The sequence below is a fragment of the Oncorhynchus clarkii genome, chromosome 11 (genome assembly GCF_045791955.1).
Source record: "Oncorhynchus clarkii lewisi isolate Uvic-CL-2024 chromosome 11, UVic_Ocla_1.0, whole genome shotgun sequence".
Lineage (NCBI taxonomy): Eukaryota > Metazoa > Chordata > Actinopteri > Salmoniformes > Salmonidae > Oncorhynchus > Oncorhynchus clarkii.
In genome coordinates, this window is record NC_092157.1 from 25,042,248 (window position 1) to 25,114,336 (window position 72,089).

Genomic DNA, 72,089 nt, shown 5'->3' on the forward strand with positions numbered 1-72,089 from the left:
CATTTCCCCTTTGTGTTTCGTGGGATCTTGTCTATGTTTAGTTGCCTGTCAGCACTATTTGTATAGCTTCACGTTTTGTTCGTTGATTTTGTTGTTTTTGTTCGGGTTTCATTTATTAAAAGAGAATGTATGCATACCACGTTGCGCCTTGGTCTCACGCATACGACGATCGTGACAGAAGATCCCAACAAAAATGGACCAAGCAGTGTGGCCAGGAGGAATGGACATGGGAGGAAATCCTGGAGGGAGCAGGACCCTGGACAAGGGCTGGGGAGTATCGCCTTCCGAAGGAGGAGATAGAGGCAGCAAAAGCGGAAAAGCGACGGCACGAGGAGATAGCCCAATGACGGAAGCACGAGAGGCAGCCCAAAACATTTTGGGCACACGGGGAGATTGGCGGAGGTAGGGTTTAGACCTGAGCCAACTCCACGAGCTTACCGTGGGGAGCGTGTGACTGGCATTCATAGCCCGGTGCGCTCTGTTCCAGCTCCCCACAGTTGCCGTGCTAGATTGGGCATTCAGCCAGGACGGATTGTGCTGGCTCAGCGCTCCTGGTCTCCGGTGCGTCTCTTTGGCCCAGGATATCCTGCGCCAGCTCTACGCATGGTATCCCCAGTGCGCCTTCACAGCCCAGTGCGTCCTGTGCTAGATTGGGCATTCAGCCAGGACGGATTGTGCCGGCTCAGCGCTCCTGGCCTCTGGTGCGTCTCTTTGGCCCAGGATATCCTGCGGCAGCTCTACGCACGGTATCCCCAGTGCGCCTTCACAGCCCAGTGCGTCCTGTGCTAGCTTCCCGCACTTGCGGAATGAGCATCCAGTCTGGAAGGGTTGTGCCAGCTCTGCACTCTAGACCTCCAGTGCGCCTCCACAGTCCAGTGCGTCCTGTGCCTCCTCCCCGCACGCATCAGGCCTCCCACGCATAAGGCCTCCAGTGCACCTCCACAGTCCAAAGCTTCTGGCGACAGTTCCCAGTCCAGAGCTTCCGGCGACAGTTTACAGTCCAGAGCTTCCGGCGACAGTTTCCAGTCCAGAGCTTTCGGCGACAGTTTCCAGTCCAGAGCTTCCGGTGACGTTTCACAGTCCGGAACCTCCTGAGACGGTCTACAGTCCGGAACCTCCTGAGACGGTCTACAGTCCGGAGCCTCCAGCGACGGTCTACAGTCCGGAACCTCCTGAGATGGTATACAGTCCGGAGCCTCCAGCGGCGGTCTACAGTCCGCAGCCTCCAGCGACAGTCTACAGTCCGCAGCCTCCAGCGACGGTCGGCGGTCCGGAGCCTTCAGTAGGGGTTCTCAGTACAGAGCCTCCTGCGACGATCTACGGTCCGGTTCCTCCGGCGACGATCCACGTTCCAGAGCCTCCGGTGACAACCCACGGTTCGGAGCTTCTGGCGATGCGCCCCTCACCGGAGCCGCCCCCCGACGCCCTGCGTCATCCATCATAGATGCCCACCCGGACCCTCCCCTATTGAGTCAGGTTTTGCGGTCGGGGTCCGCACCTTTGGGGGGTGGGGGATACTGTCACGCCCTGACCATAGTAAGCTGTTTATTATCTGTGTTGGTTGGGGTGGGATAGTGACTTGGGTGGGTCATCTAGGTTTTTTGTATTTCTATGTGTGCCTGATATGGTTCCCAATCAGAGACAGCTGTTTATCGTTGTCTCTGATTGGGGATCATATTTAGGCAGCAATTTCCCCTTTGTGTTTTGTGGGACCTTGTCTATGTTTAGTTTCCTGTCAGCACTATTTGTATAGCTCACGTTTCGTTCGTTGATTTTGTTGTTTTTGTTCGGGTTTCATTTATTAAAAGATAATTAAAAGATATTGTACACGCCTTGGTCTCACTCATATGACGATCGTGACAAAAATATATATTCCATAACCAAAAGTATTGTATTTTCTTTAAAGCTGGTGCACAAAACCATTTTTTTTGCATTCAAAAATGTGGAACTGCATTTTCATTTTTGCTGTTTTTTAATTTGAAAACAAAATTTCACATGTTGTTTCATAGAGTCACATGTTGAAATTTACCGTCCCCATACATATGCATTCACGTGTAGTTTCATGTTATCACATGTTGCTTTTTCACATTAACTTCACATAAGATCATATTCAAAACACGTGATCACGTGAAATTCATGTTTTTTTTCCATATGGGTGTCCCTACTCACAAATGAAATCTCCGCCTTCACAAAGCCTCTTCTTTATGCATGGCGATGTTTCCCTGGCACCACAGCCAAATGTCATTTCTCAGCACAAATGAACCCAACAGATAAATGTAGCCCTGTAACATGCTGGAGAAAAATGGTGACACTCAAAGTGTAGTGTCTGAATAAATTATATGTGGGGGGGACAAAGGCTGCCAGGCAGTTTGATCAGGCCCCTCATTGAAATCTATTTTTAATACGCTAAGACCTTGCAAAATGTATCAACCTGCCCTGTATTAAATTCAGCTTAACATTTTCAACTGTGGAGCACCTTGTCTACCGAAGCTGTTAATTTCTCATTTACACCAGTGGAAAGGATACGTTCAAAGCAAAGCAACACAGTGCTCATCTTGAAGGTCTTTATTAATGGATGTAGGTAGAGAGGTTTTTTCCCACTCAGACAATGAATGATTCCAAAATGGCACCCTATTCCCTAAATAGTGCACTGCTTTTTACCAGGGCCTGGTCAAACGTAGTGCACCATATAGGGAATATGCTACCATTTAGGACACAGTTCACAATAGTAGACTCGGGACAGAGTCTTGGTGGAAAGTTGCGTCACTAGAATCTTGTGAAACTTTGATATTTAGATACATGTACTATGTCAGTGGTTTTCAAACCTTTCCTCAGGGACCCCCAGGCATTTCATAGTGTTATTATAGCACTGAACTAGCTCACTGATTTAAATAACTAAAGGCTTGATAATTAGTTGACAAATTGAATCAGTTGTACTAGCAATGGAATAGTTCAAATACATGTAACGGCTGAGGATCCCCGAGGAGAGGTTAGTCATCCCCATAGTGACTGTACGTACATATCCCAACCAGAAGCCATGCATTACGGGCAACATCGTACCCTGTGAAAATAGCAAAGTTATCATTACTCTTTGTGTATTTATTGCTCGTACTATTATTTTTCTATTTTTCTCTCTGCATTGTTGAGAATGGCCGGTAAGTAGCATTTCACTGTTAGTCTACACCTGTTGTTTACAAAACATGTGTCAAATAACATTTGATTTGAAAACCCCTGTATTATGTCATTAAGAACAATGGGTGTACGATGTCATAGATGTTAAACACAGGTTATTCTTGCAGAGCTCAGTCTAAACAATCATAGTATAGCTCCTGTTCAACAATGGTTAGAGTAAACATTGTCTGGTCACAGTGAACCCATTTCCTTTGAGGTTTTTAGAGTCATTTGAAAGTAATGCAAAGTGTAACAGTTTGACAGAGGACAGATTTTCTAAGTTTAAGATGATTTCTCGGTAACTCCCTATGCATTTTCAGATCTGACCACTGATAAGACAAGTGTGTAAGTCTTTAAGTAGTCCAGACATTTCATCTTAGGAGGACCACCAACAGCACAAAGACGTCATAGAGACGTCATAGGCCTGCACTCGGTTCTATTTGAATTCGTACTGTAGGTTTGTATCTGCATTTGTGTAGAAAGTTTTAAGAATAATGACAGTTGTTGTAGGAACTGGCCTTCTCTCACAGTAAACTGCACTGTCTGCCTATCGCTTCACCTTCTGTTTAATCAGCTCTGAGCTGACAAAGGTCATGCGGATGCAATCCTGGGCTGCAAATGTTACCGTGTTTGTGATTGGAAAGGCCTCATCCAAAACATCTGCCTTGGATTTCGCAAGCATAGCCATTAACCTTTTCAAAATTACGTTTGGTTTTACTTGATAAACGGGGCCCAGCTAATGCGCTCGGCTCCGATCCCTCAAAGTGAATTTAGAAATATGGTCCTTTATCAAGTAGAATGAGAAACAGAGCGAGAAAGTGTAGAAACTAAGGGAAGGAGACAGTTGGAGGTAAACAGTATCTGGGTCAGGTCCAGACTGTTAGTGCTTATTATTGAACATGGCTTCCTCCTCTTTGCCACAGTGCACAGGCAGTATCCTCTCTTGTACTCTCATATTGACCGCATGCATTATCGGGCATGGGGAACATGGCTACAGAACTCCCCTCATTATAAGTTTGGGTTTCTCTGAACATTATAGCAAGAGGAGGAAAAGGTATTGATCCATGGGAGATAGCTAACTTGAAAACACTTCCCATCAGAAGAACCGGTGCTCATTTGGGAGAGTCGTGATTTCTTTCAGGACTACCACATCTGGGTTATTGGAGTGCATGGCGATACGATGAGAGTATTTATTCTGTAATCAGGATACGTTACAAAATCTATATGAAGTAATTGTTATGAGCTCATTTTCACTGTGCAGTTCAAAACTTCATACTGCCATTAAACAACGAGATTGGGCGGAAGTTTTAAAAGGAAGTCACTTCCACTGATATCACGTATGCATTGTCCTGGACATTCTCAATGCACCCCTTCTGTCAGTTCAACAGTCGCATGACAGAGTTTTAGTTCTTGTATTTTTTTGATATTCAGATCACTCTGAAAACAGACCATATCACTTACATTAAAAATCTGATCATGATCCTGAGAAAGAATGCTATTCACTTAACACACATCAACCATGCTATGCTTTCCAAGCTCATTTCAAAAACATTCATTCGCTACAGACTTCTCTGCCACAATAGTCAATCTGCATGTGAAAGTGTAGTATGTTAGATGACTCTGAATGACTCACACCCATTTCCCCCTCAGTCTATAACATGATAACCTAACACATTCTATCTCTCAACCAGTACCCCTATAAATATTAAAACACATTCAACGAATTCATCTGTCCTTTACAGTGACAACTGTGAAAGGGAAATGTACATTTAATGCAAAAAATATTCCTTTCACTGTATTTGATATTTTCATGAATGGCCCACTATTCCACTGCTCCTGACAATAAGACAATGCATGTCGTGAAGACGATGGTTCCCTGAAAATGTGCTCATCATATTGGAGGGAAGCGAATTCATTATTTCCAGAGGAGGCATATCAGTAATGGGCCACAGAGAATGCCAGATGAAAGGACAATGTCTGTCTGTTCCATCAACGGTTAGTGCTCAAAGACCATTTTTGCTAAATTTTATCCGACCCATTTCATCGTCATTGACAGCCTTTAATCAATGAATAAAGATTTTTCCAACTCCACCGTCTCAGCCCAATGAAAACCTTGTTTGAGAGAAAACATTGTTTGTTTTCAGAGATCGTTATAGAAACTGTTATGTATCGTTTTCTCTTCCCTGTGTCTAGTATTACCTACATTTTCAGATATAAAATATATATTTTCATCGTTTGTTTTTTGTTTCGCATCTCTTTCTCTTACTATGTTCTTTGACAAATTCCAGTTTAAAATGTATGATTAATTACTGAGCCATTCTAACAGCCTCAATAGAAAATAACTAAGCATCACATACTATTCAGCACTTATGATGTTGACATACTGTACTGTAAGATGTCTGAGTATCAGTTTTGGTATACATGAAGAGTACATACAATTCACACTGCTCAACAGACACTCTGAGGGCCATGGGGTTCATCCCAAATGGCATTCTATTCTCTAGTGCCCTGGACACTATGCACTACATGGTGAATAGAGTGCCATTTGGGACACATCCATTCATCCTGTTCCTACAGAGATTGGTCCTTGGTGTCCTCTAACTAGTTTAGCCAGAAAACACGACCCAGTCATCTGGAAATGAAATAGGAGGGCTGGAGTTGAACTGTATTTGTTCTGGCCATGCTCAATGAAGCTGCTAATTGTCCTTGGCCATGTAAAGCAAACGTACACGTCCTTCTTCTTCTTCATCATCATCGTAGTTTTGTTTCTCTAAATACTATCCAACTCACATCCCTGCATCCAGCTACTCTACACGGAACCTTGTGATGTACAGATGACCATTCTACCTCGTTGGTGTCAATAGTTTTAGTGTCTAAAAGGAGTACAAAACATGTTCCACTGCAGGATAGCAGATTTTATGGATACCACGACTCTCTGCAAAACAGGGACTATTATTACTGAGTTAACTGTCCTGGCTAAATGATTTGAAGTGAAAGATGAAATTCACCTAGTTTACACAGCACTTTACACTTTAGTTCAAAGTGATAGCCGGGCCCCAAAATTAAATTCAATTCCCATAAAAAGGTGTTGTCAAGAGGATAAATTGTTTCAAAGACGATTAATGTATATATATGGATTGCCACTTTACCACATGACACACACTAATGTATGGTGTAAAAAAATATAAATCTGGTAAGATCACTGTCAGCTTTCATTTTTCAGTCTAATGGGTGGAGCATTAGCAGCTGTTAGTCCCTGTCTTATAGCCATTCATTACCACCTATGTTATCCCAGTCTGCCGGTCTACTACCATAGCTCTATATATCAGTAGGAGTGAGACGAGGGGGAGCTCTTTCATTTATGTCTGCTTTAGGAGAAAAGATATATTGTCATGTCTATGCAGTCAGAGTGCAGAACATGGAGGATTGGTGCCATGAATGAAACATTTCGAAACACTGTTGGTTTCAAACCTGAGTGTTTCTCCTTCCCTTTGAATTGTAAAGCTTGGATTTTTTCCTTTCTTCCATTGACTCAAAAACATATTATTGGTGGAAAGGGAAGAAAAATAGAAGCCTGGATGAATATACAACAGCATAATTTCATTGGCTGCATGTCATTCTGTGTTTGGAGTGGCTGACTAGAAGGTCATGTCATACAGGGGCTAAGAAACGTAACCTTACACTCGGCACAAAGGCTCTTCTTTGAGCTTTTGTGAGGACTGAGGGGACCTGAGGAGAGTGAATGGAGGGTGAATGGTTTGGCACCACTGTGACTGTGCAGCCCCAATGACGTCCATGAGTCTCTCCTCTCTCCTTCCTCTGTCTCCTCTCTCCTTCCTCTGTCTCCTCTCTTAGCCCTCTCACTATGGTGTAGCAGAACAGTGCATTTCATTTACTATTGGCTGCTTCTAAATGTACTGGGGAGGCGCTCCATAATTCATGAAGGAGGAGCATAAGAAAAGAAAAAAAGACATGATAATCTATGGTCTCTATTCATGTATGCCCTGTGCTTTCCATTGAATGTTACTGGGCAGAGACAAATTAATAAAAGGAGACAATGAAAGCATTGATGGGACCTCACCATTAAATAACAATAGCTCAAAATATGTATGTGAGTAACCTTGATCGAGAAATTACACTCCTAGGGAAGGAAACCATATATTATCTTCAAAGTCTTCTTGCAGTAATCATTGGCCATTCTGTTCATGACCATGTTCTCTATAATTAAGCAATTAACAGCTCTGGGAGGCAGTTAGTATGGCGCTGGACAGGATAGAGTGAAGCCCACAAAAATAATACCCATGAATCACTGAAGCGTTAGAGGATTTTAAGGAATTGCCGTGCAGAGTAATCAAAGATTTAAAATGTAAAGACTGAGAAGGCTGATTTTGGCTTGGAGAAGGAGAAAAACAGTGCATGCAAGTTTGCACGTACACATGTATCCACACACACACACACACACACACACACACACACACACACACACACACACACACACACACACACACACACACACACACACACACACACACACACACACACACACACACACACACACACACACACACACACACACACACACACACACACACACACACACAGTGGGAGTAAACGTGGGAGTTAGCACAAAATGCCCAGAGGCGCTATCACACACAGAGATAACTCACCTGTAAATCAAACCTTGACAAGATGGAATTTACTACAGATCTGTTTACCTTCTCCTCTGTGCCATGTGGGAATGTACCTATAGCATGACATCATTTTAGAACGTTGATAGATTGTAGTGATTTTCCTTCATGATTCCTATAGAGTTCGAAACAAATGTACTGAAAGTGAGGGATGAGACAAGAGAGAAAGAAAGAAAGAAACACCATGTTGATTAATAGCGTGTCGATATATAAACCTCCTAAACTGTAGTATTCTGTGAAGAGAGATCCATTGCTCTGTCAGACAACTGGTGTTCAATGGACCACATTCTATGTGAATACATTTGAGTCCATCGCCATTCAGCCTTTACTTCCCTTTAGTTATCGTGCCTTTCAAACAGCGTTGATCTTCTCTTGTCCTGTAAGTCAGAGGAGCTATTTTAGGCTACGGCCAGACAGAGAGATTTTCTGTCTGAAAATAATGGTTTGTGTGACGGCAAAAAATGGCAACGACTGCAAACGCGTTTTCATACATCTCTACGTGGCCGTAGCCTTTAACAAGAGCATACGGTATGAAAAGAATAGGTCTGTGTCACTATGGATGGACTTCTTATACCTCGTCCTTTTTTGTATTGTTTAACAGATCTGATCTCACTGATGTCTATAAAAGTTAAAAGGCCTACCCTCACTAAGTCAGGGCATTTAGCACTGGGAGGTAAGGTTGTATCGCACCACAATACGGCACATTGTAAATATGGTACTGAACTAAACTTGACTGACTCTGTACATAGTACGCTTACTTTCTCGTGTTCTTCTTATTTCTTATTTTTTTTATTTCTAGTCTGTTTTAGTTCTAACTGGTGTTATTTCTTGTAGTATATTGTTATTGATTACTTCATTGTTGGGTTGCAAGAAAGGCATTTCAGTGTACTTGTGCACATATCTCAAAGCCACTATATATCTATGGACGCTTGGCTCAAACTGAGGTGCTTTTGTATCTGTGCCCCAGCATCTCTACTTTGCTTTTGGCTGTTGCTGGCCTTTGTCATAACCCCCACTCTCTTTTTTGAGGGGTGAAAAATAGTGGCCTCCTCCATCCACGACCCTGTCTAAGATATTTAAGCCCAGTCCATAATTGTTGGTGCTAAAACTAGATAATGTACCAAACCGCGTCCTTTTGATTTCCGACTAGCGTTGTTCCAATCCAGCTCCAATCAGAGTTCTCATATATATGGGGGTGCGAGTGATTTTCTCTCTTCAGATGACTGATCACTGGGAGACAGCTGGACACGAGCTGCCAAACACAGAAATACAGACCCCATGTGCAGGAATAACACGCGCGTGTGTATGTGTGTGTGTGTGTGTGTGTGTGTGTGTGTTATGTGTACACCACAGTGTAACCAGAATGTATGCATCCAGTTTGCGGGTACTTTAATCCTCCATCTGCAGGACAGCAAACAAGTCATATAACACACACACACACACACACACACACACACACACACACACACACACACACACACACACACACACACACACACACACACACACACACACACACACACACACACACACACACACACACACACACACACACACACCGTAATACCCTGGTTTTTGATGGGGATGAATAAAAGAATAGTCACACAGAGAAGCACAAGTTGGAAACCTATGGTGGGAACAACCTGCTGTTTCTATTGAAGTGCAGTTTTCAATAAAGACCTGTGGGATCAAAACAACCACTCAATGACCCCTGTGGCTGACATACCTTTTCTTTTAATTCAAAAGCACATTGTTAGATATTCAACGAGTCACTTTGTAAATGTTTCCAGATGAAAAAGAAAAGAAAGGGGGGGGGGGGGGTGAAAAAAGAAAATGAAAAAGTATCTTCTCTCCTTCTGGCCACAGTGGGCGATGGTGAACGTAACCTTGTTGTCTGGCAATATCCTACTGACCCGGCTCACCCTTCCTGATGTATGAGCTAACATCAGGCTGCTCACACGACATTTATTAGATTGCCTAATGATAAAAAGATAGGGGGGAAATAGATGACACTTAAATCCGAGCCCAGACACGGCAGAGTCACAGAGACGGGCGTCTCGGGTGGCTGAGGCCTCACACTGCCTCCCTGGCAGTCTCCCTGTTCTAATATCATAAAATGGAGAAGAGAGGCAGCTCCCCCGGAATACAAATGTTGCCTTTGAGTCGGATATGCGTGGCTTAAAATGTGGCACCATATTGAAGGGGGAATATTTCGCTTAGCAGATTCATCACTGTCATCATCTGGCCATTGTGGAGAAGCAATTTAGATGGTAAATACAGCATTGGCCCGTATATCATCTGTTTAGACTATGACATGCCAAAGTTGGGGCAACTACATTTCAGGCTGGGCAAGACTTATTTTAAATAAATGGTCTTATTTGTCGTCAAGACAGTTTTATCGCACCACAACAAGGAGCATTTAAAATATCCTTTCTGAATAACATTACCTGCTTTAAAGATTTTACCTTCTGGACTTAAAGCCATCCTACATTTTGACTGCTAGACCTTTGTAAAAGGAACTTGTCAGTCAAGTATGTACTATTGATAGTTTCTACATCATAAAATATACTTTTCTACCCCAGGAAGAAAGATTTACTGTAATGTTTTCTATTCATTGTTAAATAGAATTATAAGAAAAACATCTTTCAAATTTTTGGGGGAGTGAGATGCTACAGCATTCAAGGGCCTTTTAATTACAATGACATTGAGCAAATGTTGGAAACACTTTATGTGAAGTACATACATACGTATAAGGCTCCACAAACATCGCCTTCAGAAAGTTTCAGCCTGAATTTAAAATGGATTCAATTGAGATGTTGTGTCACTGATCTACACACAACACCTCACAATGTCAAAGTGGAATCTTGTTTTAATTATTTAAAAATTAATAAACTAATTTAAGCGGAAATGTCTTGGGTCAATAATTATTCAACCCCTTTGTTATGTTAGGCCTAAATAAATTCACGAGTAAAAAATGTGCTTAACAAAATACATAATAAATTGAATGGACTAAATTCTGTGTAGAATAATAGTGGTTTACATGATTTTTAAATGACTACTCCATCTCTACCCCACACATACAATTATCTGTAAGGTTCCTCAATCGAGTGAAGAATTTCACGCACAAATTCAATCACAAAGACAAGTGAAGTTTTCCAATTACTTGCAAACAAGGGCACCTATTGGTAGATGTGTAAAATAAATAAAAAGCAGACACTGAGTATCCCTTTGAGCTTGGTGAAGTTATTAATGACACTTTGGATGGTGTATCAATACACCCAGTCACTACAAATATACAGGCGTCCTTCCTAACTCAGTTGCCGGAGAAATAGGAAACCACTCAGGTGATTTTAAAACAGATACAGAATTGAAAGGTTGAGATATGTGACTTGTTTCAGGAAACAAGTCATATTCGTTTATTGCTCTCCCTTTTCTGGAGGACCGAGTTTTGAAATCAGTTGAAGTCCTGGTGGAATTAGAATAAGATAGGTAAGGAAATAGAGAGAATTCTGGTGTTTGATTGCAAATATGCAGAGGGAGTCGAAAAGAGAACACACAGAAGACTGTACAAAACACCTGTCTCCGAGTAATAACTTAAAACTAAGGGCAACCATGGCATCCATGACAGAGAGGGAGAAGCATCCATCCATGTACATTAGTAGTAAGATAGTGTAGCTAGCTACATTTCAAGATATTACAAGTTTCAAATTTAGTCAGAAAGTTGTTTTCATTTCAAGTTCAAGTGTACTGTTAGGTAGCTAGCTAACGTTAGCTCGCTGGCTTGCTAGCTGATGTTACGTGTATGACCTGTGTAGTAATATTATTTGTATCTCAGAACTATTTGCATTGATAGTTATAGCCTAATGTTAGCTAACTTGGTTGGTTAGCTACCTGCAGATTCATGCAGCGCAGTAACGTTATGAGTTTGGATTATGGTTCATTGTTTCGCTGGCTAGCTACATGTCTGAACAAAAGACTCCACTTGTCACACCGTGTTCTGTTTAACCTGTCTTGTGCTTGTCTCCACCCCCTCCAGATGTCACCCATTTTCCCCATTATCGCTGTGCGTTTATACCTGTGTTTTCTGGTTGTCTGTTGCCAGTTCGTCTTGTCTCGTCAAGCCTACCAGCGTGTTTTTTTTCCATACTCCTGTTCTCTCTAGTCCTTGTTTTAAAATTCTTCCGGTTTTGACCATTCTACCCTGACCCTGAGCCTGCCGTTCTGTACTTTTCTGACACTGCCCTGGATAACTGACCTCTGCCTGCCCTGACCCTGAGCCTGCCTGTCTGTGCCTTTCTGACACTGCCCTGGATAACTAACCTCTGCCTGCCCTGATCCTGAGCCCGAGTGCCGTTCTGTACTTTACTGACTCTGCCATGGATAACTGACCACTGCCTGCCCTTGACCTGTCGTTTCCCTGCCCCCTGTTTTGTAAATAAACATCTGTGATTCAAACTGTCTGCATCTGGGTCTTATCCCGAGTCCCGATACCACTATGCAAGTAACCATTTCAATAGAATGTTCATCATGTCACTGTGACAACTGTCGATAGAAGTAGCTGGTAAATTCACTTTGGCTATCTACTCCGATTTCAGAGCAGTCTCGTCTGAGGGTGCCAGAGCGCAGAATAACTGGACGTGTCAGCAAACGCTGACAAAAAAAAGCATAATTGAATAGTTTCTCATATTATGAGAAAACTGAGGATGGATCAGTACAGAAATACAATATTCTAAAACATGCATCCTGTTTGCAACATGGCACTTAAGTAATACTACAACGTTTTGTCCTGAATAAAATGCATTATGTTTGGGGAAAATCCAACACAACACATCAGTGAGTAACACTCGTCATATTTTCAGGCATGGTGGTGGCTGCATCATGCTATGGGTATGCTTGTCATCAGCAAGGACTAGGGAGTTCATTAGAATAAAAGGAAATGGAATACAGCTAAGCAAAGGCAAAATCCTATAGGAAAACCTTGTTCAGTCAGCTTTCCAACTGATACTGGGGGACAAATGAACCTTTCAGCAGGACAATAACCTAAAACACAAGTCCAAATCTACACTGGTGTTGCTTACCAAGACAACATTGAATATCCCTGAGTGGCCTATTACAGTTTCGACTTAAATCGTCTTGAAAATATATAGCAAGATTTGAAAATTGCTCTCTAGCAATGATCAAGCTCGAAGAATATATAAAAAAGGGCAAATAATGTACAATCCAGGTGTGCAAAGCTCTTAGAGACTTACCCCAAAAGACTCACAGCTGCAATCACTGCCAAAGGTGTTTCTAACATGTATATTGACTCACAGGGTTGAATACTTATCTTATCAAGATATCTTATATTTTCATTTTTTGAATATTTTTTATAAATGTTCTAAATTTTCTTCCGCTTTGACATTACAGAGTTTTTTGTATAGATCGATGAGAAAAAATACAATTAAAACCATTTGAATCCCGCTTTGTAACACAACACCTTTGCCCGCTTTGAGTATAACATAGTGCCCTCGACGTGGCCCACTACCAACGACTGTGGGCTCTCCTTCTCTGTCGCCGACATGAGTAAGACATTTAAGCGTGTTAACACCCGCAAGGCTGCCAGCCCAGATGGCATCCCTAGCCATGTCCTCAGAGCATGCGCAGACCAGCTAGCTGGTGTGTTAACGGACATATTCAATCTCTCCCTATCCCAGTCTGCTGTCCCCACATGCTTCAAGATGGCCACCGTTGTTCCTGTACCCAAGAAAGCAAAGGTCTCACTTCAGTAATCATGCTTTGAGAGACTAGTCAAGGATCATATCACCTCAACCTTAACTGTCACCCTAGACCCACTTCCATTTGCTTACTGCCCCAATAGATCCACAGAAAATGCGATTGCCATCACACTGCACATTGCGCTATCCCATCTGGATAAGAGGAATACCTATGTAAGAATGCTGTTCATTGACTATAGCTCAGCATTCAACACCATTGTACCCTCCAAGCTCATCATTAAGCTTGAGGACCTGGGTCTGAACCCTGTGCAATTGGGTCCTGGACTTCCTGACTAGGTGGTGAAGGTCGGAAACAACACCTCCACTTCACTGATCCTCAACACTGGGGCCCCTCAAGGGTGCATGCTCAGGCCCCTCAAGGGTGCATGCTTAGCCCTCTCTTGTACTCCCTGTTCACATGACTGTGTAAACAAGGACGCCTCCACATCAATCATCAAGTTTGCAGACAACACAACAGTAGTAGGCTTGATAACCAACAATGACGAGACAGCCTACAGGGAGGAGGTGAGGGCTCTGGGATTGTGGTGCCAGGAAAATAACCTCTCACGCAATGTAAAAAAAAACTAAGGAGATGATCGTGGACTTCAGGAAACAGCAGAGGGACCACCCAATATCCACATCGACGGGACCGCAGTGGAGAAGGTAGAAAGTTCCTTGGCGTACACTTGACTGACAAACTGAAATGGTCCACACAGTGTGGCAAAGAAAGCACAACAGCGCCTTATCAACTTCAGGAGGCTGAAGAAATTTGGCTAGGCACCTAAAACCCCCACAAACTTTTACAGATGCACAATTGAGAGCATCCTATCAGCTGTATCACTGCTTGATATGGCAACTGCACCGCCCACAACCGCAGGGCTCTCCAGAAGGTGGTGCGGTCTGCGCATAACAAGGGGCAAAATACCTTGCCTCCTGGACACCTACAGCACCCGATGTCACAGAAAGGCCAAAAAGATCATCAAGGACAACAACCATCCATGCCACTGCCTGTTCACCCCGCTATCATCCAGAAGGCGAGGTCAGTACAGGTGCATCAAAGCTGCAATCAAGAGACTGAAAAACAGCTTCTATCTCAAGGCCATCAGACTTCTCATCTCAAGGTTCCATGATGGCGTAGCAGTCAGACGTCTGTTTTTGTCTTGTCTTGTCTCGCCATGTGTATATATAATTTTCTTCGCATATATTTCTCATATTATTTTAATATTTTTAATCTCAATTTCCATCTACGGACTGAACATACTGTGGTACGGATCTGCTATATTTTATACTTTAGAACTGGAACCCCCATCAGAAGCTAGCCAGCTAACTAGTTACTAGCTACTGGTCAGTTCGCCACTGCTAGCGGTCATCACTGTTAATTCAAACGTCTTCCAGCCTCAGCCCAGTCAATTCCTGCCAGTCTGCATGGCGCAATATCAACCCAGAGCTAATCAGACTGCTTTTCTCTACCACATCTCTGGATTCCTACTGCAAGCTCTGAACCTTTACACTGGATCATCGCAGCTAGCTAGCTGCTATCCGAGTGGCTACTCCTGGCTAAACTCTCTGTGCCGAAGCCAGCAGCAGTTAGCCTGAGCTAGCCTTGAGCTAGGCCCATCTCCCGGCTAGCCGAAGAGATTCCATCAGCCGATTCCTGGGCTACAATACCTCTTTTACCAATTGGCCTGGACCCCTTTCTGCCATGACTGGTCTGCCGATGTAACCGTATCAGGGGGCTTCTACAGGCTCTTCCATTGCGATGTCCCCCGCAGGCCCATCTGCTAGCCTGCTAGTCCCGGCCTGCTAGCTGTCTGAATCGCCCTGTCTCCAGCTCACCTAGCTACTCACTGGACACTATGATCACTCAGCTACACATGCCTCTCCCTAATGTCAATATGCCTTGATTACAGCGGTTTTGGTTAGTGATTATTGTCTTATTTCACTGTAGAGCCTCCAGCAGTGGAGATGCAATCTACAGTAGAGTTCTGTCATACTATCCAGGTCTGTGCCCAAACAATTCAAGCTTCTACTTTAAAATCCACCTTTCCAGAAACAAGTCTCTCACCGTTGCCGCTTGTTATAGACCCCCTTCAGCCCACAGCTGTGCCCTGGACACCATGTGTGAATTGATCGCCCCCCCATCTATCTTCAGAGTTAGGTGTTAGGTGACCTAAACTGGGACATGCTTAACACCCCGGCCTTCCTACAAACTAGGCTAGATACCCTCAATCTCACACAAATTATCAAGTAATTTACCAGGTACAACCCTAAATCCGTAACCATGGGCACCCTCTTAGATATCATCCTGACCAACTTGCCCTCTAAATACACCTCTGCTGTCTTCAATCAGGATCTCAGCAATCACTGCCTCATTGCCTGTGTGCGTAATGGGTCCACGGTCAAACGACCACCCCTCATCTGTCAAATGCTCCCTAAAACACTTCAGCAAGCAAGCCTTTCTAATCGACTTGGCTCAGATATCCTGGAAGGATATTGACCTCATCACGTCAGTAGAAGATGCCGGGTTGCTCTTCAAAAAGTGCTTTCCTCGCCATCTTAAATAAGCACGCCCCATTAAAAAAATGTAGAACAAAGAACAGATATAGTCCTTGGTTCACCCCAGACTTGACTGCCCTTGACCAGCACAAAAACATCCTGTGGCGTTCTGCATTAGCATCAAATAGCACCCGCGATATGGAACTTTTCAGGGAACCAATATACTCAGTCAGTTAGAAAAGCTAAGGCTAGCTTTTTCAAACAGAAATTTGCATGCTGTAGCACTAATTCCCAAATGTTTTGGGACACTCTAAAGCCCATGGAGAATAAAAGCACCTCCTTCCAGCTGCCCACTGCAATAAGGATATGAAACACTGTCACCACCGATAAATCTACGATAATCGATAGTTTCAATAAGCATTTTGCTACGGCTGTCCATGCTTTCCACCTGGTTCCCCTACCCCAGCCAACATCTCAGCTCCCCCTGCAGCAACTTGCCCAAGCCCCCCCGCTTCTCCTTCACCCAAATCCAGACAGCTGATGTTCTGAAAGAGCTGCAAAATCTGGATCCCTACAAATCAGCTAGGCTAGACAATCCCTCTCTTTCTAAAATTATCAGCCGAAGTTGTTGCAACCCCTATTACTAGCCTATTCAACCTCTCTTTCATATCGTCTGAGATCCCCAAAGATTGGAAAGTTGCCGCGGTCATCCCCCTCTTCAAAGGGGGAGGCACTCTAGACCCAAACTGTTATAGACCTATATCCATCCTGCCCTGCCTTTCTAAAATCTTTGAAAGCCAAGCTAACAAACAGATCACCAACCATTTCGAATCCCACTGTACCTTCTCCACTATGCAATCTGGTTTCCGAGCTGGTCACAGGTGCACCTCAGCCATGCTCAAGGTCCTAAATGATATAATAACCGCCGTCGAGAAAATACAGTACTGTGCAGCTGTCTTCACTGACCTGGCCAAGGCTTTTGACTCTGTCAGTCATCACATTCTTATCGGCAGACTCAATAGCCTTGGCTTCTCAAATGACTGCCTCGCCTGGTTCACCAACTACTTCTCAGATAGAGTTCAGTGTGTCAAATCGGAGGGCCTGTTGTCCGGACCTCTGGCAGTCTCTATGGGGGTGCCACAGGGTTCAATTCTCGAGCCGACTCTGTATATATCAATGATGTTGCTCTTGCTGTGGCTGTGTTCTCTAATCCACCTCCACTCAGACAACACCATTCTGTATACATCTGGCCCTTCTTTGGACACTGTGCTAACAAACCTCCAAACGAGCTTCAACGCCATACAACACTCCTTCCGTGGCCTCCAACTGCTTTTAAATGCTAGTAAAACTAAGTGCATGCCCTTCAACCGATTGCTGCCCGCACCCTCCCGCCGAACCAGCATCACTACTCTGGACGGTTCTGACTTACTGTAGAATATGTGGACAACTACAAATACTTAGGTGTCTGGTTAGACTGTAAACTCTCCTTCCAGACTCACATTAAGCATCTCCAATCCAAAATTAAATCTAGAATCGGTTTCCTATTTCGCAAAAAAAGTCTCCTTCACTCATTCCCTCAACATACCCTCGTAAAACTGACTATCCTACCAAACCTTGACGTCGGTGATGTAATTTACAAAATAGCCTCCAACACTCTACTCAGCAAACTGGATGTAGTCTATCACAGTGCCATCTGTTTTGTCACCAAAGCCCCATATACTACCCACCACTGCGACCTGTATGCTCTCGTTGGCTGGCCCTCACTACATATTCGTTGCCAAACCGACTGGCTCCAGGCCATTTATAAGTATTTGCTAGGTAAAGCCCTGCCTTATCTCAGCTCGCTGGTCACCATAGCAACACCCACCAGTAGCACGCGCTCCAGCAGGTATATTTCACTGGTCATCCCCAAATTTCACTGGTCATCCGCCTTTCCTTACAGTTTTTTTGCTGCCAATGACTGGAACATATTGTAAAAAATCTCTGAAGCTGGAGTCTTATATCTCCCTCTCTAACTTTAAGCATCAGCTGTCAGAGCTGGCAGACAATCTGTAAACAGCGCGCCCAACTACCTCATCCCCATATTATTACTTACCCTCTTGCTCTTTTGCATCCCAGTATGTCTACTTGCACATCATCATTTGCACATCTATCACTCCAGTGTTAATGCTAAATTGTAATATTTTGCCTCTATGGCCTATTTATTGCCTTACCTCCCTACTCTTCTACATTTGCACACACTGTACATACCTTTTTCTATTGTGTTATTGACAGTACATTTGTTTATGTGTAACTCTGTGTTGTTGTTTTTGTCGCACTGCTTTACTTTACCTTGGCCAGGTCGCAGTTGTAAATGAGAACTTGTTCTCAACTGGCCTACCTGGTTAAATAAAGGTGAAATAAAAAATAAAATAAAAGACTGTTAAATAGCCATCACTTGCACGTAAATGTTGGTGCATATATACGTAGACTTAGAATCATTGGACACTTTAAAAAACGGAACACCAGTCACTTTAATAATGTTAACATATCTTAGCATTTCGCTGCACCAAAAATAACATCTGCTAAACACGTGTATGTGACCAATGCAATTTGATTTGATTTGAACAAATGTGGAAAACATCTAAGGGGTGTGAATACTTTCTGAAGGCACGGTAGGAATGAATATGCACAGCCATCTGTGACTGCCTATGGATTGAAGTGAATGGTGTGTATAGTGACTTATATCACAGTCGATGCGTTATGAATACAGTATGTCACCTCCGTATTTATAACGGATGGAAAACTATTTCACATATGACATTCATATGATGCCTGGAGCTAATGGAATATATACAGTGTAAAGAAACCAACTGAATGATTGATTCAAAATTATTCCATTTATTATACTGAGATGGCTCCCAGGGTGGTCTTCATAAGTCAGGCCTGCAGGCCAGCTCACTGGTAATGTCTGTGGTGTGCTTTCTTATCTGGGAGATGAGACAAGAGGTTTAACCCAGCTCTTAAAGGAGAAACGTGGAGGAGTTGCAGATTGCAGCAATGTCTGACTGATCATCTGTTGCATGTGTGCACAGAGTCAAACCAGGAAACCCTCCAAAGAAGATTCTGATTCCGAAGTTCTAGAATGTTCATTATTCTTCTCCCTCCTCCCATTCCATTGGCTGAGGATCTCTCAAGGATCTCTCCCATGGAGAGTGATGACGTCATCTTGACAGCCCACATGTTGACCTAACATTGCCTGGTAAAATGAAAGCCATGTGCTGCCCAGACCGAGACTGCGGAGCTGGCTGTCTGTAAATTGACAGCGTAGGCTTTGAAATAGCTGATTATGCACAACACCGGGTCTGGCCTGCCTGCCTTACTACCCTCAGATGGCCAACTCTACAAGACGGTTTGATCAGAGGAAGTTGCATCCTAAATGGCACCCTATTGCCTATGTAGTGCACAACTTTTGACCAGGGTCCACAGGGCCACTATGTAGGAAAAACCCATACAGCATTAATAATGTCACACCCAGTAACACCATGTGTCCCTTATATTATCATTGTTAGTAGTAGAGCAGTGAGATTATGTCCCTTAATAAGCAGATAGAAGCAGCAGTGATGGAGAATGAGATTGTGATCAGAATCTGAATGAAAATTCCAAAGTTAACAACAGGTGTTCTGTCAAATGAGGCTTTCATGATTCAGTTTATTGATGATGCCGTTATCCCCAAAAACGTATTAGCAGCAACAAGACTTAGATTTCACGTCTCAAAGACTTACATAGTATACAGTACTGTATATCTATATTCATATGCTGCTATCCGCAAAACGTCTCAGCAACAGCCAAAGTCCTCAGATTCATTGTAACGGCCTCAGACTCTCACCGCTGACCCTGACTCTAGGTCAAAGACATAGAGGTCGTCTGATGAAAACTATTGAATAAGCTGGAACCAGGGAAAGTGGTGAAGTGGAACTTTTTCACTTTGACATATAATAGTGAGCCTGGATTAAAAGACTTGATGTAGTGCAGATCCATCAGTCAGGTTGAAGGACAGGGGATGGTGGATGGAGGAGGGGGGTGTATTGGGGACATGGTCATGACTCGAAGACAATCTATAGTAACCTATACCAAGTCTGTGTGTCCTGGTATAGGCTAGTCAATGGCATCAGACTGAAAATAAAGGGAGAGAGGGATGGATGGTTGCCGGACAAAAGAGACGGCTGGCCTGGAGCTCTCTTTTTCCATCCATGGGGTTAGTGAAATCTGTCTCAGGGGAATGGGAGACCTTAAGACATAGCTCACCCTTCTGACCCCCTGACCTGCATGCCCCTGCCCGGCCACACAGCCTTTAAACGGACAAGATTGATGGCTTCTCATGCATGATTCTAGTCAAATGATTTATTGATCGTTAAGTGATGGTGATATTTTAATTTTTTTGAATTTTACCCCCTTTTCGTGGTATCCAATTGTTTTAGTAGCTACTATCTTGTCTCATTGCTACAACTCCCGTACGGGCTCGGGAGAGACGAAGGTTGAAAGTCATGCATCCTCCGATACACAACCCAACCAAGCCGCACTGCTTCTTAACACAGTGGTCATCCAACCCGGAAGCCAGCCGCACCAATGTGTCGGAGGAAACACCGTGCACCTGGCAACCTTGGTTAGCGCTCACTGCGCCCGGCCCGCCACAGTGCTGGTGCGCGATGAGACAAGGATATCCCTACCGGCCAAACCCTCCCTAACCCGGACGATGCTAGGCCAATTGTGCGTCACCCCACAGACCTCCCGGTCGCGGCCGGTTACGACAGAGCCTCTGGTGGCACAGCTGGCGCTGCAATAAAGCGCCCTTAACTACTAGGCCTCAATGATGGTGATATTTGAGCATTGTTTTCTCCCCTGCCTTCTTTCAACTACAAAAACTTAATTTTGCAACATTTCACCACCATGGCGTCAATTTATTTCCTTATTCTTCAGATTTTTATCTTTTCATTAATTATTATCCAGCCAGACAGTAAATCCATCATAAAAGCCTCTCTGGCAGAGAAGTACAGATAGAAAGATAATCTTGACAGAGGCTCTTGCTCTACTATTAGTGGGAGATGGTAATAACTCACTTTTTTAATATCCATGTGTCACTTTGTGAGTTGAATGCTACTCTGAACCTAGCATTGACTGACTTTCCTTCGGGCTATAGAGTATACGTTCACCTTTAGCCGTCAACAGCATACCATAGATACTGTACAATGCATTGGGATTCACACATAAGCACTGTGGTGGAAAATTACAGGCGAGAGACTGGGCAATCTGGGCCAAAGTGTTCCATAACAGCCTGACAGGTTAGAACAGCGCGAGTTCCCTGCAGATACGTGGCCTATAAAAATCTGCCAGTACATTATTGCACCTACCTCTCTCTCTCTCTCTCTCTCTCTCTCTCTCTCTCTCTCTCTCTCTCTCTCTCTCTCTCTCTCTCTCTCTCTCTCTCTCTCTCTCCTCTCTCTCTCTCTCTCTCTCTCTCTCTCTCTCTCTCTCTCTCTCTCTCTCTCTCTCTCTCTCTCTCTCTCTCTCTCTCTCTCTCTCTCTCTCTCTCTCTCTCTCTCTCTCTCTCTCTCTCTCTCTCTCTCTCTCTCTCTCTCTCTCTCTCTCTCTCTCTCTCTCTCTCTCTCTCTCTCTCTCTCTCTCTCTCTATCTATCTATTGCTTCCTCTAGCTTGCAACCGTTCACCATCACAGATTAACTTGGCGTTCCCATCAAGAGTGACAAGCATGGTTCAGTGATAGAGCTCATTAGCTACTTCCCTTATATCTCTTAATTTCAGTCTGTTCAAAGCTTGTGGACTGATTTTAGGTAAGACTCTTCGGTCCCAACTGAATTGTTTTTTATTCTACTTCGACATCTGAAATGTCATCACTGCACAGAAGCTTCAAGCTGGAAGAAAATAGTTAGCATTGAAAATAGGGATGAACTCAATGCAAAAAGAGCAAATGTTTAAAAAGAAAACAACTCTAATTCTAAACATCTCTCAGGCTCCTGTTGCATACTGCTATAATGCAATCGTTGTTTGGACCGCAATGCACCATGGGTGGGATTGGCTATTTAAACCACATTTGGATGTTTTTGTGTCCCCAGTCCCACCACCTTTATTGTGACCCCTCTAACCCCATCCAACATTAATATGCCATGGGCAAGTAACCACAAGAAGGATAAATGAAGAGATCAGAAACAGAGACGGAAAGAGAGAGAGAGACCAAGACAGAAATACACCGTGAGAGGGAAAGAGAACGAGATAATGAGAGAATGAGAGAAAGGAGAAAACAGAATAATTAACACAGATCTGCAATCCTTTGCTAGAGGTCATGTGCCTGATAAACACTTGCTTGCCTGTCTGTGTTGCATCCTAAGTGAGGATCTCAGTGTAATTATCCTGGATGCAGTGAGATACGTGGCTGAACGTGTGTAATGTCACGCCCTTTCCCCCTCTCCTAAAGCGGGGGGCTCCCCTATGTCAGCCGCCCCACAGACAGGGGATAGAAGGTCACTCACCAAAAGGAAAGGTCAGGGGAAGGACCAGACCACTGGCAGAACCCAGCGCTGTAGCTAGAGAATGGGCAAAGGTTCGTTAAGATTCCTTTGCTTTCTAAGTCCTTTCTTCAATTATGTATATTTTGCAGACAGTGGGGTTTTGATTATACATGGGTACCTATTCAGTCAAACCTGCATGCTAGGTTTCTGGCATATGTCAATTTCATGATTCTTCTTGCAGAGACTCAGAGGCCATAAACACTGCATGCAACTTGGTTATTCTCTTTACTGATAGAGCTCTCCGGTGCAATTTGAAATCAAAAGAGCTACATGCTGCTACACTTTCAAATTCCTGTCGACATCTTCATTAAAACATCAAAAAGTCTCTCTTTTAAAGACGTGGGCAGCACTACATATGGAAAAAAAACCTCTCCAAATTGAGAGGAGCCTTGCGTATATATGGTACCAGGACAAGCTCTGCTGTCTCGGCAGATTCCTGTGAGCCAGGGGGGACAGCGAGTAGTAAAAAGAGTCCTTCCTGAAGGCTCGCAGCGTGTGTTAGTGGGCGACACCACAGAGATCAGAGGGAGAGAGAAGTCAGTAGGCTGGCCCAGAGCCTCCTCTCTCTCCAGGGACACAGAGAGGCGAAAGCTTTAATCACCACACAGCCAGGCAAAGTGATCGTGAACTCCACAAGCCTTTGGTCTCTCTCTTGCTCTGTGTCTCTCTGTCTCTATTTGTCTCTGATTCTTTCTTTCTCTCTCTCTATCTCACTCTCTCTTCTCCCTCTTCCTCTCTCCCTATCGCTGATTCTGTAGTAGTTTTATGCTATACATCCGCACATAGAGGACCACTGTCTTGCAGAATTTCTTGTTGAAGCAGCAGAAAGGCAAATGCAAGGACAGTAGTAGTTTGTTCGCCTCAGTCAGAACTCCTTCCAGTATCCAGTAGCAGCACTAATTGAAGATGCGACAGACAGAGTCCCTGATCACCAGGCCTCCAGAGAGTGGATACCATAAAAGCAGCTAACACACTGGAAACATATTTGTCAGCGAGTATCTTTAGATTTTTCTGGGAAATGGCACATGCTGTTTGTTAGACAGACCTGCCCCATTATGAGGTACTCGGGAGTTGTAAACACTGTGGGGAGGGTCTGAAAGCCCTGTCATCTAATGCTAATTGAGGTTGGAAGACTGTAATGACGCAGCCAAAAATGCTTCATTAGCATAGAATCCACATCCAAAAACCTGAGATTGATGGCATTTTGTTTATCTCAAAAAACATTGCAAATCATCACTGGACATGTTCAGGCATTGTAAAGCAAAATGTTGGTATTGTTGAATTTGTCTGAGGTACATTTCCAGAAGCTTGTCAATTTATTTACTCATAAAAGATGAGGTATTCATCAAATATTTGGTCTTAGCTGTCAAATGTAGATATGCTCATATGGTGATAACATCATGAGAAACATACTAGTTGTCATGCACAGCTTGAAGCCTGTCATGCTGTCATACAAACTGTATGGCCTATATTCTGTAGACTAACTTTGGTCTCTGAGCTATTCTGTGAATTATTCTATTTAGGGTATTTCCTGGTTTGCCACCATAACATTGGGTTACTTTGCTCATAAAACATTTAGATTCCATATGTGTCAGGCCATAACAGACAGCAGTGGAAGTGTTGCTAAGTGCAGGGTAACTCAGTAAGTCAGTGATATCTCTGGTGCTTGCCAGGCATCACAAATAAATGACAGTTGAGACATCCCCTTTGGTTTTGAAACTCATTTCCTCTTAACTATGAAGAGAAGAAGAAGAAAACAATATTATTGAAGTTGCCATGGTGATTCAATTTAGGTCCCTTCCCCCAACTCATCTCCTCTCTCTCGCCCGTTCTCTCTCCCTCCCTCATTTCCTTTCTAGAACAAATAACACATATTTTAGAGAGGAATTCCCTGTTTGTGGGAGTTGAGGCGAGCTGAGCTTCACTAACATAAACTACTGGGGACAGATGGACAGACGTGCTCTCCAGGATCCAGCTTTCTATCCCATGCATCCCTTTGGGATGTTAACTCATTGGCTATTCTGCACTCGCTAGTGACATCATCACCCATATAGGCCTAATGTGTTTATTTGGAGTTTAAACAGGGAGGCTTTTTTTCTTCCACCACTGTCACCATCACCACTGAGCCTCAATGTTTCTACTAAAAATAGAACTTCTGGACTTTCCTATGGCGTAACTAAAAAACACAGAGAAAACCTCACCACAAATAATATTCAAGTTCTTCTTCTGACACTGTGGCGACAGATCCTACGTTAAACACTCACTGTAGGAAACGTTTCAATCAATTACTGTACATGCTGCTCGGATATTGAACATGTCAACGTTTTCTCTCAAGTGAAAACGAAACAAAATGGATATCATTCGAAGGAGTGGTTTACATTCATGTTGGATAAATGCAGACTGGCATTTAGATTACATTGCTTCACAGCTTTCCCACTGAAAATTGTAAGCCAGCCAGAGTGTGATCCAACAGTCTGTGTCTGATCCCCCTATTTTTTCCTCCTCAATTTTTGCTCCTGTTTTTTCCTCTCCTCTGTCTAGTGTCTGTCTCACACACAGTGTCCGTCTGCCATGTTGGACATGTGCCCTACGAAAGAAACACACACACACACACAGACAGACACACACAAAGAGAGAGAGACAGAAACACTTGGGAGAAGCAATATGTGTTCCAGCTAAAACATGCTGTGAAACAGAATCACAAATCATCACAAACATCACAAACATTGACATTTTACTGCACTGTGTATTTGGCTCCTCCAATACAAAGTGAAATAAGCATATGTAGCTACTAGCTAGAGCTAAATGTCCCACAGGATTGCCTATTAACTTTGCGATTCTGTGGTTTTCCAGATCCAGTGACTGCACAACATAATTAGAGTTTAATGGCACATGTTCCAGTGTTTAGCCCGGAATGACTGGTTTGATTGAGCAAGATGGGGTATGATACTGCCGGTGGGGAAAGCCCTTCGTCAGTGCCAGGATCTCTGAAATAGACCCACGTGACAGATCAGAAGTTGAAAGGGGATCCCTTCTCTCTGGTTCCTTCTCTCTTTGTGTTTTGTCAGCTATCTCCATGGCGATCTGTGTTTATGTCAAAGCGGCCAGCAACACTTGAATGACAGACTCATTTTGTAATACCTATTTATAAACTCCAACGGCACGCAGTACAGCGGCAGTGGAAAGCATGGTCTAACCACCATACGTCCTGTCGACTCTGATTAGTAGAACCACTGGTCAGCAGTTTAGCGCTGAATTACAAAGTAGGCCCAGGAAATACATCCAGCTATTACCATGGCAACGGGGTCAAGGAAAATAACTCTGTTATTGTATACACGTCATGGTTCAATATTGTCAGTCTTCTACTGAAATTCTTTCTGTTGTAACTGTTTTATCTGTTAAACATTCAAATAATAATGAACATAATAAATACATTGCACGCGTTCTCTTCTAATTTCGGAGACCTCCACTGTTGTGAGCTTGTCGTTCAAAGATATAACAGACACGTCTCTCCAGAATCCTGAAATGGGATCGTCGAAAGGCAAATTATATCAAATGGGATAACTTTTTGCAGATTCTGTGGTAATGAGAGCCTCTCAGACCGTCTGAAGGACCTACCAGATAGCAGCGCTCCAGAGCTCTGAAGAGGTTCAATTTAACTTAATATTTTGGCTTTCATTAACCCAACATATAAACTATTAATGGTCTCTAAGGTTATTTTTCACGATAAGGCTCCCACGTTTGAAAATATCTCATTAGCACCAAAATTAGGGGACTCTCATACTGTAAAAGACGATCAAGATTGGGCTCACTAAGACATATTGAGCAAAATGCATATTTAGTGTGAACGTATGTGTGTGTGTATGTGTGTGTGCCTGCATGAGAGAGAGAGACAGAGAGAGAGAGAGAGCAAAATAGAGAATGAAAGAAAGAAAGGAAGAAAGAAAGAATGAGCATGCTGTAAGCCTTGATGTGTCTGTATGATCTATCTCCAGCTCTCTCTGTTCCTTCCAGGGTGTGTGTGGTATCTCCAGGAAGACGAGTGTGTGCCAGTGCGTCCTGTGTCACTGGGTGTCCTGTCTGTGTCACTGCCTGTCTGTGTCCTTGACTCTGGGTGTGCAGAGAGCAGGAGTCAGGAGTCAGGAGTCAGGAGATACACACACACACAGCTGTCAGATCCACTCTCTGTCGTCATGTCACTTAAACAGAGGATGTGCAGCGTCTCTAATACAACATGCATTCCCTTCTCAGAGACAGAAAGTGAATAAATCCAAATCAAATGAAATTGTATTTGTCACATGCTTCGTAAACAACAGGTTTAGACTAACAGTGAAATGCTTACTTACAGGCCCTTCCCAACAATGCAGAGATAATAAAATGAGAATTCTATCACAAGGAATAAATACACAATGAGTAACGATAACTTGGCTATATACACGGAGTACCAGTACCGAGTCGATGTGCAGGGGTACAAGGTAATTGAGGTAAATATGTACAGTACCAGTCAAAACTTTAGACACACCTACTCATTCAAGTTTTTTTCTGTATTTTTACTATTTTCTACATTGTAGAAAAATAGTGAAGACATAAAAACTATGAAATAACACATATGGAATCATGTAGTAACCAAAAAAAGTGTTAAACAAATCAAAATATATATCTATATTTGAGATTCTTCAAAGTAGCCACCCTTTGCCTTGATGACACCTTTGCACACTCTTGACATTCCCTCAACCAGCTTCACCTGGAATGCTTTTTCAACAGTCTTGAAGGAGTTCCCACATATGCTGAGTACTTGTTGGCTGCTTTTCCTTCACTCTGCAGTCCAACTAATCCCAAACGATGTCAATTGGGTTGTGGTAGGGTGATTGTGGAGGCCAGGTCATCTGATGCAGCACTCCACCACTCTCCACCACTCTCCGTACACAGCCTGCAGGTGTGTTGGGACATTGTCCTGTTGAAAAATAAATTATAGTCCCGCTAAGGGCAAACCAGATGGGATGGTGTATTGCAGCGGAATGCTGTGGTAGCCATGCTGTTTAAGTGTGCCTTGAATTCTAAATAAATCACAGACAGTGTCACCAGTTAAGCACCCCTTCACCATCACACCTCCTTCTCCATGCTTCACGTTGGGAACCACACATGCAGAGATCATCCATTTACCTACTCTGTGTCTCACAAATACATAGCCGATGGAACCAAAAATCTCAAATTTGGACTCATCAGATCAAAGGACAGATAATGTCCTTTTCTTGCGCTTCTTGACCCAAGCAAGTCTCTTATTCTTATTGGTGTCCTTTAGTGGTGGTTTCTTTGCAGCAATTCAACCATGAAGGCCCAATTCACACAGCCTCCTCTGAACAGTTGATGTTGAGATGTGTCTGTTACTCTGCTAAGCATTTATTTGAGCTTCATTCAATCTGAGGATCAGTAAACTCTAATGAAATCCTCTGCAGCAGAGGTAACTCTGGGTTTTCCTTTCCTGTGGCGGTCCTCATGAGAGACAGTTTCATCATAGCGCTTGATGGTTTTTGCGACTGCACTTGAAGAAACTTTCAAAGGTCTTATTGACTACCCTCACCATCTTCGTGACAAGCTGGGAGGGCACTATGATGTTGAACGCTGAGCTGTAGTCAATGAACAGCATTCTCACGTAAGTATTCCTTTTGTCCAAGTGGGAAAGGGCAGTGTGGAGTGAAATAGAGATTGTGTCATCTGTGGATCTGTTGGGGCGGTATGCGAATTGAAGTGGGTCCAGGGTGTTTGGGATGATGATATTGCTGTGAGCTATTACCAGCCTTTCAAAGCATTTCATGGCTACAAATGAGTGCTCAGGGGCGATAGTCATTTAGACAGGTTACCTTGGCGTCCTTGGGCACATGGACTATGGTGGACTGCTTTAAACATGTAGGTATTACAGACTGGGTCAGGGAGAGGTTGAAAATGTCAGTGAAGACATTCGCCCAGCTGGTCAGCGCATGCTCTGAGTATGCGTCCTGGTTATCCGTCTTGCTCTGCGACCTTGTGAATATTAGCCTGTTTAAAGGTCTTACTCACATCAGCTACGGAGAGGGTGATCAAACAGTCGTCCGGAACAGCTGGTGCTCTCTTGTATAATTCAGTGTTGCTAGCCTCGAAGCACGCATAGAAGATATTTAGCTTGTCTGGTAGGCTTGTGTCACCAGACAGTTCTCGGCTGGGTTTCCCTTAGTAATCTATGATTGTTTGCAAGTCCTGCCATAGCCAACTAGCGTCAGAACCTGTGTAGTAGGATTCGATCTTGGTCCTGTATTGACACTTTGCATGCTTGATAGAGGGCGTAGCGGGATTTCTTATAAGCGTCTGGATTAGTGTCCCACTCATTGAAAGTGGTAGCTTTAGTCTTTAGCTCAGTGCAGTTATTGCCTATAATCCATGGCTTCTGGTTGGGATATGTACGTATGGTCTCCGTAGGGACAACATCATCGATGAACTAATCAATGAAGCTGGTGACTGATATGGTAAACTCCTAAATGCCATTGGATGAATCCTGGAACATATTCCAGTCAGTGCTAGCGAAACAGTCCTGTAGCTTAGCATCTGCTTCATCAGACCACTTCTGTATGTCACTGGTACTTCCTGTTTGTAAGCAGAAATCAGAAGGATAGAGTTATGGTCACATTTGCCAAATATAGGGCAAGGGAGAGCTTTGTATCTCTGTGTGTGGAGTAAAGGTAATCTAGAGTTTTTTCACCTGTAGTTGCACAGGTGACATGCTGGTAGAAATGAGGTCAAATGGATTTCAGTTTTCCAGCACTAAGACTGCACCTCTGGGTGAGCATTTTCTTGTTTGCTTATGGCCTTATACAGCCCGTTGAGTGAGGTCTTAGCATCGGTTTATGATGGTAAATAGACAGCTCTAAAAAATATGGATGAAACTCTGTTAGTAGTGTGGTCTACAGCTTATTATGAGGTATTCTATCTCAGACAAGCAGAACCTCGAGACTTCCTTAATATTAGAGATCACGCACCAGCTGTTGTTAACAAAGAGACACCCCTTCCTCTGAGCTTCCCCGACGCAGCCGCTCTGTCCTGACAGTGTATAGAAAAACCATCTACTGTCGGTTTCTATTTACCATGTCCTTGTTCAGCCACCACTTGGAGAAACATAGGATATTACAGTTTTTCAGATCACGAATGGTGGTCGGTTCATTCTCCAGTGAATGAACTATTTGCCAATAGAACGGAGGGTAACTTATCCACTCTCTGTCGTAGTCTCGTCAGGTATCCCGCACACCGGGGTTTATAGTGTCGTCTCCTCCTTTCGAGTGTCAGGGATTTGGGTGTGGTCCGTGATAATAAACATGTCTTTGCTCTTCCAAATGGCTGTTAGGAATAGCTGGTCTGATGTCCAGAACTCTTTACGGTCATAGGAAACGATGGCGGAAGCTTTATGTAAAAAAATAAGTTATGATCAGCTCTAAAAAATACACAAAATAGCACAATTCGTCAGGAGCCCGTAACACATCTGTCATTCCCTCTGGAGCCGTTATTCATTCCAATGATGAAGTGGGTGACCATAGGGAACATGGCTTTCATATGTCCAGTCCACTCTGTCCAGTCCGTCCAAAGTAAAACAACAAACAAAAATATCTTGAACATCTTTACAACTGCATATACTGTATATGAAAATGTATCAAGTGACGCTGGAATTAAAATTACATTTCCATGACTTCCTATCCCGTTTAAAAATTAATGAGACTGAATAAAAAAGCACTCAAGTTAACAGCCTTGAAATATCGTGCCAAGCAATTTATCTACCCTTCCAGGAAGAGTAGGGCATGTTTAAAATGTTGGCAATATAACCAGCCTGCTTTTAACATAATGCTCATGTTCAACTTAATTGTTGTCTACATTAGTAGCCAGCTTGAAACTTAAGTTTACTTTAAAAGTGTCAAACTTGAAACTTTGTTCACACAGACGGATGCAAGCACATACACACCCACACACACACACCCACACACACACACACACACACACACACATGCACACAGACACACATTCCTTCCATCAGGACTAAATTATAGGTGGGGTGTGTGTGTGGGAGTCAATAAGGATATCCCTCCATGGTTAGCTACGTGGAGCTGCCTGTTAGTCATCACCATCTCCCAGAAAGAACAGTATGTCCTGTTTACATTACCAAAGGAAGCCTATGTCCTCATGGAAGGATATGGCATCACCCCAAGATCCCGCCGGCAACAAATTTCTGAATTCCCACTCCCCTTGGCATATAAGGTCACAACAATCTCAGAGAAACCAGTGGCTAAATAGTACTTGAGCCATGTCCACTAATACATAAGGCCAGATTACTGTCATATTAATACAGGAGTCTTACTGCAATGTGCACACATATAGGAAGCTAGACTACCAGTGTCATATACAGTACACTTAAGCAATAATGCCCGAGGAGGTGTGGTATATTGGCCATATATCACAAACCCCCGCGATGCCTTATTGCTATTATAAAGTGGTTACCAACTTAATTAGAGCAGTAAAAAGACATGTTTTGTCATACCTATGGTATACGGTCTGTCAGCCAATCCCCATTCAGGGCTCGAACCATATAGTTTCTAATATAGTATATAACATTGAAGCTAAAATCTGTGACTTCTAAGTGTATATTTTACTGTACATTCATGAGACACACTTAAAACCACTTGTTGGGGATCTCTCAGTTTTGCCATACAGTTCTGTCTCTCCTTCCGTATTTCTCTCTATTGAAAAATCCACTTGTCACTTAAATCTCGCTGAATTGATTTTCATCCTGCGACTCTTTCATACTCTTGCTTGTGCCTGACGTTTTTTCATGTTAATATTTGTAATGACCTGTCAAACACACCCCGGTAATGTCAAACACACCCCGGTAATGACTGAAATGGGCTCAGTGGATTAAATTGTCAATCCGTTGCATCTATAAGAACGCTAAAGCTTCACCTGGGATTTAATGCACAGTCTCGACACTTACATCACAGGAAAGAGAAGAAAGCTAACTTCAATTTTTTTGTGGAATTTAAAAAAGTTATAGTTACAGTTGAAATGTTTACAAATTAGATGAAATGAAAGCAACTTCTGAAAATGAACACTCGTATTATAGTGATATTATGTCTGATCTCACAAACAATGTAAAGTATGTTTAGATAGGTGTATTCTAGACTCCTGCAATTGACACACTTGTTGAATTATGCAACAGAACATGACAACAGCAGTAATTAATGAGCCTGTCTAGACAGCGCAGGTGAGAGCAGGTAGGGTAGACAGAGCCAGTGTTGGGTGGTTGCAACCCTGCTCCATCCCTCTATGTTCATTTATCCACATACGCAAATAGACCCGATGCATTTACGGAAATGAGGCACATACCATTGTCTTTATTTTAACACAAAATATTAAATAAATACCTCATACCGTGAGAAAATGTATTGCATATGAGTGCATTCTAAGAAAAAAAAGTGAAATTAGATTTTTTTTAAATGGATTACCGAATTCCCACCAATATCCCTGAACTCAATTCATTATTTGTCCATCCCAGTAAAATGTTTTATTTGCTATAATTTAGTCAATATCTATAAAAATTCAAAAAGTTTGGAGTATCTTCATCCATTGTCCAGCTGTTGCATTTCTTAGAACTGTTTTTGAAAACTTGTTTTTGAAATTATTTTGATGACCGTTTGTTGCTGATAGCACATTGTCATGCGTGGCTTAGTTTTAACCATTACATTAGTCTCCCCTCTTGTTATATTGAGTGGTGTCACATCAGACAGCTATTCCCTGGCTAGCTGGCTCAGAGGGCTAGCCTTTCAGTGGCAGTGTAGCTCAGAACTGGGTTCAAATACTACTTGAAATCTTTCAAATACATTGAGAGTTTGCAGTAGCCTGCCTAGAGTGCCAGATGGCCTAATTTGACTATTTTGGAAGTATTCTATTGGATGATTAAGCCAAGCAAGCTTAATCAAGCACAGAAACTATTTGAAGTTATTTCAGGTGGTGTTTGAACCCATGTTTGTTTTTGTGGCAGTGTAGCAACACAAACAATCTTGAAGCAGGCAGCCCACATAATTAAAAACATGTTTCTCTCATTTCAGGCTTTGGGGCCTAGACTACTTTTAATAGCCCTTTGTTTATAAAAAGTCCTTAGCTTCTAATTGAAATTAGGTGTATTTAACTTAAGCAGCTATCGATGTTTGATGTCAGCCACTGTAAACAGGGCTTTACAGTACAAATTCCTACTTTACCACCTTCTTTTTCAGATAAAAAATGATATATTGTATCGCTCGTGTTGTTAATAAAGTTTGTTCCAGATGAGGTTGATTGTTGGGTTGGGGCATGCTTTTGGGGTAAAGTGAGGAAACCAAAAAATTGGAGTTAGAAACCTTCCACCTATGAGTCCAATGTGTCCCAGTATGGTATCATGTTACATATGACATAAATCCCACCAAACGGGATTAGAGAATGAAAATAAAAGGATTTAATTAAGGATTTTGTGATAATAAAAGGCAGATGACCTTGAGCGTAGCTGCTGTCCACATTCCAACGGTGGCTTACGATGATTTTGGGTTAGCATCCAACCCCCCTCCCCTGGGCCCCCTTACCCCGTCCCTCCCAGGCATAGAGGCCTGCCTCTGGTATTTACACACGCTTTTCCTGGGGTCACAGAGCCGCTCCGCCGCTCGGCCACGCTGATGGGAATGTTTCGTTTTCCACTGTTTTCATTGGCCAAAATGTGCATGGGAAAGTGCTACACGTCCTCTGAGGTTTCCCTAGTCCACTCAGTCTGGCCAATCACAGTGGAGAACCCCTTTAATTCCCTGCTTGTAACCCCTTCTACTACGGAACACAGGGAAATAACAATGTGCATACATGGGATGGGATTTGACCTTTAAAGCCTTCTTCATGGGAATACGTTTTCCACAAAGTGACAAATGGCTTGGTGAGTAAGGCTGTATGGAGGAATTTGATCCTGATACCCATTGCTCAACACTCTAACAGTTCACGACTTTCAAATTCCATAAACAATATACTCAAATGTCTACAAAGACGATGGAAGGAGGAACATAAGCATCTATCATCCTTTGTACACATTATTTTTGTACAATCAATTCTAAATCATCTTCTAAAATATGAAGTAATGCACCAAATGCCCTTTCAGATATAAGGCTTACATTATCATTAAACAGCTACAAAATCTAAATTATAGAGATCAAAGAAACTCCCTGAGTCATCTACTGAATAAAGAATTACTCTGTGGAATTAATTTAGTTTATATTTTCACTTTGATACGTGTAATACTTTGTATTTAATATTATGGAGCAATATGTTCTACAAATTGGTCTATTTTTTTGGGGGGGGGGGGGATCCGATATTATCTTGCAGTTTGGTTAGACTCAAGCTGTGCTGTAAGCTTTCTCTTGTTGCTTAGTTACTTCTGATGATGTTGAGTGGCATTTTTAAAGAGTAGTATTTGGTATAAATGGAACTTTAACTGGGTATGTGTAAACTCCATTTTCGATGTATGTTTGTGCTAATCTAATGGAAACCACTCGCGCACTAGGCAGGGCTGTTATGTAACCATAGTAACAGATGAAAAACAGTAAGCCTGACTGTCTGACTATCAACTGTGATGCGTCCAGTTTTCACAATAAGAAGTATTAGTGTGCATTTACAAACAAAGATATCGACCAGTTATTAAAATATACATGTACTTGTAAAATTAATATCTGATGAAGAACCAATGGGCAATCCACAACTTCAACATGCATCAATTATTTTTTTAACAGAATGTAACACAGTTGAAGTCGGAAGTTTACATACACCTTGGCCAAATACATTTAAACTCCTAGTAAACAATTCCCTGTCTTAGGTCAGTTAGAATCACCTCTTTATTTTAATAATGTGTAATGTCAGAATAATAGTAGAGAGAATGATTTATTTAAGCTTTTATTTATTTCATCACATTCTCAGTGGGTCAGAAGTTTACATACACTCAAATAGCATTTGGTAGAATTGTCTTTAAATTGTTTAACTTGGGTCAAACATTTTGGGTAGCATTCCACAAGCATCCCACAATAAGATGGGTGAATTTTGGCCCATTCCTCCTGACAGAGCTGGTGTAACTGAGTCAGATTTGTAGGCCTCCTTGCTCGCAAAGGCTTTTTCATTTCTGCCCACAAAATTTCTATAGGGTTGAGGTCAGGGCTTTGTGATGGCCACTCCAATACCTTGACTTTGTCCTTTTTGACTTTGTTGTCCTTTGTTGTCCATTCTGACACAACTTTGGAAGTATGATTGGGGTCATTGTCCATTTGGAAGACCCATTTGTGACCAAGATTTAACTGATGTCTTGAGATGTTGCTTCAATATATCCACATAATTGTCCTACCTCATGATGCCACCTATTTTGTGAAGTGCACCAGTCCCTCCTGCAGCAAAGCACCCCCACAACATGATGCTGCCACCCCTGTGCTTCACGGTTGGGATGGTGTTCTTCGGGAAATGCAAGCATCCCCCTTTTTCCTCCAAACATAACGATGGTCATTATGGCCAAACAGTTCTTTTTTTGTTTTATCAGACCAGAGGACATTTCTCCAAAAAGTACAATCTTTGTCCCCATGTGCAGTTGCAAACTGTAGTCTGGCTTTTTTATGGCGGTTTTGGAGAAGTGGCTTCTTCCTTACTGAGTGGCCTTTCAGGTTATGTTGATATAGGACTCGTTTTAATGTGGATATAGATACTTTGTACCTGTTTCCTCCAGCATCTTCACAAGGTCCTTTGCTGTTGTTCTGGGATTGATTTGCACTTTTCGCACCAAACTACGTTCATCTCTAGGAGACAGAACGCTTCTCCTTCCCGAGTGGTATGATGGCTGTGTGGTCCCATGGTGTTTATATTTGCGTACTATTGTTTGTACAGATGAACGTGGTACCTTGAGGCGTTTGGAAATTGCTCCCAAGGATTACCAGACTTGTGGAGGTCTACAATTTTTCCTGCGGTCTTAGCTGATTTCTTTTGATTTTCCAATGATGTCAAGCAAAGAGGCACTGAGTTTGAAGGTAGGCCTTGAAATACATCCACAGGTACACCTCCAATTGACTTCAATGATGTCAATAAGCCTATCAGAAGCTTCTAAAGCATGACAACATTTTCTGGAATGTTCCAAGCTGTTTAAAGGCACAGTCAGCTTAGTGTATGTAAACTTCTGACCCAATGGAATTGTGATACAATTAATTATAAGTGAAATAATCTGTCTGTAAACAATTGTTGGAAAAATTACTTGTGTCATGCACAAAGTAGATGTCCTAACCGACTTGCCAAAACAATAGTTTTTTAACAAGAAATGTGTGGAGTGGTTGAAAAACAAGTTTTAATGACTCCAACCTAAGTGCATGTAAACCTCCGACTTCAACTGTATATTTGTATGTAACGTGTTCACATTAAACTTGTATGATATTACTACACGGCTGAGTTAGATGCATACACAGATCCTCATGTTTAAACATTAGACATAGTGCTTACTGTGGCTGGTCAGAATATCACCTTCTCTGTTCCCTTTAGGTCGAACCGGGGAAATACATGCCCTTAACCGCCATAACTCCTAACAAATTCCATTGGAGACAAGTGAATACAAATCCTGAATTATTTTAAACAGCCTTATCATGTTGTCTAGCCTGAGCCGGAAATACATTTGAGGAGCGTACATACTATACACAGAGGTTTTAACATCAAGACAGGTCCGTAACTGGGTCTATCAGGTTGCGTAACATCATCAAACATATCTAGAGATGTTATTTATTAAAGTGTTATCCTTATGACATATGGAAACATGAGTAAAATCTAAATAATCAAATACTTACATCACATTAAATATGCCCAGTGAATCCCAAAGCAGGATTGCTGATTCCATCTGGTGTGGAATGATAGTAGGGAACCTAAAGTAAGGGCAGACACATTCATTTTCTAGATCTTACTATTTATAGTACAACTGAATTGGATAAACCATATCCTACTAAGTTACATCAAAATGTCCTGGTAGCTACAATGGAATACACTTTCTATTAAGTATTTTAAGGCATTATAAAGGATGTTATAAAGCATTACACCTATTTACTTTATATAAATTGTTACCATAGTGCCCTCTATGAGGTAAAGATCGATGCAACAAAATATGAACACACATCAGGATGTTTCAGAATGCTTCGGTAAAAGGTTTGATATGGTTTCATCTAAATGTGTGAGAGAAGGAGAATCTTTGAAACAACACATCTGTTCTTTGGCATCCACATCCTTTGTGTATTTACCAGACACAGCAGAGAAAGTGGCGTATGAAAAATGGGATCCAAGCAAACATTTCAAGTTATAACAACCACTACACTCTCTCCTCCCTAAGTGTGGGTGTGGTGCTCCAACAGCCCAACCACCACCACATATCTGGAGAGTGAATAATAAAATAAATAGCATTTGAAGATGCTCAGATTAAACATTAGTCAGTCATGAATCATGGCTCCTAGAGTGAGGAGGCCCTCCCAGTGCTTAATCCTATTCCTTTTATGGCCGTCGCTCAGCATTACTAACCTGAAGCCATACTTACGGACTGGGTCTTTTTGTATGATTCAGAGCATGATGCCTTAATTACTGCAGCTGTACTGGGAGGTGTTTGGGGAACCTTGGTCCCAGCTGAGGCAAGGGGTCTTGGGGATATGGACCCCAGGAGGATTGGGGTGGCCTGTGGGTTACCAGGTGCCTCTGGGGGGGGGGGGGGTCCTCTATAGGTTACCAGGTGCCTGTGGGTCCCCTCAGTGGGTGGTGGCTCCTCCAGCTGTCTATGAGGCCACAGGTTATCCATCATTACAGGGGTCGACCAGTAACGGGAACACTGGGATGGAAATGATCGACAGCTGCATCATGTTGCTGCTGGGGCTAGTTGTCTTGAAGATGACAGGACAATATATCCAGGCGCCAATCATGTAAACCCTCCCTCCGCCCCTTCAGTACCCTTTTCCTGTCACAGTCCAACCCCCTCTCCCCCCTCCCCCCTCCAACCCGTCGTCTCATCCCTTCCCCCGGCAGTGTTATTGAGTGACATCTCAGAGAGAAGAAAAAGGGTGGAGTCACTGGTTCTTTGCAGCTGGTGACCTGAGCGCCATCGGCAAGACAAATCACTTTACAGAAAGAGCAACCCATTTACTCTCAATGCAGGAGAGGAGTTACTCCACCTCTTCCACCCCCCTATAACCACCCCAACCCCCGTCCCATTGCTGTCCCCCAGGGCTAGAGGCACAGAGACTTTCACCTTATACCCTATTGATCTCCCCTCCTGAGGAGTGTCATTTATTTGCAGGCTGATATAAGTGGGAGTGATTAGAACAAGGGCTCTGATTGATTTGTGAACACATGCCGCACGGCACCCTGGGAGGAAACCAGGCCTGGCGGGGAAGGAGAACATTCATCTGCTGTTTGTCCAAACCCTCAGATGCCAGCTAACATTATTCTCCGGGAGAGAGTGTGTGTGTGTGTGTGTGTTTGCTTTAGTTTAAATCATTCTGAGCAGCTTTGAAAGAAATAAAGGAGAACAAATGCAATTTGCATTCCAATTTGTTTGCAAAATAACCTATACACCGTCAAATGATAAGATAAAGCATAGTCTTCTCAACCTCTCTGATTTACTCTCTTTTGATAGCACAGGTGTGTCATTATAAACCTATGCAGTGTCCGGAGGGATATTGCTGATGGAGAACCTCTAATAAGCATATTTCACTTGTGACTGTGTCACTTTGAAACCACAGAGTGAGACATGTCCTCTAATACGCCAATGATTAAAAGAATCAGGCTGTCTAAAGAGTTTCAATCAGCACACTGTTACGATGCATGTCTCCCCTTCTCCCGTCTTCCATCACTTTTCAGCAAACACACACAGCATGGACTCACTGCAAATGTTCTTTGATTTAAAGTGTGGCTTTATTTGATTTCTTTCAAATCTCAGAGAATAACAGGAGACCTGTTTGCCTGGCAGGCTATAGGCAATAGACTAAGGCATATATAGAGTTTAGTATGTTCTTCCAAATGCCTTTTTTTTGAGAAGTGCCTGCTTTTGTTCAAGCAAACAAGACAAGGTTTCTTCCTGTTTCCTCTGTTTCACCTGTTCCTCTATTTCCCCTGTTTCCCCATCTTCTCTGTTTCCCATGTTTCCCCCGTTTCCTCCTGTTTCCGCTGTATCCCCGTTTTCTCAGTTTTTCCCGTTTCCCCTGTTTTTCCCGTTTCCCCTGTTCCCTCTGTTCTTACAACCTTCTTTGTATTACGTGCTCCATAATGAAAGACCAGCAGGTTGTGAAAGATCAGTAAAGGTGGTTTCACAAGGAGCTTCCTCTGATGTAGCGGACGGAAGCCCAGAGCTCTAAAGCTCTTTAAGTGTATGCAGACTGGATGACTGTAAGGCTGTATGCACTCAGTCTGGATGGCTGTAAGGTTTATTCCTTTCTTAGACAGTGGAACCCCATGGCCAAACGATCCTTTAAAAGCCACAGTGATATTTTCATGTTGCGTGCCAAAGGTACCCTATTCCCTACATAATTAGTTACTTTTGACCAGAGCCACACTGGCCCTAGTCAAAATTATTGCACTATATACTGTAGGGAATAGGGTGCCTTTTAGGATACAGCCTATCCATCTCCCTTTTTGTGTAACTTTGCTATAGGCTGACCCACTCCATTGATGACATGTGTCTGATCCAGGCCCTCCAGGCAAACTGTCTGTCTGCTAAGGGCAGACAGTATCCTCCACAAAATCTGCTAACAAGCCACATGTCCCAAAAGCTGCGTTAAGCAGTGAAATTGTCACAAATTACCTATCCTTCTGCCCTCAGTGCTTTAATATATTTTGGTTTCTGTTTCTGTCAGTCCTTTTGTCATATCATTTGATTGTCATGCATACTGTAGGGTAAAATAGGATTTCACTTTAATGTATGTGCCTTCATATGCATTAACTCTATTTGATACAAATGAAAAATACCAGAAAAGCTCATAAAATAATAATACCATGTCAGTGTTACTAACCATGCTTAAACGTAATACAAGGACCAGCCATATTGTAGCAATCAAACTCAATGCTTCTCCATTAACAGTAACTACAGGACACAGCTCTGTGATTTCTCCCACTAATTGATTTTGAACGGCCTTCTCTCTTTCTGGCATTATAGTTTGTTCCCAAAAGCAACATTTCAGCCAGTAAGTATTGCCAGCCATTCCCTCCCTCCTGTATTGCATATTAACTAAGTGCATATTTTTTTCCTCTCTCGTTCTTAAAGGCATTTGTCCTAATGTAGGAGGAAGTTGTGCTGCTTTACCGGTCCCCTCATGACTTATTCAGCATAATGTAGGACAGTGTCATTCTAATGGCCTCCTTCCTGTTGGAGCCACTAACAAATGGCAGTCCTGAAGTGTCCGGGTTTCTGTCTGATTAATAATCAGGGCAGCCTGTGTCAATCGATGAGGTGATGGGCCCCCTGGGACCAACAGAAAGGTCTTGATAGTGTAAAACTGGGAAGGATGGAAGAATATAATGGGCAGTAGTACAGACAGGTCCAATGCCATTTATTACATGACTTAAGTCCAGAAACACCTATGATAGCGTACTACATGTCCCCTAGAAAATCTTAGTCTAACTATTTACTGGATTTACCTAGTTCTCATCAAAGACCATTGAAAAGGTTATTGTCCCTGCTTTGCGCAATACGTCCAAGGGGGGACGTTCCCTGACTTCACTGTCGTTTAGTGGACATTTGTGGATTCAAGTGAAATGATCCGTTCACTTTATTTAGAACCTCATTGTGGCTTAACAATCACCATTTGTTTTCATGCCTCCTTGGCACACTCTTACACTTTCAACACTTTTGACCCTGATCAAAGAACATTCCATGCAAGGTTCTACAGTCTGGTGACCATCAATAAAACAGGGAGAGAGACAGAGAAAGACAAAGAGAGAGAGAGAGAACACGGAACAGAGAGAACATGGAATGCGGAACATCCCTGGAGCAGGACCTTTAAAGGTCCCTGTTTCTTCTCTAGTAAACTTCCAAACGATGACAAGCCAATTAACCAGCATCATAAGTTTGAGGGCCCTTTTAAATGAAACCACAAGGCAAAGGACTTTAAGGAGGTTTAGCATTATTGATCTAATGTCAGAGATCCGGGCCGGAAGCGGCTGTCATTGGGGAATGCAGCCAGCCAGCCAGCCAGGATCAGGTTGGAGCGAATTACAGTAATGGCTATCTGTGCCGTCTGAAAATCAGCTATCATTGTTAACCACTAATGGGCTGTAACATATTGTTAGTGTGCTTGCTAATGCATTACAGATTAGCTGGGTTTGGTTTCCCTAGCTCTCCCTTAGCCTTGCAGGGAGAGCTACAGTTTGAAAGTTGTTTTAGACAGACCACTGATCATCGAAGCAATCACATTTTTATTGAATCCCAAATTATTCCCAAAATAAAAGTTCCTGTTTAGCAAACTTTCTCCCACGCAAGCAAAATTATATCAAAGGAAGCAACAGTAATCCCACAGTACACTATCCATTCAAACCCCAATGGTAATTTCTACCACGTGAGCTTAGTCAGTTTATTAATTTCAATGATACAAAACTTTAGTTTATAACTCCCTTTTATGAAGAATTTTTACATGAATTTTGCATGGCTCCGATATTTATGTTAGCACTAAAGAACATAAGAGTGTTACTACCACAGCACATTTCTCATTATATGGGAATAACACTAAAGATGGTATTTCTTTTCTTACCACGCTTTATAGCCAGTGAAATTACCTGTTTAACTGCCTGTTCTTTTACTATGTGACAAGAGGGATTCCTTGATATTACACATAAAACTGGTCTGTTCCTTCCAGTTTAATATCGACATATTATATATTGCAGCAAATTTGGTAGGTCGCCTAATCAGGGCTCGAATCCCAAACCTTGAGTTCATCTTTATTGACTCAAATATCATCATATAAATTAACTTATTTTACTTTGATTATGTGCATTTGTATATTCCTGTGTGGTAGAGCACCAAAAGCCCACATTTAGTAAAAACCTTGATATGCAAATATTTTCATTTCATTTCAAAAACACTTTACTCCAGGGTGCTTGGCCAGACATGGCTTGTAGGGTACGATATACCATGGATACTCTACATTAGACATGTATTGCACGTGTACTACCAAAGTGTGAAGTAAGCAGAAAGAAATCCAGTTGAAAACATGCCATTTCGCCATAGCGCCTGTCTCTGTGCTACGAGCTAACCTCTCTACCTTCAAAGAGCATTTTCAAACTGCATTTTAAGGCTTGCCTACATTACTTTCTTTTTTCAGGACATTTTCAAAACAATTTGCTTTTCCCGTCTTTACTTTTACGATGTTGATGCTGAAATATTAATGGAGTTCTCTTTGCTTTCCCCTGGTCTGCTGGGACTCCCCCACAATCCACTGCAGGTGGCCCCCATCTCCCCCTTTCTCTACCTCCCTCAGCCCCCATATTAAAGGGGTAAACATCTAACACACATAAAGATAGATTCCTCCTCTAATAATCGGGTATAATTCTATGAAGGATAAGGGCTTCTAGTCGGGAGCCATTTATCCCCAAGTGGTCACAAGCACAAGAGAGCCACATATATTGAGTGTTGTTCACAGGATGAATCAATTGTATAGCCTCTTGATTTTTCTGGTGGCTTTTCAGGTAGGATTTTTCACATCCCTATGCTGTGCGGAAGAAAAAAAACAACGTTTTTCAAATGCGTTTTTTGGAATACAAAATGCTCAGGGGGGTTTAAGCCTCTGCACTGTTTGAAATGAGCATGGTGCAGCTCTGGTGCTTTTAAATGGTGGAAAGATGGAGCTTTAACACAAGCGTGCTCAACCAGACGCAACTCAATTTTGCTAAATATCCTCTCTGACTTCAGAACAATATTGCCAGGAAGGCCCCAGGTTACCCCCTCCCCCTTCCCCGTTCTACTCAGGTGGAGATGCAATTATAGATGGGCTGTTGTATGTGGAGATTACTGTATGTGTGTTAGCATGCATGTATGCACATTCACTACGCAGGGATTCTACTCTATATTTTTGCTGTTGGCGGATTGAGTTCACACAGATGCTCTCCCTACTCTTTCTCTGTCTCTCTCTCTCTCTCTCTCTCTCTCTCTCTGACATTTTGTGCGTTTGCGCTTCCTGAACCTGTGACCCTTCACACCTTGTACTGAAACCAGCTATCTCTCATCTCATCGTGAACATACACAACACAGATGATGGAGTAACCAGTGAATTCTCCGTGACTCTAGTATTAGTGGGAAGCTGTTTGAGGACACACCTACAAAGGACAGAGTTGCTCCATTCCATGACCTCAACATGTACGTCTTTGTGGAACTTGGTATCATCTGTCTTTTTTCCAGACTGGTTGAAGCATATGTTCCAATCATGGGCTGTATTTTAGCTCTACTGTATTTCAACCATGAATTTTACCACATTCGAAGGTAACATTAAGTCTTCATCACCCAAATAGTGACAAAATGTCAATCGTTACATTCATTGACTATACATTTACGCATATCTATCTCTCACCAATCGTTCCCAGTCAAGTGTTTAGATGTAAACATTGTGATGTTGCCTGCTGGGTGTCCAGCCCCAGCTGAGATGAAGAGAAGTACCCTGGCTCTCTCCAGCCCAAATCAATGCTGAGCTGGGCTCCAGTCAGACCAGGGGGCCCAGGCCAGGCAACCAGTTCAAAGCTCTTTATCTCTTCCAGAATTCCTCCACTGTCAACTCCACTAGGGCCCAGTGTTTTGATAGTCTCCTTGTCTTGTATGCTACTAGCTATTAGTACCAGTGTTAGACCTCTGTAGCTTGAGACCCAAGTGAGTGCATGGCTTTAATAAAGAGAGAGGACGGGAGCAGGCTGTACAGGGAGATTGCTGTACTATTAGTGGCTGTGGTAAATAAGACAAACATATTATACTACTTATACATTCAGTATGTATGTCTGGCCATGTTCTTGTCTTCGTGAGTTAGTGTGTCTTTGCTTTCTTGATGAATGGTGTCCTTCAACCATGGCTACTGATGCCAGGAGACTGCTTTGTAATGCCTTTGCATGGCTTAGCGAATTCAGATACAAAATTGCCAACGCAACTGATATTTTGAGTTTGACAGAGAATCTTAAGCAGTGTAAATCAAGTTAATGGTGGTGAGATGCAATGGCATCCGATTCTCTGTGACAGCATATCACAGTGCGGAGCCCACATAGTACATGAAATGTATTCTAAGTATGTTGCGGAGGAGGGCATCACAGCAGCGCTAGCTCATTGGCTTTCTTATGATGTCCTCCACTGCTTTGAAGATGTCCTCCAGCTCTGTTCACCTTTGAATCCTAATCGCATGCAGCCCAATAGATCAGTGCTGAAATATACCCTCAAAAGTTACGAATTCATGAATTCTTACAGCATTATCACCAAGGTGAAAGTTTCATCACTCAGAGGGGAAACTACAGCCATGAAAAATAAAAGCTACGGTATTATTAATATCCCATGTTTACCGTCAAGTCATGTTGTTTGGAGTCGGCTGCACATGGCGGCTTACTTTCATCTGGAGAGCATTCTTCATCTAGCCTGGAATTTTAACTGAATGTCACTGTAACAGGTCTCAGGCATGAGATCCCGCTACAGATAATAAAGTCCTGTTTTACACAGGGAGAAAGAATACACAGGAGATAAGTTCGTTTTTTCAATCAAGCATTTTCCTTTTTTGGCTGTAGAGGAATTTCGCGTACTCTATACCCTAACACTCCTCCATCTCCCCCTAGTGGTACACACTGGATAACATCGTTCCCATCGGAGGTATATCAAAAACTCAAATAAAATAAAAAACCAATACAAAAAAATAATAGCTTAGAAAAATATATGTATCTTTCTCAAAACACTAAATTGTGACCAAAATAAGGTGACATTCCTACATATTTACAACTCGTTAACTTTCTTCAACCTTCTAGGTTCTCTAGTACACATAAGGTGAGTACTTGAAAATAAAGTAGGTTGGGTAGGGTGGGAATTGGTAAATAGGTGGGAAGTGGCAAGGTGTTCCTCATACTGGCATATAAGGAGCACTATAAGCCTCTATTATGTTGACTGTAGAATGTGGCTGTAGCAAAGGCTGACCTAGTGTATGGTATGTGAACATCTGCCCAAGTTTTCTGCCCCTAATGGGTTAACCTCTCTGCGCACCGAACCTGTTAGCAGGATTCAATTCGACAACATACGGTGATCGCTACATAAATAGTCATATTAAGCATTCATGAAAATACAAGTGTCTCACATGGCTCGAAAGCCTAGAACCTTGCTAATCCAACTACGTTGTCAGATTTTTAAAAGGATTTACTGCAAAAGAGTACGATGCGATTATCTGAGAACAAAGCCCCATAAAAAAAACTATTTTCAACGAGCACAGGCGTAACAACATCACAAATTGCAATTAAATAAATTGTTTACCTTTGACTATCTTCCTCTGTTTGCAATCCCAATGCTCATTGTTACACAATGAATGGTCTTTTGTTTGATAAAATCCATTTTTATAGCCTACCACGAAACATTTTGTGAACCGCTTGTGTCGTCAATTCCGTCTCATTCCATTTTCGACGACACATTCGATGTAAATACACACACAGAACGTGACTTTTCCAGTCATTTTTAGTTTCATTGCAATCAACTGGTTTGTTTGTAACACAACCAAATGTGATGGGTCATTTCGTGGGACGTATTGACTGAAAGAAACCGATTTGAAGACAACAAGTAATGACATCATTGTGCACCAATGATATGACCGCTGTTTCGTTGATTGACTGTATTTTAACCCAATGACCACTTATCGTCTTGAAATCTAGCTGGGTAGTTAGCCAATGAGCTGAGGTAAACGGCAATATGTAATGTTTATGTGTTGGAACACCAACCCATGTAGTAAACTCCGGCGTAAAGAGGGTCATTCACCATTGAAGAATCATACCGGAAGGAGCCACGCATGTTACGCACAGCATTGTTTTGGTAAAGCGCATCTTCAGCTGTTTATATATCAATCAGTATGGCTACTAAGTCAGGGAAAGATAAATCTAAGTCTAGATATACATACACACAAATGTACACACAATTTTAGAAGAAATTGATCGGGAAAGTGAGACAGAGATTGTTGGAGGACGATTCATTTAGCGATTCCCAAATGGAGGAATATTTTTTGAACGGAGAGGACATCGTTTTGGGACTGGTAAGTTCTTCTCATGCTAATGCTGTTGTTTGAAATTAATAATATAACATATTATTTGTGATTTTTTTAAATGTAATGAAATGTGTAAAGTACACGTTGGCTATACATTGTGGGTGGGGGTATGTTTGTATGTATGTTTAGGGCCCATAGCCTATGTTTGTGTGTGTATATATACATATTGTGGATTAGAGGGAGCATGGCCGAGATACGTGTGTCTGCCGCTCCACCCCCACATGAAATAGCCGATTTGAGGCTGTTGAGGGGAGGGCAGGCCCACAACAATGGCCAAAGTGAAATGGAGACAGTAGATACAGCTGGTCTGTTGTAATATAATAAAGACAGTAGATCTAGCTGGTCTGTCATAATATAATAGAGACAGTAGATCTAGCTGAAATGTCATAATATGAATGAGACAGTAGATCTAGCAGGTCTATAATAATATATTCAACCTTATGTTCCCTGTATTCTATATGTATATCTGTTTATTATACCGGTTTATACAGGGCTCATATGTGAAACTATTCTAACTGAACATTTTATTTCACAGTGAAACTGACTCCGAATGGGAGCCCCCAGTGCCAAGGTGTCCATCCCCCACTGAAGCTGGTTCATCCAGCTCCTGCCACAAGTGGTGTTCATCTGCCCAAATGTATTTCTGCAGGCATGGATGTGCATCAGAGCCAAATGGGCACAACATGGAGGCGTCGCTGTGTTCTTTGCAAAATGAAGTCCCCCATCATCTGCACCACATGCTTGGTGACCCTCTGCTTTACAGCAGAAAGAGACTGCTATGGCACCTGGCATCAGCAGCACAATATTGTGTAGAGGACTGAGGGTCTTCCAAATATTGAAAGTGTTATTTTGTAAATGTAAAAAAAAAATCATGTTTTTTCTAAAAAAAAAAAAAAAATTGGGGGTGGGGGGGGGGGGGGGTGTTAGAATACCATTTTGGTATTTTGTATATAGTTATTCCATTCAAAATGTATAACTTCACCAATTTGGCCACTTGGGTACATTTGGGCTACTTGTGTGGGACACCTGGGTGACTTCATGATAAATGTCATGTTGCACACTCATTTTGGAAGTTATCATTCTGTTGCCCTCTTCTGTTTTTCACTGAAATTGTCCTCATCATCCTATCGGAATGTTTGTTTTGTCTTGTTCATTTTAAAAATGATGATACAACAATGATAATGAAAAAACATATGTTTTTTTCATTGTATTATCTAAACCAGATCTATTGTGTTATATTCTCCTACATTCAATTCACATTTACACAAACTTCAGAGTGTTTTCTTTCAAATGAAACCAAGAATATGCATATCCTTGATTCTGGGCCTGAGCTACAGGCAGTTAGATTTGGGTATGTCTTCACACGGAAATTGAAAAAAGTAGGGGGGTAGCTGTAAGAGGTTTTAAAGAAGGATTTTTAAGCCTTGAGACAATTGAGACATGGATTGTGTGCCATTGAATGGGCAAGACAAAACATTGAAGTGCCTTTGAACGGGATATGGTAGTAGGTGCCAGGCGCACCAGTTTGAGTGTGTCAAGAACTGCAACAATGCTGGGTTTGTCATGCTCAACAGTTTCCTGTGTGTATCAAGAATAGTCCATCACCCAAAGGACAACCAGCTAACTTAACACAACTGCCGGAAGCATTGGAGTCAACATGGGCCAGCATCCCTGTTGAATGCTTTCGACAACTTGTAGATTCTATGCCCAGACAAATTGAGGCTGTCCTGAGAGTGAAAAGGGGTGCAACTCAAAATTAGGAAGGTGTTCCTCATGTTTAATACACTCAGTGTAGTGGTCTGCCTTCACCTGTTTCTGGACATACCTTATACACAGGATTGTCTCCAACTTGTTCCTTCACAATGTATATTGTCTTTTCTCAGTATGACCGTAGTTTCCCATGACCTCCTCGCTCACTGCGATTCTGAACAAGCACTCTGTCTCCTGGGTGAAGTGCTACATCTCTCATTCATCATAGTACTTATTACTTCTCGAGCTGGATTGCTTACCGTTCCTCAACGTAATGTTGTATGCCTCAGTCATTCGGGATGGCACATGTCTCGGTATATCCGCTCGATGAACTTGTCTCTACTTCTGTCATCAAGCCAAAGAACGGGTCCACTGGCAGGCATGGGTGGTGGCCATATAGTAGGTAAAACTCAGTAGCTTCGTGTCTGGTGACATTGTATGCATGCACGATATGCGGGATATGGTCTTTCCACTTGCATTACTCCTTCTCTTCAAGCGTTCTTAGCATCTGCAACAGAGTCCTGTTGATCCTCTCAGCTGGATTTCCTTGGTGGTGGTACGGCAATGTTCTTGAAGGGCCTACTCCTGAAATCTGCTGGAGTTTCTTGAAGAGCTGGTTCCTGAACTGATCATGATGTAGTTTTCTAAGGGTATCCAAACCGAGAGATAAAATCATTGAAGATTTGTTCCGCTGTTGTCTTGCCAGACTTGTTCTTCATATGGTAAGGTTGAGAAAACCTGATGGTCAACAACAACCAAGATGTACTCGCAATCACCTTGACTGGTTTCTAAGTGAAGGTTGTCAATACAGACGAGCTCTAGAGGTGAACTGGAGTTGATACTGCCCATGGGAGCTTTGACATGCATGACAGGTTTCTTCTACTTGGTGCATGGGCATCTCCTTTTGACATATTCATTGATTTGATTTTTCATGAATGGCTAGAAGAACCTCTCTCTAGCAAGGTTAAGTACTCGTTCTCTCCCTACATAGCCTACACTTTGCAAGTGTTTCAACACTGATTGTCTGTACTTTATAAGTATGACAAGTTGTCATCTGACTTGTTTTTCTGTACAAGAGTCCATCTTCCAGGTTTAACTTGCTCCACTCATGCAACAGTTTTCTTATGATTCCACATACAGCTTGTCTCATGGCTCAGGATACTATTTGACTCTTTCAGATGGATGACTTCGCCAATGGCCTTGTCCTAGTATCCTAGTGGTTAGTGCGTCGGGCCAGTAACCAAAATGTTGCTGGATCAAATCCCAGAGCTAGGTAAAAATCTGTCATTCTGTCCCTGAGTAAGGCAGTTAACCCACTGTTCCCCTGGCACTGAAGATGTGACTGTCAATTAAGGCAGCCCCTCGCACTTCTCTGATTCAGAGGGGATGGGTTAAATGCGGAAAACACATTTCAGTTGTACAACTGACTAGGTACCCCCCTTCCTCGTTGTGCTCTTATTAGCTCATCATGGCCAATGGTCGATAGAAGTCCATAGGTGTTTTGGTTGGTGTCCTGTAAAAGTTTGTTTAAGGCAGTGATCAATGCAACATTTTTCTGCTGAGTTGATTGGCTTCCTTGCCATGTGGCACAGACCACATTCAGCTATATATCTGTTAATTACATACATGATAATTATATACAGTGGCAAGAAAAAGTATGTGAACCCTTTGGAATTACCTGGATTTCTGCATAAATTGGTCACCATATTTGATCTGATCTTCATCTAAGGCACAACAATAGACAAACATAGTGTGCTGAACCCCTAGGCTAATGACCTCCAAAAGCTAATTGGAGTCAGGAGTCAATCAATGAGACAAGATTGGAAATGTTGATTAGAGCTGCCTTGCCCTATAAAAAAAAATCACAAAATTTGAATTTGGTATTCACAAGAAGCATTACCTGATGTGAACCATGCCTCGAACAAAAGAGATCTCAGAAGACCTAAGATTAAGAATTGTTGACTTGCATAAAGCTGGAAAAGGTTACAAAAGTATCTTTAATATCTTTGATGTGCATCAGTCCACGGTAAGACAAATTGTGTATAATAGGGAATGTTCAGTACTGTTACTACTCTCCCTAGGAGTGGTCTTCCTGCAAACATGACCGCACAGAATGCTCAGTGAGTTTAAGAAGACTCCGAGAGTGTCAGTTAAAGACTTACAGAAATCTCTGGAACATGCTAACATCTCTGTTGACGAGTCTACGATACGTAAAACACTAAACAAGAATGGTGTTCATGGGAGGACACCACCAAAGAAGCCACTGCAGTCCACAAAAAACATTGCTGCACGTCTGAAGTTTGCAAAAGTGCACCTGGATGTTCCACAGCGCTACTGGCAACACAGCTACAGTTGAGTTGTTTGGAAGGAACACACAACACTATGTGTGGAGAAAAAAAGGCACAGCACACCAACATCAAAACCTCATCTCAAATGAAAAGTATGGTGGAGGGAGCATCATGGTTTGGGGCTGCATTGCTGCCTCAGGGCCTGGACATGCTTGCAGCTTGGGAGAAGCTGTCTCGGCGGGAAAAATGTTGTGAGACCGTACTGCGATTTACACTTTGAGGTTTCAACCCTGTGAAACCATTGGGTTGGGACTGTAACTGCGGCCTGATCACTGGTTGTCCCTGTGCAGTGACCGGTTCCCATTTCCAGAGCACTTTAATTTCTTTAGACAGCCTACTGCTTTATTTACTTCCTCGCCACAGAAGAACAGTGGCTACAGTTCGGTACACCATGTTCAACACATCTGGGGCGGCCATATGATTTGTCTCTTCTGGGCCCAGATGGTTGACTTGTAGAACACTGGCACGTATGTTCTGGTTGTTTTGACTCAGTCAGGCAGCTTATCATGCTGGTTAAAGCATCAAACTGCACAATGAGCTGTTGTATGGTCTTACATGTGTGTTTACGGTCAGCGACCTCCTCCTCTTTGATACAGTCCTCCTTACTATGGCTATCACCAAGCTCTTGTCTCTAGTTATTTTCATCACATGCCTTAGTATTACTTCTACCCCTTGGTGACTCTGGAGAAACCCTTTAAGCTCTGCTATTGTCATGTCATCTTGTTCATAAGCATATCCTTGAAGTTTTCAGGCTTTATGATCCACGGTACACTTCTGACTATCTCATTCACTGCAGTTCTCTACAATCCCTTCTTCTACTCTGTGTGACGCTTGGTCGCCTATTTAAGCCCCATGAATCTTGAATTCATGAGAGATCTGACTTGTCTAGAGTGTGGTGCACGCTCAGAGTGACGGCTGCTGTGTGGTTGGTTATCATGTGCAGTGCTTTTTTTCTCAGCTGTGGGTGGGATATGGGAGTTTCCTACCTAGCTCCTCATGGCTACAAAGCATTCTTTGGTACAGTATCAGTATATGATGTGTCATTGGCTACATCATTTACATCAGCTGCACTACACTCTTGGCTATCAGGTGAAAGTACAAGACTTAGACGATGACTCTGTATAGCTACATCTATTGCATCTTTCAAAACCAGCAGTTTGACCATTCCCCCATCATCAGAATCAAGCAAGGTCTTACTGTACATGAAAGCATGGATATGCTCAAAACAACCCTCTTCGTCACCCTTCTGTAATTCTGACCGGTCTATGTCTGGTACCGGGCCGACAGTCTTGGCGATCTGATAGGCAACACCCGCTGTTAGAGAGTGCAGATTCTTCCTGATGTCCCACACTAAGCTCTTTCTTTCACTGTCCGACATGGTCTCTCTTTATCCCTCAGACAGGTCATACGGCTACACATGTCACACAGTCCTGGATGGATGAACCACTGGATCAGCGTCATCCAACGGGTTAAGCCGCTCCCGGACGAGTCCCCAAGAATCTGTAACAGGTCTCAGGCATGAGATCCCGCCACAGATAATAAACTCCTGTTTTACACAGGGAGAAAGAAGTCAGAGGAGATGAGTTCATTTTTCAGACAGGCTGTTTACTTTTTTGGGCTGTAGCGGAATTTCCCGTACTTTATACCCTAACACTCCCGCAGCTCTCCCTCGTGGTGCACAGTAGATAACATTTTTTCTCATTGGAGGTATATGAAAAACTCAAATAGAATAAAAAAACAATACAAACAGATAATAGCTGAGAACAGAATATTTTTGTCAAAACACCAAATTGTGACCAACATCTGTGTCCTTCACATCACTCTGTATCATAATTCAGTGTGGATTCCAGGTTATTCTTTTACAACTATACGTTAAAAAGTTGTCATGTTCTGACCTTTATTTCCTTTGTTTTGTCTTTATTTAGTATGGTCAGGGCGTGAGTTGGGGTGGGCGGTCTATGTTTGTGTTTCTATGTTTTTTCTATTTCTGTGTTTGGCCTGATGTGGTTCTCAATCAGAGGCAGCTGTTTATCGTTGTCCCTGATTGAGAACCATAGGTAGCCTGGGTTTCACTGTTGGTTTGTGGGTGTTTGTTTCCGTGTGAGTGTTTGTCGCCACACGGTACTGTTTCGGTTTGGTTATTTCACATATTAGTTTATTGTTTTTGTATTTCATAGTGTTCACTGCTTTTCTTATTAAAATCGTCATGAACACTTACCATGCCGCATCTTGGTCCGATCCTTACTCCTCTTCAGACGAAGAGGAGGAAATCTGCCATTACACAAGTGTTGCAAAACATCTAGACAGTATTGCCTTGCGTTTACCAACATGTAAGGATCTGTTGTTATAAAGTACCACTGCCTGTCTGTCTGCCTGCATATGTCCGCATGTGATCTAGAACCCTTGTGCATGTGTGGGTGTGGTGGTCCACGTGCTGAGCTCGAACTCGTACGTCTGTTCCTTAAATTTGGTTCTTATAATAGTTCCACACTGTACAGTGATGATGATGACTCACACATCCCGTACTGAACCAGGCCGCCACACCATCCTAGAGACAGCCCTGTGAGGGGCCCATATAAACAGAGTGATTTACCTCCCTGTTATTCCAGCACCAGCAGCTGGAGGAGTGTGTGGAGAACACGCACACACACACATGGAAGTCAAATCAAATACAATTTTATTGGTCACGTACACATATTTTGCACTGAAAATGCTTATATTCCTATCTCCAACAGTGCCGTAATACCTAACAATACACACAAATCCCCCAAAATAAAAAGACAAAAATGAAGAAATATCAGAACAAGTAATGTCAGAGTCCGGAATCTATCTATCTATCTGTGCATAGTCACTTTACCCCTACCTAAATGTACAAATTACCTACATTTCCTCAAGTAACCTGTACCCCCGCACATTGACTTGGCACCGGTACCTCCTGTATATAGCCTCGTTATTGTTATTTTATTGTGTTACTTTTTTGAAACTTTAGTTTATTTTGTAAATATTTTCTTAACTCTATTTTCTTGAAACTGCATTGTTGGTTAAGGGTTTGTAAGTAAGCATTTCATAGTAAGGTGCATGTAACAAATATGATTTGATTTGATCTGAGCTATCTATCAATAAATCTATCTATCTAGCGATCTATCTGTACATACGTATACAGCGCCTTCAGAAAAATGTCATACTCCTTGACTTATTCCACATTTTGTTATGTTACATGGAATAAATCTATTTTTTTCTCTCTCATCTACACATAATACCCCATAATGACAAAGTGAAAATGTGTTTTTAGACATTTTTGCTAATTTATTAACAATTAAATTGTCACGTACACTCCTTCTCCGGCCTCTAGGTCATCAGGCTTCTGCTTATCCCACACACCTGTCACCATCGTCTGGTGCACTAGCGCCTCATGACACTCACCTGGACTCCATCACCTCCTTGATTATCTCCCTATATCTGTCACTCCCCTTGGTCCTTTCCTTAGGTGTTATTGACTCTGTTTCATGTCGGTGCGTTGCTTGTGTTTCGTGTTTATTGTTTTGTATTATCTATTAAAACACTCACTCCCTGTACCTTGTCTCAGGATGGTAAGTTGGTGGTTGAAGATATCCCTCTAGTGGTGTGGGGGCTGTGCTTTGGCAAAGTGGGTGGGGTTATATCCTTCCTGTTTGGCCCTGTCCGGGGGTGTCATCGGATGGGGCCACAGTGTCTCCTGACCCCTCCTGTCTCAGCCTCCAGTATTTATGCTGCAGTAGTTTGTGTCAGGGGGCTAGGGTCAGTTTGTTATATCTGGAGTACTTCTCCTGTCCTATCCGGTGTCCTGTGTGAATTTAAGTATGCTCTCTCTAATTCTCTCTCTCTCTTTCTTTCTCTCTCTCAGAGGACCTGAGCCCTAGGACCATGCCTCAGGACTACCGGGCATAATGACTCCTTGCTGTCCCCAGCCCACCTGGCCGTGCTGCTGCTCCAGTTTCGACTGTTCTGCCTGTGGTTATTATTATTTGAACATGCTGGTCATTTATGAACATTTGAACATCTTGGCCATGTTCTGTTATAATCTCCACCCGCCACAGCCAGAAGAGGACTGGCCACCCCACATAGCCTGGTTCCTCTCTAAGTTTCTTCCTAGGTTTTGGCCATTCTAGGGAGTTTTTCCTAGCCACCGTGCTTCTACACCTGCATTGCTTGCGGTTTGGGGTTTTAGGCTGGGTTTCTGTAAAGCACTTTGAGATATCAGCTGATGTACGAAGGGCTATATAAATAAATGTGATTTGTACTTGCTTCCCGACTCTCAGCGCACTCGTTACAGAATAACACCTCACCTAAGGAAAGCATCAGGGAGTGTTTTTCTTGTGTCAGTTTAAATGATGCTGCGTCCCGGAGCCGCTACAGGCTCTCATGCCTCAGCCAGATCGACAGGTTCCCCTGCCTCAGCCTGCTCGTCGGGCTTTCATGCCTCAGCCAGATCGCCAAGCTCACCTGCTTCCACCGGCTCATCAGGCTCTCATGCCTCAGCTGGATCGCCAGGCTCCCCTGCCTCAGCCATTCTGTCAGGTTCTTGCGCATCAGCCGGCATGACAGGTTCCCACGCTTCAGCAGGGGTGACCGGTCAGCTCCTGATCCCCGGGTTTGTCCCCTTTGACGGCATCCTGTGGCTGGAGCCGTGCATCGGGCAGGGGGTACTGTCACATATACTCCCTCTCTGGCCTCTAGGTCATCAGGCTGCTGACTATCCTGTACACCTGTCACCATCGTCAATCGCCTCATGACACTCACCTGGACTCCATCACCTCCTTGATTATCTTCCTATACTGTATCTGTCACTCCCCTTGGTTCTTTCCTCAGGTGTTATTGACTCTGTTTCATGTTGGTGCGTTGTTTGTGTTTCGTGTTTATTGTTTTGTATTATTTATTAAAACACGTACTTGATCCCCAACTCTCAGCGCACTCGTTACATAAATATCGTATTTACACAAGTATTCACACCCCTGAGTGAATGCATGTTATAATCCCCTTAGGCACCGAATACAGCTGTGAGTCTTTCTGGGTGAGCCTCATGGTGAACTCCCTGAGCGGTTTCCTTCCTCTCCGCCAACTGAGGTAGGAAGGGCGCCTCTATCTTTGTAGTGACTACACCATCCAAAGTGTAATTAATAACTATACCATGCTCAAAGGGATATTCTATATCTGATTTTTTTATTTGACCTATTTACCAATATCTACCCCTCTTTGAGAGGCATTGGAAAACCTCCCTGGTCTTTGGTTGAATGTGGTTGAATGTGTGTTTGAAATGCACTACTCAACTGAGGGACCTTACAGATAATTCTGTGTGTGGGGTACAGAGATTAAGTAGCCATTCAAAAACCATGTTAAATACTATTATTGCACACATGCAACTTATTATGTCATTTTTAATCCTGAACGTATTTAGGCTTGCCATAACAAAGGGCTTGAATACTTATTGACTCAAGACAATTCAACTTTCATTTTTTGTTCATTTGTAGAAACATAATTCCGCTTTGACATTATGGGATGTTGTGTGTGACACAAAATCTAAATTAAAAACATTTTAAATTCAGGCATTAACAACAAAATGTGTAAAAAGTCAAGGGGTGTGAATACTTTCTAGGGGCACTGTATGGACAGTATATGAATAGAAAAGGTGTGTACAGCAATAGTTATTTAGGACGAGCCTTGACTATAATACAGAATACATATGAAGTTGGCAAAATAGTATTTAAACATGATTGAAGTGACTGACCAGTGTTCATTGACTATGTACATAGGGCAGCAGTCTCTAAGTAGCAGGGTAGAGTACCCGGGTGGTAGCCCCTAGTAACAGTGACTAAGGTTCAGGCCTGGGTACTGGACGGAGGCTATAGTGGTGACTATTTAATAGTCTGATGGCCCGGTGATAGCTGTTTTTCAATCTTAGTCCCAGTTTTGATGCACCTCTACTGTCTCCACCTTCTAGATTGTAGCGTGGTGAATAGGCCATTGCTCGGGGGATGAAGCCACAATGTCTGTGTGAATAGACCATTTCAGTTTTTCAGTGATGTGCACACCGTGGAACTTCAAGCTTTTGACCCTTCACTTTCTAAGGTCTTCGAAAGCCAAGTTAACAAACAGATTACTGACCATTTCGAATCCCACCATACCTTCTCCGCTATGCAATCTGGTTTCAGAGCTGGTCATGGGTGCACCTCAGCCACGCTCAAGGTTCTAAACGACATCATAACCGCCATCGATAAGAGACATTACTGTGCAGCCGTATTAATCGACCTGGCCAAGGCTTTCGGCTCTGTCAACCACAACATTCTTATTGGCAGACTCGACAGCCTTGGTTTCTCAAATGATTGCCTCGCCTGGTTTGATAGAGTTCAGTGTGTCAAATCGGAGGGCCTGTTGTCTGGACCTCTGACAGTCTCTATGGGTGTGCCACAAGGTTCAATTCTCGGGCCGACTCTTTTCTATATACATCAATGATGTTGCTCTTGCTGCTGGTGATTCTCTTGTACCATTATGTATACTTCTGGCCCCTCCTTGGACACTGTGTTAACTAACCTCCAGACGAGCTTCAATGCCATACAACTCTCCTTCCGTGGCCTCCAACTGCTCTTAAAACGCAAGTAAAACTAAATGCATGCTTTTCACTTGATCGCTGCCCGCACCTGTTCGCCCGTCCAGCATCACTACTCTGGACGGCTCTGACTTAGAATACGTGGACAACTACAAATACCTGGGTGTCTGGTTAGACTGTAAACTCTCCTTCCAGACTCACAATAAGCATCTTCAATCCAAAATTAAATCTAGAAATCGGCTTCCTATATCGCAACAAAGCATCCTTCACTCATGCTGCCAAACATACCCTCGTAAAACTGACCATCCTACCGATCCTCGACTTCGGTGATGTCATCTATAAAATAGCCTCCAACACTCTACTCAACAAACTGGATGCAGTCTATCACAGTGCCATCCGTTTTGTCACCGAAACCCCATACACTACCCACCATTGCGACCTGTACGCTCTCGTTGGTTGGCCCTCGCTTCATACTCGTCGCCAAACCCACTGGCTACAGGTTATCTACAAGTCTCTGCTAGGTAAAGCCCCGCCTGATCTCAGCTCACTGGTCACCATAGCAGCACCCACTCGTAGCACGCGCTCCAGCAGGTATATCTCACTGGTCGCCCCCAAAGCCAATTCCCCCTTTGGTCGTCTTTCCTTCCAGTTCTCTGCTGCCCATGACTGGAACGAATTGCAAAAATCTCTGAAGCTGGAGACTCACATCCCCCTCACTAGCTTTAAGCACCAGCTGTCAGAGCAGTTTACAGATCACTGCACCTGTACTTAGCCTATCTGTAAACAGCCCATCTATCTACCTACCTCATCCCCATACTGTATTTATTTATTTATCTTTCTCCTTTGCACCCCAGTATCTCTATCTGCACATTCATCTTCTGCCTATCTACCATTCCAGTGTTTAACTGCTATATTGTAATTACTTCGCCACCATGGCCTATTTATTTCCTATCTCATTTGCACTCACTGTATATAGACTTTTTGTTTTCTTTTGTTCTAATGTATTATTGACTCTATGTTTTGTTTATTCCATGTGTAACTCTGTGTTGTTGTATGTGTCGAATTGCTACGCTTTATCTTGGCCAGGTCGCAGTTGCAAATGAGAACTTGTTCTCAACTAGCCTACCTGGTTAAATAAAGGTGAAGTAAAATAAATAAATATTATTTATTTTTTTAACTTTAAACTTTTGACCCTCCAGTGCGGGACCAAGCCACAATGTCTGTGTGAGTAGACCATTTCAGTTTGTCAGTGATGTGCAAGCCGAGGAACATTAAGCTTTTGACCCTCCACTGCGGCCCCTTCAATGTGGACGGGGGCGTCTTCTCTCTGCTGTCTCCTGAAGTCCACAATCGTTTTATTAATGTTGAGGGAGTGGTTATTTTCCTGGTAACACTCCACCAGGGCCCTGACTTCCTCCCTGTAGGCTCTCATCTTTGGTAATCAGGCCTACCACTGTAGTGTCGTCAGCAATCTTAATGATTGAGTTGGAGACGTGCTTGCCCACACAGTCATGGGTAAACAGGGAGTACAGGAGGGGGCTGAGCACGCACCCTAATGGGGCCCCCGTGTTTAGGATCAGTGTGGCGGAGGTGTTGTTGCCTACCTTCACCACCCGGGGTCGGCCTGTCGGGAAGTTCAGGCCCTGAGCTTAGTGATGAGCTTGGCGGGCACTATAGTGTTGAAAGCTGAGCTGTAGTCGATGAAATACATTCTTACATAGGTATTCCTCTTGTCCAGATGGGATAGGGCAGTGTGCAGTGCGATGGTGATTGCGTCATCCGTGGATTTCTTGGGGTAGTATGCAAATTGTAGTGGGTCTAGTAATGTGAAGGTGATATGAACCTTAACTAGTCGCTAAAAGCTCTTCATGATGACAGATGTGAGTGCTATTTGTCGAAAGTAATTTACTTCAGTCGCCTTCGTTTCTTGGGTATAGGCACAATGGTGGACATCTTGAAGCAAGTGGGGACAACAGACTGGGATAGAGAGAGATTGAATATGTCCGTAAACACTCCAGCCAGCTGGCCTGCACATGCTCTAAGGACAAGGCTAGGAATGCCATCTGGGCCGGCAGCCTTTGCGAGGGTTAACATGTATGCATGCACAAACACACACACATACACACACACATTTTGCATGGTGTTATGCTTGAAGCTGTTATCAGGCTGCATCTGTTTCCTGCTGCTTAAGCTGGGTGACAGACTCCATTGAGTTACACATGAGAAACATGGTTGCTGCATTTAGCTAGTTATTAGCATGCACCTCTATGGGTGAGTCATGGAGATAGTTGGGGTCATCAGAAGAGCATCGCTATCATTTCTCTGTAGACCTATCCAAATAACACACAAACAAACTACAGGCCTGCAACCAGCAGGGTATCATAGCTCTAGCTATATACCTCTACCTTGATTTCTACTGTTAAATTCATTATATTACTTGCGTATATTTCCTAACTCCGAACTTTTTTTACTTTCTTAACTGCAGCATCCAAGCTTGCAGACATTTTTTCTCTCTCCATCGAACACCACATCACACCAGTGAATAGAAACATGGGAAAATACTTTGACCCATTTATTCATGTGAAAGCAAGGGCATCGATCGATCAACCACAGCTACATAATGTTTGGTTGTCAGTCTTATAAGCCATGTGCTTCTTGTAGAAGAATCAGCATTTACCCAGCTCACATCACACCTACCAGTCAACAGAAGGTTGAGGAGTCTATTAATGATATCCTATTGTCATAGGTTTCACAAAATGACGCACAAAATGTGAACCGAATCACTTTGGAGACATTTTCTGTTGCTATATTATTGAAGAGCATTAACATAAATCTTGACAAGAGAAAGAAAATGCACGAGACTGTAAGCCCAGTGCACAATTAGAGGGTGGGTGTACACACCATGGAAATACCGCTGATGAAGCATCCATTACGGCACCCTGAAGGGTAGAAAAAGAGTATCTCATTGCTTTAGTCAACACACACACACGGACGTACACATTCATGCACAAACGCCCACACACACATACACGTACACACACACGCACACACACACACATCCATGCAGATGTTGGGGATCTGTTAAACATACACTCCCCTTGAACAATCCCACTGGGGTGAGGTGAAACAGCTGTGGGTGATTTAGGCTACCTCTCCCATCACACACCCCCAACCCCTGGCCCCTGTCATCCCATCTCCCTCTCTATTTCTCTCTGACCCAGTGCAGAGGAAAGGCTAATGCCACCCCCATTTCTATGGCCCAGCTGGAAAGGGGTGCCTTTGGGGGATCACGTGCTCCTATGAATCACCTTGGCACACAAAGCGGACTTGACTGAAGCGGATAATTGGGAGGTCTTGTTTGAGGAGAGGAGGGGGGGGGGGGGGGGGACTGTGCATGGCTGGTGATGTTGGGTTCTTCCCCACCTCTATAATTCCTCCCTCTAACCCTCCCTCTATGCCTCCTCCATTGAAAGAGACAGAAGAGTGATTATGAATGAAAAAAGAGAGAAAAAAAGCAGGGTTTTTAAACGCGCCATCGCCATGAACAATTACACTTAACAGAATGTCTGAGTCAATTCAAACACATCTAAATCCTTCCTGTAGGTCCCCCACTGATGCACCATCATTCCTGTTTCACACAAAATCCCTCTAAAAGGGCAATCTCAGTATGGCCTCAGAAAAACATTTGACACCATTGTCTATTTAAGCAATAAGGCACGGGGGAGGTGTGGTGTTTTGCCAATATACCATGGCTAAGGGCTGTTCTTGGAGTGCCTGGATACAGCCTTTAGCCATTGTATATTGGTCATATACCACAAACCCCTGAGGTGTCTTATTGCTATTATAAACTGGTTACCAACGTAATTAGAGCAGTACAAATAATTGTTTTGTCATACCCATGGTATACGCTCTAATATACAACAGTCAGCCAATCAGCATTCAGCACTTGAACCGCCCAGTTTATAATCATCTTTGGATGGGGAAGCGTAAAATAGAAATCACTCAGGAATTTTTTCTTAATGTATGAAATCTGCCACAGCACAAGAACGTAAAAACATATTTATTGATCTGTCTAGGACTCCAGGTTCATCCAAATCTCCTGTGTCCCTCTGCTCTTTCATCTTTCCCCTCCTCCCTCTGACTCCTTCCTCAATTCCTATCTTTTTCCTTCCCTTCACCCCACCACAGTCGATTGACGGTAACCGTGCCAATCAGTCAATCTTTAAGCAAACTGAGCATATGCCTTTCTGAGCACCATGCTCCAATAAAAGGGTACATTTTCCTCTTCTCCCCATCTGTCAGCAGCTGCATCACAGCAGAGCCCGGCAGGAGAAATCAATGGCCTGTATTCTTTTTTACTGCTAACCCAGTCCAGGGAATAGCTCTTTAAAGCCATTTTGTAACAAGTTTACAATGTTTAATATGCAATGCAAACACATTCCATGGGGTTCTATAAAAGTACCTGGGTTTATTAGTATATATTTTTTTTAATCTAAATGCACTCTTCACAATAACTGCCTGCCACAGTGCAGGGACTGACATATTTCTGGTTGTTGCGGTGCTGTTATGGAAAAACATTGGGTTATTTATGTCAATCTCAATAATCGTCTCATTAATTCATCATTAGCTTGCTGTGTTCAACAGATGTTACTGTGACTTCATTGTGCATTTTTTGGGGGGGAAACGGCACAAACAACAGAAAACACTGCATAGCCACAAGATTATTTTCACTGTTCAAACGGTTAACATACAATCTGTACTGAGAGGCGATGAATTCAAGCAATTGTAGCCTGAAAGTGAAAAATAGATGTATATCTCTTTGTTGACAATACAAACAGTGCTACTAATTCGTTCAGTGAGGCTATTACACTGTCCACTGTATTTCTGCCTATGCATGGCCACTTTGCAACAACTTGATTTAAATACTTGATCTGCCAAAGACATAGGACCTAATACGACTATTACATACTTAAGCTGCAAACTAGCCGAGAGCACTCCGGGTTAATGAAAGCCAATGAGAATTAATGGCACCCTTATGTGGACGATGGAGGGTGCGGTTCTGGAGTGCCCAACCCTCTTTGTAACCTGTGAGTAGGCATCCAATTACCTCGGCAATTACCACAAGTGTTGTTGAAGACACTTTAACAAAAGGTCATAACAAAAGGTAGTCTGGGAGAACCACATACATTGGTTTGGAGGATCATCATGAAAAAGACCCGATATTGTCATATTCAGGTTTAGTCATAACAACAAAATTGTTAGGATGTACTTAACAAATGCTTTAACAAAACCCATACGTAAACCATCAAAACGGCAAGCTCTGGGAGAGCAGTGTTATGAAGAAAACTCCCAAGTAGCGAAGAAACCTTGTGAGGAACCAGACCCAGGATGGGTATAATCAATCTTACAGTATGACTTGATGCAATATTGATTTTGTTATAATATATGTGACCCACCACCTGGATTCGGTCCAATGTAGCAAAATTTAAATTGTGTTTTTTTTAACATAGGATAAAAGTAGAAACTCAGAGCTAGAAAATTGTATATCATACACTGCAGTTGAGGAACAATGGGAAGGTAATTCTGCTTTGAAATTTGATAAGCTTTTGGTAACCTCACATTGAGAAAATGGCCCTTGAATGTTTTGGTACACCCACTGGAGAGCTCTTCTCTGTTTACACCCATTCAGCATCATTCACACCCACTTAAGCCTTAGAGCCACCCATCTCTTTAATGATTCACCAGTGAGGCCATGTGTTAAACATAGTGAGTAGTGTAGTAAAGATTTCAAGACTAAAAGTGGTAAAAGTAGAAGCCTACTATAAGGGAAAACTTAAGGTAAAAATACACTATCTAGTCCTTGGCCTATATCCTAATCTGACTTTGGTGCAGGTCATGTTGTTCTTCACATTACTGTCTCTGGTAAATACACACTATATCAAATAAAATCTAAGTTTATTTGTCACATGCACAGGATACAGAAGGTGTAAACGGTACAGAGAAAGGGTTACTTGCATAGTAGCAATATCAAAACCAGAAAGTATCCAGATACAAATATTTAATAATTATTGGGCTACGCTTACCCAACACACTTGTCTAAATTGTTGTGTCATGTGAAATAAATGCTATTTCCTCCCCCCAGCCACATCTATAGTGCATTCGGAAAGTATTCAGACCCCTTCCTTTTTTCCCACATTTTGTTACGTTACAGCCTTATTCTAAAATGGATTAAATCATATTTTTTCCTCATAAATCTACACACAAGACCACATAATGACAAAGTGAAAACAGGTTTTTGACATTTTGGCAAATGTATAAAAAACAACAACAGAAATACCTTATTTACATAAGTACTCAGACCCTTTGCTATGAGGACACAAAATTGAGCTAAGGTGCATCCTTTTTCCATTGATCATCATTGAGATTTTTCTACAACTAGATTGGAGTCCACCTGTGGTAAATTCAATTGATTGGACATGATTTGGAAAGGCACACACCTGTCTAAGGTCCCACAGTTGACAGTGCATGTCAGAGCAAAAACCAAGCCATGAGGTGGAAGGAATTGTGCGTAGAGCTCCGAGACAGGATTCTGTCAAGGTACAGATCTCGGGAAGGGTACCAAAACATTTCTGCAGCATTGAAGATCCCCAAGAACACACTGGCCTCCATCATTCTTAAATGGAAGAAGTTTGGAAGCACCAATACTTTCTAGAGCTGGCCGCACGGCCAAACTGAGCAATCGGTGAAGAAAGGCCACGGAGGTGACCAAGAACCCGATGGTCACTCTGACAGAGCTCCAGAATTCCTCTGTGGAGATGGGAGACTCTTCAGTAGGACAACCATCTCTGATGCACTCCCCCAATAGACACATGACATCCCATTTGGAGTTTGCCAAGAGGTACCTAAAGGATTCTCAGACCATGAGAAACAAGATGATCTGGTCTGAACGCAAAGCATCACATCTGGAGGAAACCTGGCACCATCCCTACGGTGAAGCATGGTGGTGGCAGCATCATGCTGTGGGGATGTTTTTCAGGGTCGGGGGAAAGATGAACTGATCAAAGTACAGAGAAATCCTTGATGAAAACCTGCTTAGGACATCAGACTGGGGCGATGTCTCAACTTCCAACAGGACAACTACCCTAAGCACACACCCACTCCGGTACCACTTGCCATGCGGTAGTAGAGAGAACAGTCTATGACTGGGGTGGCTGGGGTCTTTGACAATTTTTAGGGCCTTCCTCTGACACCGCCTGGTGTAGAGGTCCTGGATGGCAGGCAGCTTTGCCCCAGCGATGTACTGGGCCATACGCACTACCCTCTGAAGTGACTTGCGGTCGCAGGGCATAGCGGGATTTCTTGTAAGCTTCCGGGTTAGAGTCCCTTGAAAGCGGCAGCTCTACCCTTTTGCTCAGTGAGAATGTTGCCTGTAATCCATGGCTTCTGGTTGGGGTATGTACGTACAGTCACTATGGGTACGACGTCCTCAATGCACTTCTTGATAAAGCCAGTGACTGATGTGGTGTATTCCTCAATGTCATCGGAAGAATCCCGGAACATGTTCCAGTCTGTGATAGCAAAGCAGTCCTGTAGTTTAGCATCTGCTTCATCTGACAATTTTTTTATAGACCGAGTCACTGGTGCTTCCTGCTTTAATTTTTGCTATCACAGACTGGAAGATAGAGTTGTGGTCGGATTTACAAATGGAGGGCGAGGGAGAGCTTTGTATGCGTCTCTGTGTGTGGAGTACAGGTGATCTAGAATTTTTTTCCCTCTGGTTTCACATTTAACATGTTTATAGAGATTTGGTAGAACTGATTTAAGTTTCCCTGCATTAAAGTCTCCGGCCACTAGGAGCGCGCCTCTGGGTGAGTGGTTTCCTGTTTGCTTATTTCCTTATACAGCTGACTGAGTGCGGTCTTAGTGCCAGCATCTGTCTGTGGTGGTAAATAAACAGCCACGAAAAGTATAGCTGAGATCTCTCTAGGCAAGTAGTGTGGCCTGCAGTTATCATAATATACTCTACTTCAGGCGAGCAAAATCTAGAGACTTCCTTAGATTTCATGCACCAGCTGTTGTTTACAAACATGCACAGACCGCCCCCCCTCGTCTTACCGGAGTGTGCTGTTCTATCCTGCCGGTGCAGCGTGTATCCCGCTGGGTGAATATCCATGTCGTCATTCAGCCACGATTCCGTGAAGCATAGGATATTTGTCACGATCGTCGTATCGAGGAGACCAAAGCGCAGCGTGATGTGAATACATCTTTTTAATGAAAGACGAAAAACACGAAGTACACTAGCCAAATAAACAAAATAACAAGACAAACGTGACCGCTATCAAAACTGAGTGCTAACATGCAACATCACATAGACAATAACCCACGAATCACAATACAAAACAGGCTACCTAAATATGGTTCCCAATCAGAGACAACGACAAACACCTGCCACTGATTGAGAACTATATCAGGCCAAAACACATAGAAACAGACTAACTAGACATGCAACATAGAATGCCCACTCATATCACACCCTGACCAAACAAAACATAGAAACAAACAACTCAAATAATGGTCAGAGTGTGACAATATTACAGTTGTTGATGTCCCGTTGGTAGGATATTCGTGATCTTACCTCGTCTAGTTTATTGTCCAATGATTGCACGTTGGCGATTAATATTGACGGTAACGGCAGCTTTCCTAGTTGTCATCTGCTGGTCCGGACGAGGCATCCGGCTCTTCTTCCTCTGCATCGCTTCCTTTTGGAAATAATTGGGATGTCTGCCCTGTGGGGTGTTTGGAGAATATTGTTTGAGTCCTGCTTGTTGTTGTTGTTGAAGAAATCTTAGTCTAATCCGAGGTGAGTGATCGCTGTCCTGATATCCAGAAGCTCTTATCTTCCATAAGATACGGTTGCAGAAACATTATGTACAAAATAATTTACAAATATTGCGAAAAAAAAACACATAATAGCACAATTGTTTAGGAGACCATAAAACGGCGGCCATCTCCTCCGGTGCCATTTTCTCTCTGCAGAGAAGAATGGGGTATTCTCCCCAAATGCAAGTGTGCCAAGCTTGTAGCTTCATACCCAAGAAAACTCAAGGCTGTAATCGCTGCCAAATGTGCTTCAACAAGGTACTGAGTAAAGTGTCTAAATACTTATGTAAATGCGTATTTTCCTTTATTCATATAAAAAAATGTATGTCTAGAAACATGTTTGTGCTTTGTCATTATGGGGTATTGTGTAGATTGATGAGGGCAAAACATTTAATTCATTTTAGAATAAGGCTGTAAAGTAACAAAATGTGGAAAAAGTCAAGAGGTCTGAATACTGTAATAACCCTGGATTTGTAAGCGCAGATATCGACTCTGCCACTCGAGCATGCTTTTGGGGCACAGTCGATAGCGCGCTGGACTTCAGGCTAGAAGGTTGAGGGTTCGAAACCTGCTCCCTGCTTGTTTCATTACATTCGTGTCAGAAGTGATCGGACCTTGCATCCACAAACGTGCGTGTGCTTGTCCAGTGAGCGTGTTCCTATAAGACGTTGAGTCGCAAAACTAGCGCGAAGACATGCTCTTTGAAAGGAGGGAGTTGTGTAGCAACCCTGGGTTTATAAGCACAGATATCGAAACTTCTTCAGGATTGGTGTCCCTTCCACGGGATGGCTGAGTTAACGTAGACTGATGCGATTGGCATGAGGTTGTAAGTAACAAGAATTTGCCAGAATATAGACATATCTGATATTGACAAAAAGCTTAAATTCTTGTTTATCTAACTGCACTGTCCAAATGTTCCAGAAGGCATTTCTGCAAAAAAACGTATTATGATTTTTTTTTAAAGACGTTCCAAATGACGTGCAACATATGCCTAGCTTCCTGAAACGGGTCACATATGGTCAAACAATAGCTGAAACATTAAGCATACCATGGCTGGTCTACCTTGCTGTATGCTGTAACCAGAACCATATGAAGCCAGTGAGGATCATGTGTTTATCCACCTCCTCATATGATCAGCTGTGTAAGGGATGGCCAGCATCTGTTCTCCATGTCTTTGCCCTAGAGTCTAGGCCTTAACCACAGAGAGGAGATCCATCCATCTATGTCAGCAAATACAGATACAGATCCACACAGAAGCAGCATGTACAGTATGTATGCATTCAATGCATCCAATGCCTACACCCTGGCCCATTTAGCCAAACATTTTAGCCAACAAAACAGGAACTAATTGAGTAAAACAAAGTAAAAGTGCGAGAAAAAGTTCTCTACTCTGGGATCGTCTTGAACTCAAAGAACTCTTAATGCTCTGTTTAATCGTATTTCCCAACCATAATAGCTTTTACTTCAGTTAATTATTTTTAAATCTTGAAAAAAATACATAAGGTACAACCCTTCAATTGGATTTTGATGTGCAAGTCAGGCCTTCCTAGGCAGTAGCCGGGGCTGTTTTCTAACCATTTTAACTGTGGGTAATCAAATGATTCGTAATGCTCGCTCTGTGTTCTCTGAGAGTAGGGGGAAAAAAAGATAAGAAATCAGTTTCTGCTATTATGATTTGATTACATCTACCCAGAGTAATCTTTCTTGGTACTATCTCTCTCACTATCTCTTGGTGGTCTATACTGATTTAAAAGTAAATGATGAAGTTAAACATGAAATGGAGAAAGAGAGGATAATCCTTTAACCCAAAACTTAAATGAGCGATGTTGCCTTGTACTACGGTAGAATCTAAGATATTCATGTCTTGAGCATGATAAACCTATGCTAACAATGCTAATGACATGATCAATACGGTCAATCTTCTAAAAACTACAGTATGCTATTCTGCCTCGTTCAACTCCATTCATCAAACTGATATGATGAGTTAACTTTCTCTGCTGCTTCTGTAAACGTGTCACCTTTGGAACTCTCCCTTAAATAAGTGTCCATGGTCAGTTAATGGATGAGTTCTTGGAAGCTCTATCGCTCTTTCGTAGAATGATTGATCCACATGGTGAATGCATGTTTGACCCAGTAGAAGGAGAACAGCTACAGAGACGACTGCGGCATCTCTATGCAGTTGATGGATGGTCAACCAACGTTTATTTGGTTCAGAAAAGCAGAGCTGATACCACATTGTCTTTCTGCCCACAAGCCAGAGCACAAGCACTCCACATTGAGACATATCTGGAGTCTCTGGTGTGTTTCTGGATATCAATATCAGACCACAACATTCTCACTTGAAGCGAGTACATTCTATCCAGTTGGTATTATACTTGCCAAAAATATTTCACTTTATTTTGACCACTGACATACATTGTTTGTGTTCTGCAAGCAATTGTAGTCCTGTATTTATTCTGGTGATCAAGGTATTGCCTGTCTGAAACATCCCTGAGATATATCAGCTACATAGAGATGATAAAATCCTGTTGACATTCCTTTATCACTCTGCCATCAGGTTTGCCACCAATGCCCCTTACAAGACTCATCATTGCACTCTATACTAAATCTGTTAATTGGCCATCATTACAAACTAGGTCATCTGTTAACTGGCCTTCACTACAAACTAGACATAAAATCCAATTGTCCCTGCTCACTTACATAACCCTCCTAGGTCCAACTCCCCTCTACTTGAGATCCTGGGTACTTAGCTCTGCTTCTACTTACAACACCAACTCTGTCCATCAGAGTTAAAGTTAAAGTTTCCTAAAACTCTCACACGCTCCTCATTTCAGTTTGCTGTAGCCAGTGACTGGAATGAGCTGCATTTTTGGGGGGTAAACTTACGAAATTTGTATCTCTTTTTGCCTTTAAGAACTCAATCCCTGACCGTTTCTCTGACACCTGTACTTGTTACCCTATCTAATCATGTCATTCATGGATACTCTTAATCCCACTGTGCACAAACTGGTTGAATGAATGTTTTTGCAACATTATTTGTCAACATATTGTGATGAGGAATCTACGTGGAAAATACATTGGATTTGAACAATGTCAACATTGTAAACTGTTGTTTTGAGGGTGATGATTATGTCATCATTGTAACCATTTTTCAAAATAGACAAACCTTGTAGAAAATATGTTGATTTTGTACCTTTGAAACAACGTCAAATCTTCAACATTATAGTCACAATAAAAATACAGTAGGCTCGGCAGCACCTCCTACTGGAGTTGATTTGCAGCTATTCACTTGGTCTCCCATCCAAGGTTTTAACCAAGCCCAGCTTTTATATTTGTCACTACTACCAATTGTGAGAATGATTATTGAGAGACCTCGTAATAACTACATATACTGAACAAAAATAAAATAAAGAAACGCAACATGTAAAGTGTTGGTCCCATGTTTCATGAGCTGAAATAAACGATCCCAGAAATGTTCCATATGCACAAAAAGCACATTTTGTGCAAACATTTGTTTACACCCCTGTTAGTGAGCATTTCTCCTTTCCCAAGATAATGCAAACACCTGACAGTTGTGGCATATCAAGAAGCTGATTAAACAGCATGATCATTACACAGGTGGACCTTGTGCAGGGGACAATATAAGGCCATTCTAAAATGTGCAGTTTTGACACAAAACAATGCCACAGATGTCTCATGTTTTAAGGGGGCGTGCAATTGACATGCCAACTGCAGGAATGTCCAAATAAAATGGGTATAAATCAAATGAAATCTAACTTTAAATGCATTTGAAATAAAGTTTGATTTAATTTAGTCCTATTCAATCAGTTGTGATTGGTTGAGATGAAGGTGAATCCAGCATTTAATTTATTTAAGTGTGTATTGCAAAATTGATATTTAATAAAGTTTGGTTGTCAACAAAGTCCAGTTTGTCTACAAATGAATAATGTACAGTATATGTTGGATTCACGTCTCCAACTAAACCAAAAATAAAACTTAAAGAATAGGATTAAGCTAGTGGCTCAGATGAAACTATCCTGGACTGTCCACCAAACACAATTCTAATACAGTAAACAGCCCAAAGTGAATCCCTTCTTACAAACTAATGTAACAGTATTTATTCATCCTTAAAATTAATAACACACCCATGGCCACATGTTGAGGTCACTGTAACTATAAATGTCTTCTTATATAATCATATGAAGTGTGCATGTGAATGATAGTTTGCATTGGTCACAGGCCTGTGGAGATCTTTACAATCGCTGTTATAATCTGTGCAGATTTATGAACAGCATTGATCACTTGCACCCTGTACTTTTAGTGTGGTCTCAGTTGCAATTCCGGTCATTTGGTTCTGCTATTAGATGAAGCACAGTGATAACACGTGACGTTTTTGTACGAATACAAAATATCTGACATGGTATTCCCATTTGCTGTGCTTTTAAATGGTTGAAAAGCATATACAGTATAACACATTTAGATGACAAAGAAAACAACCATCAGACAGTTTTTCCGTTGGAATTTCATTGTGCTTCTAGATGATTGAAAGCATAGTGATAACGCAAACTTCTGTCTGTCTTTTTGAGTGGGTGAATAAAGGTTGAAATCTCATTGATCAACGTCTCAACCAAACGTTGCCAATGTTTCCACGTTGACAGGACGTGGTGTGCACAGTGGGCTGGATATAACTTGTTCCTCGGCCAAAGCATGTACACTTCCCCAGACACTAACTTTTTATTCTAACAAATAACATGGAATATTATGGACATTCCCATGGACGCTTTCCATTGTTCTTATACTGTACTTATTGTACCTGATATTCTATTAAATGTATTGTTGACTGTCTACTCTCTATGCTGACTGTTTTCACTAAATGTTGTGTTGTTGCCATGTGTTTCTGACCGGCTGTGTTGTGATATCGGTTCTCCTTGTGCTGTAACTGCTATGTATTGACCTATGTGTTTGTTATTTTAATTATTGCACCGCACTTCCCAGTTGTCACTGGCCAGGCCATCATTGTACATAAGAATTTGTTTTTAATTGACTGGCCTGGATAAATAAAGGTTAAATGCCCCTTTAAAAAGCCCACATCACAAAGTGCAAAACAGTCTAAGGCCACACCAGACAGTGACACATTGCCTGAGGTCCCATTGGGTAATTCTACTGATTCTTCTCTGACAGGTTAGAATACCTAGGTGTTCAACATGCACAAACCTGTCCAGTGCCCTCTTTACAACTAATGGAATTTGTCCAACCCCCATCCAATAAAAAACACATGAAATTGGGAATCCTATTATTTCAACATGCATAATCATTACATAAAGTATATTCCACATATTTTAAAAGCAATGCAACAACACATGATTGTAGAAATCATTGAAGCTATTATAGGTTTGGTCATACCAAATGAAATGATATTGAATTAGATTACGGAAGGAAATTGGCAGCGTACACACCAGTAAAAAGCAATCAGGGTGGTAAAATCGAACAGTAATGAGCAAACTACAGCCTATCTAACCTGGTCGATGGTTATCTGTCTCACAAATGTCACATATAGCGCAAGTAAATCATGTTGCAGTCAATGGAGAATCAAAACGAGCAGAGGAAAGAAGCTAACACCTTCTCAGGGAGTATGTCAGAAGGTTTGACCACCAACAATATGGAACAGAAAATGAGCAGCTGTGAAAAGACCTGATGTGTCTCGGTACTTGAGGGTAATAAAATATTTGTCCACCTCTGTGGTCATGGGTGAGAGGTCAAAACCTCCAAAACCACAAGAAACCACCACACAAAACCACATCCTCACATAGCTCCCTCACTATCTATGCCTGTGTTTCAGTGAGTGGGGGTTTGGTTGCTAAGAAGCACTGATGTTACGTAAGACACACAAACCCCTGGTGAAGATAAATACTAGATTTTGCCTGCGTAGGGTGGAGAGATGTAGCTCCTAAAGTACGACTCATTGACGGATACCATCTCTTAGAAACTGCACACAAGGAGACAGCTGGTTTATGTCTGCTTTGGCGTCAAAGAAAGCACTTCAGCACAGCACCAACCCATGGGTTTAAATCATGCTAGTCTACTCCCTTCCAATGACATTCCTGTGTAACCACAGAGTAGAGAGTCCATGTAGCCTCTTGTGTGTACTCCCTAACCACCCAAACATTTTATTTTGATTGCTACGATTTAGCCTTAAGATGTGATGTCTGCCGCAAGTATTTCTCAGGAATCTACTCCAAATGATTGTTTTCCTTCTAAAGGAGTGTGTGTGCTTCACTTCAGGCTTCGGGAAGAGTAGAGAGAGAGGGAGAGCGAGAGAGAGAGTTTCCCTGGCCCACATCTGTTCAACACAAGAGCTTGTTGACAGCAATTCTCTTCTTCTCTCTTTGTGGCCTGATCATCCCTTCTGTGGATGCTAGCTGCTGCTTATCCAAGATTAAACAGAATGCATCTTGCCCCTCAGTCCAGCCCCTTGCCTTCACTCCTATCTGTATTTGAGCCAGGGTTCGGTCTAAGATAAGGGGTGTTTGTGTAAGGTA